General features: G+C 37.1%; 1 protein-coding gene across 1 annotated transcript; it reads left to right on the top strand.

Moving 5' to 3' along the window:
• The first annotated feature begins 59,657 nt into the window (after positions 1 to 59,657).
• Positions 59,658 to 60,124, top strand: LOC100352536 (large ribosomal subunit protein eL32). The gene has a single exon (XM_002719614.5). The coding sequence runs from the start codon at positions 59,708 to 59,710 to the stop codon at positions 60,113 to 60,115; it is 408 nt and encodes a 135-aa protein (XP_002719660.1). The 5' UTR covers positions 59,658 to 59,707; the 3' UTR covers positions 60,116 to 60,124.
• The last annotated feature ends 11,965 nt before the right edge of the window (positions 60,125 to 72,089 follow it).

Raw genomic sequence — 72,089 nt, 5'->3', positions numbered from 1 at the left:
GGCACTGCAGGTGGCAGCTTTACCCACGAAGTCAGAGCACCACCCTGTGGGGAGCAACTGGGAGCAACTCGGACTAGACTAAGTTACTGGAATTAAGACTTATTCTATGCATCTGCTCTCCCACAATATGGCGCTGAGAAGGGAGTAACAACTTCTATGCAGCTGCCTCTCACCAATTTGATTGACTGAGCTGCAGGAGCTGATCTTGCTCCTGATTGGAGGAGAGCAGCGTACTCGGCGTGTGGGTAGCAGAGTTGGGATTGGTGGAAGAGGACTATAAAGGAGGAGAGAGACAACATGCACGAGGAACATCTAAGGGGAACATCTATCTGAAGGTACACCTGTGCAGCCCCCGAGAGAGCCGGCCGGCGGTGTGCCGCTCCCCCGCGGAAGTGGGGAATGTGGCAGGGGGAACCGCCCTTCCACGGAGGTGGAAGGGACGGTAGCCAACCCGGGAAGAACCAGCAGCAAACCCGGGGAGGGCCGAGCAGACAAAAGAACAGCGCAGGGTCCTGTGTCGTTCCTCCATGAAGAGGGGGAGCGACATAATGGTGCCGTGACTCGGATATGAAGCCTAGGCAGGATTCAGTGTCGCTCCTCCATGAAGAGGGGGAGCGACATAATGGTGCCGTGACTCGGATAGGAAACCTAGGAGGGAAGAAGTGGGAAGAAGTAGGAAAATACCGGAGAGAGAGACTAGCAAAGAGCCTAGGGAAAAGCCAGACGAAAAAGGTGCCGGAAGAAGCTATTGAAAGCCTAGGCATAGACTCAGATACGGACTGTGGGAAAGGAGCTGGGAGAAATCTCTAAGGTCGAAAGCGAAAGTGAAAGCTAGAACAAACAGACTCGGATACGGACTGTGGGGAGAAGCCAGGAGAAATGAGGGAGGAATATTGTTGTTGGAAGAAAAGTTAGGGAAACATACCGGGTAGAGAAAAATATGTTAGGGAGGATGTAACCGCGGGGGCAGGCCGAGGCGGAGACGTAAGCCAGCTTGGGATTCGTCAAGTCAGCCCGGGGAGCAAAAGGCGAAAATCTAAAACTAGAGGCGGAGACGTATGAGCTAAGTTGGAATCCGTCAGATTAGCCCAGGGAGCAAAGGACGGGAAGCCAAACCAAAGGGCGCAGACGTGAGCTAGGTTGATTTCGCCAGGTTAGCCCGGGGAAGTTAGACTGAATACCAGTGGCGGAGACGTAAGCTGGGCTGTGTGATTCGCGGAAGCCGCCGCGTGCAGAGAGAGCACGGGGCGTGAATAGATAGGGAACATGGGGCTAGTGCGAGGCCGTGGTGTGGGCGCGAAGGGGCGCGGAGACCGCGGAGTGCGCGTGCGAAGCCGGGAAGCCACGCAGAAGAGAGAAGCGCGGGCTGAAGTGGCTCAGAGCCGCTTCACCCCCTATTATTGCTTTTAATACGCATGTCTTACAAATGGAAACAGCAAAATAAAATCCACAATGTGACTCTTCCAAAAAGGTAAACTGTTGCTTCCAACATGGGGGAATGACGCCAAATCCCACTGGGCTTTTGGTATCCTTGGTTGAACACTGATATATTGGGTATCAATTTTTACATTGTTCCAGAAAAATAGATGAATCAGCAATAGCATTTTATGGGTGAGTCCTTACCATGGGGGACTGAAGCAGTTGAGTTTGTACATAGTCCAACATTCTTATTACCACGTTAAATCTGTCAATGATTCTATCAAGACGTTTCCTAGCTATCTGGAAAAATACTTGCTGATATTTCTATAAGGGTGCTTTCAACACTGATTATTAAGAAACTCTATTTTTGTAAATATTCCTATATGACACAATTTGTTCTTTTTTTTTTTTTTTTTTTTTTTTGGACAGGCAGAGCTAGACAGAGAGAGACAGAAAGGTCTTCGTTTTCCGTTGGTTCATCCCCCAATGGCCACTACGAGCTGACACGCTGTGGCAGGCACGCTGTGCCGATCTGAAGCCAGGAGCCAGGTGCTTCTTCCTGGTCTCCCATGCTGGTGCAGGGCCCATTCTCCACTGCCTTCACGGGCCACAGCAGATAGCTGGAATGGAAGAGGAGCAACCGGAACAGGATCCGGCGCCCCCACCGGGCTAGAACTCCGTGTGCCAGCGACGCAGGCGGAGGATTAGCCAAGTGAGCTGTGGCGCCAGCTACAATTTGCTCTAAATTCAATTAATTTGGAGAGCTCTATCTACACATTCTTTCCAAATCTCATGCCATCATCAGCCAAATGTGGTACTTATAAGTCTTTTATCATTTTGTCAAAACCAAGAATGCTAATATATCTATTGTCAAACTTTTCAGGAGTCTCAACCAAAGAAGGGAAACAGCCTCAATAGATTGGAGAGTGACTATTTTTGCTACAAGAGAATTCTAAGACTGAAAATTGTTTTAGTATTCACTATTATCTTAGACATTAATAAGTCTATTTCTCAAAGATCATAGGCTGATTTTTTCTTGACGAGTGCCCTAAATTTCTTATGAGGTGCTGAATTCTGTTGACATCACAATTTGGTAACTTATGGGAACAAACTTTGCCTCTGAGTTGAGGTTATATCGGTCCAGTGGCTCCAAGAGATAATGGATTCTTTCAGAGACAGTATAGAAATGTTGTAGTTTTCTGTATACCTTTGAACAACCACCTCAACTACAATGAAAATATTTGAAATTACTTATGTATTTATTTAAGTTGTATAGTCCCAGTGGAGTGAATCACTTACCATTTCATTTTAATCAATTTATTGAGCTATGATTGGCATATAAAATATACCCCAATGCATTTAATTCTAATTTTTATGTCCATTCATTCTCTCAAGTTTGTCTGCAGTGGCCATTTCCTTCTAGATAACCACTGTTAATGATATAATTAATTCATATTGCCAGGCATTCATGCTAGAATTCTCAATAGATTTAAAAGATGCTAATAGTTTCAACCAGCTCCAAATAACACATTCAGAATTCTTATTTCTCTGAATATCTTTGGTTAGCAGCAACCATATGTGCCAATTTCTGTTTGCATTCTCTTCTACACATGGGACAGAAAATGGATTTAAGAAAAGAATATGTAGAATTCACAGACTCTTCAGGAAGCCTACAGAATTAGGGATAGAAAATGAGCAGGGGCAATGAAAGGTGAGTATTAACCAGGACCACCACACCATCAGGCTGTGTCAATGACTCTGAGTACTGGCTCCTACTGCTCATGCTAATTTCATCAACCTTCTGGTCTCCAAACATTGTTATTACAATTTGGATGCTGCTAGTCTTAGCATTTCAATGAGATTGGTGTTGTTGGAATGGATATTACAGCTCTGCTCCTTAGCAATGACCCAGTTAGAAGTGTGCAATGGAATTATCTGATGAACAACAATGAGTGCATGAGTCAGTTTTAGTACTTTCAAATTCTATATTGGGGAGTATGTCCTCAAAAGTTTATGGGAAATTGCATTATTTAAAAAAGTATGGATATGCAAATTTTGTACCAAACCAAACATCTTTTAATTTTATTTTCATGAAGTCTCCTTGTGTAGTAAGTGATCTTTGCATCCCTATGATTTACACATGAGTTGATGAGCATATACAAATAGGTTGGATAACTAAACATCTGTTCTTGTCTCTTTTTTTCTTAACCATCAATGCAAAATATTTCTTGAAAGATTTATTTATTTATTTATTTATTTCAAAGACAGAATTACAGGGAGAGAGGGAGAAAGGGAGAGATCTTTCATCTTTTGGTTTATAAGCTAGGGCTACACCATGCTGAAACCAGGAGCTTCTTCAGGGTCTCCCACATGAATGCAGGAGCCCGAGCACTTGGGCAACTTCTGCTGCTTTATCAGGTGCATTAACAGGGTGCTGGATTGGAAGTGGAGCAGCTAGAACTTGAACCAGCAGCCATATGTGATGCCAGCTTCGCAGGCAGCAGCTTAACCCACTATGCTACAACACTGGTCCCAATGCTAAACATTTTCATTCCACTCCTCTTTTCTGAACTCTAGTTCAAAATGGTCATCTTAAATATTTCTAGACAATGAGACATGTTGAATTACACTGATGGATTTCTGGGGATGTTTTGTTTTCCCTAACACTAAAGTGTTTCAACTGGTTTTATCTCTTCCTTCTCTTGCCCTGCTATGAACATGGATGTGAAGTCAAGAGTTATAGTAATCATCTTTTTACTGTGACAGGAATTGGAAAATTACAAAGATGCAAACGTTGATAATATTGAGCCACTGAATCGATGCCAGCAAAAACAAGATCCAGACTTCTTGTAATGTAAGAAAAATAAACCCATGTTTATTTAGGCCTTTGAACTCAAGTTTTCTATTACTTGAACCTCAACACATTTTAACTTGCACAGTGGAGAATTCCCCAGATCCTGGGTAGGCAGAAATTTAAAAATAAAATAAATAAAAGTCACTGCTAATTTAAACACCAAATAAAGGTAAACAGGCACTGATTTCTCCATATTCACATCTGAAATAGTTATTAAGAATATTTAGACTGTTGGGCACATGGTGTGTGAGTTGATGACAACTTCTTCCAAATAGCTTTAGGGTCTGACCCGTGATATACATATTCTTCCTATTAGACTCATGTAGGCCAACATATGGTTAACAGTTTATATTTCTTAAATTTACTATCCATTGCAGGATGAAATGCAACCACTGTTTTGTGTTTTTCCTTATAAAATAAGTAGATACAATGAAATGTAACTAACAGATGTTTCTTTAACATATGAGTTGAAATACAAAGGTAAGATAATAACAGCCTCTGTTACAACTTCCTTGACACTCAGTTATGATAATCACAGATTCAAGCATTCTGTATAAGGATAATAAGTGTGTAAAATATAAAATTCAAAAGTCATAAAAAACTTAATTTATTTGGTTTGGTGACTGAATTTTCCAATTTTTTGTCATGATCACAAGGATGGTTTCAATCCAAATACATACTGGGACCAGTCAGGTAACCTGTGCTGGGTTTGGTATAAGGGTGCATGCATATACTAGAAGAACAAGTGCATCTACAGGTGTGCTCTGTCAAAATGGAAGCCAGTCAGCACCACTTGAGTATGGCCATGTGGTGATGCAGTACAGTTGTCAAATTTTCCTAGTTGTAATAAAAGCTAATCATGCCAGTTTTCTTAATGCTTTACAATTCTAGTGAATTAAGCAATAATTATAATATCTAGATTTGGGGCCAATAATTTGTCAGGCCTCATTCAAGGAAAGGCTTATTCATTGACAGTTTTCCTCCTTTCTTTAAGTATGAAAAACTACTTTATGTACAACACCAAATATGCATGCAAAAGTGAATACACATGCACGCACAGAGGAAAATAAGCAGAAATAGATATTTTAAAAATATTTTGATCAAAATATTTTGCTTCTTAGGATTCCCCAGTATGGATAATTATTAAGGAATACTGATAGTCTTTGCTAACTATCCAAGGATCAGGTTATATACAAATGTATTTCCAAACTGAATTCTTATCCATTTCCTATTAATAACATATCAATGAAATTGTATTTGTTGGAAGTTTTAATATCAGGGCAATGCTAACAATAAATAAACCTCAACTCCTAGTATTATGTTGATTTCCTATTCCTACTATGTCTAACTGGTTAAGGAGACAGGAATTAGATGATTCTCCTCTGGGATATCATAAAGGGACTAAGTTTGATGTTGGAGATGATTTTCAGCTTGTGCTTTCCCAACAATATCAGTCAAAAAAAAAAATGGTGGGTGTTTTATATGGGCCAAGACTGGCTGAACTACATAGCAATTCACTATACACTATGTTTGACAACTGGGAGGGAGAATTCAAGACACAACTTCGTGTCAAGAAGAGGAACAGAGAAATGGGAATATCTACTCATCACTGCCACAGAAGTCTAGATTTTATTTGCAAAGCAAAGGGACATCAACAGGACAGGGGGTGATGGTGAGGTTCCATATAGAAAAGGAAGATTCAGTGAAAATCTAAAAACCCTGAATAAAGACTTCATGATTCTCTTATCCTCACTTGTTTCCATGACTTGCTCCTAGTTCACGATCTTCCTATAGGTGCTGTTGTGGACAAGAGGCTTCCCTATGGAGGTCCAGGATCTCCCCTTTCAGAAACCCAGTCCTTAATCAGTCCTACCTAAGGAAACAGAGTTCCAGTCAACACTCAAGCTTCTTAAGCTATAATAACAAGATCAACACAAACAGAAAAATGGATCCTCTCAGGAAACAGAGAGAATCCAGGGAGCAGAAGTGAAAAAGCAATGAAACTATCATTGATACTAGAGAGATATAAAGGAACATTATTAGTGAAATAAAGGAACATACATAAGAGATATAAGGGACAATGACAGTTGTTGTTATTGTTTTAACAAGAAAGGATCACTTAACCTCTTTATTTCTTATTTGTAAAATGGTGCTGGTAATGTGGTTCCAAAGATTAATAACATAAATATATGTAATGAACTTAGAACAATATAACAGGCATAAGAAAGAGTATTGCTGAATACTGTATTTTATTTAAGGGATATTTTAAACTATGTTTTTATAAAACTTTGTAGATTTTCAGAAGTGAGGACTATGTTCAAATTAAATCAGTCTTACAATGTGAAGATAAAATTAAGAAAAAGCCAATTTCTAATAGCTTTAAAATATTGAAATATTTATAAATAAATATATATAAAGAAGCATAGGACTTGTGCATGAAAAACTATAAAACATTTTTGAAATAATTAAAGAAATGTATGGAAAAAGCATCTTATATCCATGATTGAAAGATCTAATTTTGTTAGTGTGGCACATCTTCCCAAATTGATCAACAGATACAACATAGACTCTATTATAACCCCATTAAATTTTTGAAATGGATACCCAAATTCATTCAGAAATTAAATAGGACAGAATAGCCAATATTACCTCAAAAATGATAAAGTTGGAAAATTCAAAATTCCTGATTTCAGAACTTACTACAAAGCTATAATAAGCAAGACAATGTGGTCCTGTATAAGTGAAAAAGATAGCTAGACTAGAAGTAGTGGCACATAAAGTAACCTTGCCTTTGTGGTAAATTGTCTTTGACAAGGATACCAACATAGTTCAATAGGGGAAGTAATAGTCTTTGCAACAACAGCCCCAGAACAACTGGATATAGACATGCAAAGAATGGAATTGGACTCCTACCTAAAATCGTAAACTAACACTAAAGTGGTATGAATCAAAGATCTAATGTTAAAAGCAGAGCTAGCATTATAAAATTCTTAAAAAGAAAACACTAGAGTAAATCATTGTGACTTGGTTTAGTCAAGTAATCTCTATGGCAACAAAAGTGCAAATAACAAAATATTGGATGAATTGAAGTACATACAATTTTAAATTGCTGTACTTTAAAGTACATCAATCAGGCCGGCACTGCGGCTCACTTGGTTAATCTTCCGCCTGTGGTGCCAGTACCCCGGGGTTCTAGTCCCGGTTGGGGCGCCAGATTCTGTTCCGGTTGCTCCTCTTCCAGTCCAGCTCTCTGCTGTGGCCTGGGAAGGCAGTGGAGGATGGCCTAAGTGCTTGGGCCCTGCACCTGCATGTGAGACCGGGAGGAAGTACCCGGCTCCTTGCTTCGATCTGCGCAGCGTGCCTGCCACAGCGGCCATTTGAGGGGTGAACCAACGGAAGGAAGACCTTTCTCTCTGTCTCTCTGTCTCTCACTGTCTAACTCTTCCTGTCAAACAAAAAATAAAAATTAAAAAATGGACATCAATCAGAGAATGAAAGGATAAACTATAGAATTGTAGAAAATATTTTAAAATCATATATCATGTTAGAAAATTAGTTCCAGAATATGGAATGAACTCTTGCAGCTCAACAACAAGAAGACAACTGTATTTCTCCAGAGGAAGTATTTGTATGACCTATTAGCACATGAAAAGATATTTAAAATATGAATCACTAGGAAAATGAAAATTGAAACCATTAAAAGATAACTACCTCTCTCACACTCACTGGTACAAGGGGACTTACAACAGTTCATGAAAAATCTGTGTTATTAGATAATTTCATGGTATACTTTCCTAGGTATAGAAAAGCAGAATAAACACATGTCCAGCAAAAAAAAAAAATTAAAAAAAAAGTATACTAATGCACATAGCAGCATTGTTAAGAACCCAAAGGTGGAAACAACCCAAATATCCACCAAATGATGCATGGATAAATCAAATATATATATATATATATATATATATATATGTATATATATATACACACACACATCCATTCAATGAAATATTATTGGACAATTAAGATGAAATGAGGGATACAGACTATAATATAAATGAACCCTGGGGATGTGCTAAGTGAATGGAGACATTCAGAAAAGACTACAATTGCATAAATCCATCAATCTGAAATATGTCTAATAAGCTAATCCAAAACAAGATGAATGTTTTACAGGGACTGGAGGCAGAGGATAATGAGAAAAGATTGCCTATTAATATATGATATCCTTTTGGGGTCACAAAACCATTTTGCAATTAAATAATAGTGATAATTGCTCAACTATATGAATATAAAAACATCACTGAAGTATATACTTTTTTATTTTCTCTTTGTTTTTTAAAAATATTGATTCATTTGAGGGGCAGAGAAAGAAAGAGAGATGGAGAGGGAGAGAGTGCTCCCATCCTCCAGTTCATTCCCCAAATATTTACAACAGTTGTGTTGAATCCTGGCACATGGAATTCAATCCTGGTCTGCCATGGGGGTTTCAGGAACCCAATTTCTTGAGCCAGCGTGGCTGCCTTAATGGTCTGCATTAGACAGAAACTGGATTTAGGAGCTGGAGATTGACAGGTATCACATCCCGATATGCCATTGTGGGAGGCAGGCCCCCTAACCATTAGGCCAAATGTATGGCTCTGAAGTGTATCCTTTAAAGAAAGAATTATATGCAATACGATTTTTATCATAGTAAATGTTGTAAATTAGCTTTAAAATTAAATGATTTTATTAGCACAAAAAACAATGATACCATAAAATGGGAAATAGGTATTTTGAGACAGAAGAATCCAGAGCCCAAGTAAGCAGCTGTAGGTAACTTGTGAATTGACAAGAAGTATCTTAAAGCTCTTGATGTTTCATCATGCAGGGATAGTTACATGATATGCACTCCCCAAGGACAGGAAATGCGACTGACAATAGAACAGCGGATATAGATATGAAGGGGTACATGAGACTATATGCATCTCACAGCTCAGTTACACGCAGAAAAATTTTGATGTTGTTATGTTTACACATCTTATGAGTAGTATATCCAACAATGAATTTAAATGCTTCATGTTTTAGCTCCTTATTGACATGTGAATGCATCAAAGTGTGACTATTTTTGTCCACACATTATATTTGTTCTTTAGTTCCTTTACTAAACATGTCAGACACACCCACCAACAATAAGATATGGACATCACTTTCTCTAAACATGTTAAAATTAAAGTATACTTGAGAAAACTCCAGTACCTTCCTAAAATGCAAAAACCACATACAAATTAACTATAATCATTGTATTTAATATCTTATTAACTTTTTATTATTGTGAAGTTGCTATAACATGATTTATTAGCTATAGTCATATGCTGGCTGTTTTCCATGATGTCATTACCTTTGTTGTGAATTATGACTTTATTAATTATTTTCCCATCATTTCAATAAATAATTAGATTTACTTCATGGCAAGTCTGCAGGGCTATTCATTCCAAGCAAGTTTTTCAAAGAATTATATATGCATTCATTACCCTACAATTATGCTATTAACCTGCCTTCTACTTATATCAACCAATATTTTTTAAAAAGGTCATATCATGCTTACGCTGTTATTTATTACTTTCAGATTTAAAAAGTCATTTGTATTTATTTGACTAGTTCCTTGTCTGGCCATTTAAGCATTTCTTATTTAGTCATAGAAGACCAATCTGGGAAAATGAAAACCTTAGGTAACTACCTAAGTAAATGAGATAAGACATACTTTTAATTAAATGATATTAATCTTAAATATATGGCATTTCCCTTTCCTCCTCCTCCCCTCCAACTCCTCTTCCTCTTCCTCCTTCCTATTGCCCTTCATCAGTTGTGCATTCAAGCCAGGGAATCTGGGACCAGAGTCCTTGTATGAAATCAAATTCTAAAGTCTTTTCAAACCATAGCCTCCTAGTTTGTGTCTTAGCGTTTACTCTAAGGAATATATTGGAATATAGTCAGTTTACAGTCAGTCCTACACAGTCAGTCCTACAGGATACTGATATTGTTACAGATGTTTGTTCATGGCATGTTAACACTTTTCTGGGATATGTTCCTAAATGTGCCACATTTACAGTTGCTACAGTAGTTCCCCCCACCCAGGACAGTTGAGGTGACATTTACTCTTGGATTCAATAATTTATTCCAATATTGGTGAAAAGTTTATTCCAACAGAGAATAAAATGTTCTTGAAATATACTTAGGAGATTACTATTATGTCTGGTAGATACAGTTTTACATAAACACATAGGTTTCTCACATGCCAGGCATTGTTGTAATGATTTTACAAATCTTTATTCATGTCATTGTAATTTTTCAAAACAACCAGTCAAGGTAGATACTGATAGCACCATAATATTTAGACATAGAATGAAGCTGAGGTCCATAAGATGGAAATTAAATAACTAGTAAATAGTAGACCCATGATGAAACATTGCCTCTTGACCCATACCCCACTGTCTCTGCTGGTGGATGCTGGAGCTGTCTCCCTATGGACTGTCCAGTTACATACTCTTCTTATCTTGGAAATGGATTAACCAGCGGAGATACTAAGCAAGGACTGAAGATATCACCTCTTGTCTTTTAGACTAGACTTAAACATATCTTCTAGGTGATGATTTCCCAGACAAGCAAATCCTTATCTCCAGCTCAGACTAATCCAATTGAGTTTTTCCAGAACTTTCTTGGAACTCAGTGATGACAATAGCAGCAAGTGGCAAAATGCTATGAACCACTTTTCTCTCGAATAATTCACTTATCTTGAATAGTACACTTGCAAAATGCTCCTCTTTTGATTCTGAGATCCTTTTGTGTAAGGATTATTGACATTAATATATTTTTCCTAAAGATATCACAAAGTGACTGATACATAATAGATATTAGATAGAGTTTTTTTAAAAAAATGTCTATTTATTTTAAAAGTCTGAGTTATATAGAGAGGGAGATACAGAGAAAGAGAGAGATCTTCTATCCACTGGTACCACTCCTTGGATGACCACAATGACCAGGGCTGGGCCAGGCCAAAGCCAGAGCCAGGAGCTTCATCTGGGTCTCCTGTGTGGGTGGCAGGGGCCCAAACACTTGGCCGTCTTCTGCTGCATTTCCCAGGCCACTAGCAGGGAGCTGGATAGGAAGTGAAGCAGCTAGGACATGAATTGCCCCCATAAGGGATGCCAGCATTGCAGGCAGAGGGTTTACCTGCTACACCACAATGTGGGCCCCTAAATAGATGTTTGATGATGGTTTGCCTGAGGGAAGCCAGGAAGGGAGGAAAGAAAGAAGGAAGGGAGGGAGAGAGGGAGGAGGAAGGGAAGGAGGGAGGAGTTAACATGTCTTTGGTAACAGGGCATGGTTCTTATAAAATCCTGAATTGAAGGGAGCAGTTATTCTCCCACTTCTGTTAACTTTTTAAGAAATTTCTTTTTATGCTATTAACATTTTCAAATACACAAGTTACTATACAGATATTAACTCTCTCTTCTTTTTAGACATCATATTCTTGTCTAGATTTCCTACTGCCAAAAGCATTCCAACTGTACTTTATGCACTTTGATTGTATAGAATTGCCTGTTTTGATGTTTACTAAATTGAAATATCTGTCTATCGGTTGTAGTGGAAACTGCTTAATAGTTACAGAATACCTGATACTCCTGTCATCTTTCTCTAGGGAAAAGAGAGAGGTGAATTCTTGGAAGAGTATTTCTTTCTCTTCCAGTGAAAACTTATAAAAAGTAAAAAAAGAAAATGCCATCAGAAAAAAAAACAGCAAGCAGATAAAGGATTTTTTTTTCGCTCTTTCACATTCTTCACAATGTGTAAATGAGGCATTTAATTTGTGGTCTCAGTGTTTTGATCTGATCTGGTGTATCTGCATCTCTGACATCCAGGGATGTCATGCACTGACTAACCTCAGCAAAAACCGCACAGCCACAGGCCCCCTGCAAGCTCAGCAGAATGCAAAGCCATCCAGTGAATTCTGCTGACCGGGGCTGGTGGCCTATGTGATGTCCTACTCACTTAAATTATTTTTAAAGTTATATTTATTTTCATTTTATTAGAAAGGCAGAGGTACACATACAGTGTTTTAGAGAGCTCTTTCATCTGCTGGTTCACTCATCAAATGCCTACAATAGCTGTATCTGGGTCAGGCCAAAGCCAGGAGACCAGAATTCAGCCTGGGTCTCACCTGCGGGTGGCAAAGCCAATGGATGTGAAAGAGAGCTTTAGAAAATCACGTGTGGATTAGACATCCTCTCGTTCTTACTATATCCTTGTCTCTACTTCTTTGGCTAAAAATCAATCTCATCTGCCTCCAAACCAAACCATTTCTTTTCCCCAAACATGGTCAAGACACTTGCAAACATCTGCCTTCTCACCTTGGCTATCAAAATCTCGTTTTCTTGGAGAAAATGACTGTAACACATGAGCTTCCTTTCCCCACCTCTCTCTCCTCCAAAACGCTCATTTATGGAGGAACGGGTTTCAGTCTCTAAATGACTGCTCTATGCTTGCAGCACCAGTTACGTTAATGATTTCTGAGGTGACGCTGAGGCCTCAGAGGCTGCTTGGCAGAACAGCTAGCAGGAAACTAATGAGTATCCCAGCATGACCCTGAGCCATTAAAAAGGGAGTGTGGTGGGAGAGGCAGGGGGAGGAATGAATTAGAGAACTCAGCCTCTGTTAAGAATATCAGTGAAGGCCCTTAATGCAGCCAAGAAAAAAATATTAATCACCCATAATGATTGGGGTATGCGTGAATATTTAATTCTATTTACAAACATTTTTTGACAGAATGATGCATGATATCAGAGAAAATCAAGAAGCACAAACTGAATTTGCTTTAATCACAAGATGCTCGCCGGATGGTGGTAGAAGTGACAATTTCAGGAATGTGCAATTGGAAAGTATTCTTTTTTTCTAACGAACTTGTGGTAATCTGGGCTAAGCCACTATCACATTCTGCTGTGAACAGTATACCTTGGGACTAATGATCTTCAAAACTAGACATAATCAATTAACAAAGAGGTTGATTAAAATATGTTTATATAAATACTACCCTAATATTGCATTAGTAAGAAAGAGCAATTGAAACATAATTTTATAGACACTGGACTCAGATATTTAACTATTGGCCATACAAGTAGCGTAATGACAAAATAATAATTAAATGTTGAGAGAAAGCAGCAGCTCAAGAGAAAATTATTTTTATAGTTCAAGAAGGTGCAGTCATTCAAATGTAATAGGAAACAAAAACAAAATGAAACCTGGTAGTAGATAACAATTATGAGTTCAAGGATTTATTCTGTGTTTAAATATCTTCTTGATCTTTTATAAAATCAGATAATTTCTTTTTCCTTCAGTAGCCTCAAACATAATCTAAGTCTATTTCTCAGTGCTTCTGTTGAGGAATTAATCATGACTAATGCTTAAAAATCTATAACATTTAATTTGCTATAGCCTCAATGTAGACTATCAGATGAGAAATTATACGGGGAAGTCGCTGCCAAAATAACTTACCAGGCAAGCATCTAGTTCCTGTCTACTTGTCCAGACCACTTCAGCAATGTGTCAGAAGCTATTTGTAGAGAAGGATAAATGTTGACCCTGCACTCGGCTGCCCCTTCACAAGCATGCGGTCTTGGGAAGTCATTTTACGTTTTATGCTTTATTTTTATTATCTTTCTTAAAAAGTGAATTTTCTTCAGCTAAAATATAAAGTATGGGAGAATTTGTAGACTAAAAGCAGTTTGCAAAGGAAATCTTTTGCAAGAAAAGGCACGGAACTACAGTGTGTAAAGTCAAGGAAATCTAATAGATTAATGATAAAAAATGAGATCATTAGGATTGGAACTGATCCCTTCGAGGAGCAGTGGGAAATGCTCAATGTTTTTAGGCACTTTAAAGATCAGATACAAATTCACTAAGTCTCCCACACAATCTCCTTTTTACTGTCAGATGCTTAATGATGCCAGATCATATCAGAGCCTTCAGAAACAAGGAGGCAGAGGGATGATGCCAGCCCCTAGGCTCGCCCTATTTGACAAAAATTGGTGAACAGGAAAGAAATGTACCACACACCAAGTGCTGCCCAAGCATATCATTGCTCTTTCCCCGAGGTAACAGAAGTGGAACATTTGCTCAGGTGGACAGGATGGCAGCAGGATATAATTTAATTCACCCAAAACATACCAGAGGATTCCTTTGAACAGAAGTCAAGATGCATTTCTATTCTGGGTCCTTGGAACCTCCGTGGCAGACTTGTCTTGAGTTCCTGGCTCCTGGCTTCCACTTCAACTCCTGCAGTGCTCATTGTGGACGTCTGTGGAGAGAACTAATACAAGAGTCAGTCTCTCTCTCTCGCTGTCTCTCTCTTCTCTCTCTTTCTCTCTCTCTCCCCTCTGTCTCTCTGTCTCATAAAGAAATAAAACAAACAGGCAACGGCAACAAAACAGAAACAAATGAGATTTGATCCAACTCTTCAAAGACACTACTAAATATGGAGAACTAAGTATATAAATATGAGTTTAATCAATAATTTCTGGATGCAGGATAGAAGCAGAGATACAGAGAATAACAAAGTGTATACAAGCCAGTTTCTTCAGAGGGAAGAAATGACCTGGAGGAAATAATGATTTTATTTTTCATAATTATTTTAACCTTATCTTGGATTTTTATTGCGTATTTTTGCATACATAATTTGATTCCCTCTATTTCTGAGCATTTCAATAGCATCCTTACTTTATTTTGTACCATATTTATTTATCTGTACCCTCAAGAAATTATCAACTATATCTTTTGTACATATCTGTTTTATTGGGAACAATGTTTCTATATTATATATCCTGGTAATTTCTATTTAAAGAAATCAGCATGTATCCAAATCTATTCATATTTAGTGGAATAATGTTTTAAGAGTTAGAGATGTTCTACTTTTGCTAAATCCTCCACATTACATATTTTAATGCTTTATTCTTTTAAGGATTTAAAAAAAAATATTTGACAAGCAGAGAGGAAGATGGGAGATAGGGAGAAGAGGAGTGCGGGGCAGAGAGAGAGAGAGAGAGAGAGAGAGAGAATGAATCTATGAATCTTCAATTACTGGTTCATTCCCCACATGGCTGCGGCAGCTCGGACTTGTCTAGGCTGAAACTGGAAGTGCGGAACTACATCTGCATCTCCCACATGGGTGACAGGGGCCCAAGGACTTGGGCCACACTTAGTTGCTTTCTCAGTCACATTAGTAGGAGGCTAGAGCAGCCAGGACTGAACCCACACTCCAGTGCAGGATTTCAGTGTAGGAAGTGATGGATTACCTGGCTACACCACAACACCAACCCTTCATTGCCTTATTTTTTTTGCTTGACACATTAATGACATGGTGTTTGATTGCATGTATATATTGTATAATGTATCAGGCTAGACATATATGTAATGTTTTATTTTCAACAAAACAAAAATTAGTATTTTTTTAATTCTTAGATCTTTCGGTACAAGTGAAAATAATTTTTATGTGTCTATTTGACCATCTGTATTCTTTATATATTTTCTATTAATAAATGTTAAATATTTTTTAAATAAGAAAAGCAGTTAGAAGGTTTTTCATTTTATTTGAAGACTCTTAGAATGTTAGAACATTTAGGCTGGGAAACACGATTTTGTGCCATCAAATTCATATACAAAAGCATATGTTGCATTCCACTTGTAGCTTAAAGAAATATAAAATGCAAATACTTCTCATTGTTCCATTGGCATGCATGTCCTTGTGTTGCCAGGCTCTATGAGGTCTTCTGTAATGGTGCAATTAACTATACATTGGTCTGCGAACACACTCTGATTTTTCAGCCTGTCAGCTTATACTTTGACCGCTGATAACATGACCTTGCAATCCTTATTCAGTCCTGTCACAGTTGAATGCAGACATCTATAAGATTAGGTTCAGGAAATGGACTCTTTGATGAGTAAAAGAGAGAAAGAGCTCAAAGTCTGAGAGCAGATGAAAAAAGCAAAAGCTGTTAATGTTTGGAATGCAAAAAGGGAGCTAACCGCCCCCCCCCCCCATTCCTGTGAATTCCAAACCACCTTTTACAATAATAAATTGTGTGCCAGGTCAACTGCACTTGTGGTACCTGTAAGACAAGACAGGTATTCAACTCTGGAACCAGAAAAGTTTTGCGAGTTACTGGTTTATAATTTCTTATATGCAGGGTGCATGCAAAGAATTCTAAATGGAAGGACAGATTGTGAAGTAATGTTGCATGGCACTTAATAATTACTATTTTGTTCTTTAAAAACACTTTTAGTATATTAAAACTTCAGCACTAAAGAATTTGCTGGTGATATGCAAAAATCATGAAATTCTTGATAAAGAATGACAACTTTATATTGTCATCTCATTTCAAAATTCAGAAAATCATGATTCTGAAAGATGAGGTAATTTTTTCAAGGTGACACAGAAAAGTAGATAAAGACCCAATATTTAAACAAGCATTTTGGATTCCCAAATCCCATCACATTTACACTACTACTGTCATCCATATAATGAAATACCAATTTTCATTGCGTATCTGTGATGGGGTAAAATATTAAATAAGACATCATCCTATTTTAATTGTTTAGGCTTTTTTTTTTTTTTTTAAAGAAACTTCCCCAATGAAACACTGTCAGTGAAAATCATTTTATTTATTCTGTTATCTAACAAGGTAATGGAATAATCATTGAGTGGAACAGGTTATAATTTTTGGAATGGTTTGATGATCTGTAATGTAGATCCAAGCAGATATCTGTCAGTTATTCTTTTTGCAAAGAATGCTGACATAAACACATGTTGGAGGTCATTACTGTCCAGAAGTGTCAATCCATTGTCCCTATCAGAGGAACTGTAAGCCATCTTCCATACTTCATAAGTAAGCAACTGATTTTCCTAATGGGGCTTTAGTTGCCTTTCTGTTTTTGTCATCTTGTTGGAACCCTGGTTAGTAGTGTCTACCCAAAAGGGCCATTTTGCACCTCTATTTCCAGATCTACATGTGGAAGGGCCATTACTTATTATTTCCTTTTTAAGAAATTGACCAAATTGTATACAAAAAACTCCCCAAGCTCCAGGATACCTTACAGGAAAGAGTTGCCCGCTCATAACTCAGGATGGTTTAGGAAAGTGACCTCACCTTCCATCACCAACTCCCAGTCATCTGCGCAATGAAGTGTGACAACAGCTTAAATAGCATGTGAAAATATATTTTATGATGGGGCCATTAATTTGTCCTGCTGGTTATGTGATGTTCTCCATATGCTACACGGGAAAGTGCCCGTCTGCTTTGAGATCTTTCTTGATAAACATGCTGCTGTTACTGTGTGAAGCTCTAATGGGTATCCTTGTCTCTGCTTGCCCGTGGCAAAGACCAGCCTCATTCCATCATTTCGCTTGTGCATGAAACAGTGGAGTGTCACGGAATTACATTCTGCTCTTGTGCGTTTTCTTTTACTACCCAAAGGCATTTGCCAACTTTGGCGTTTGAGGGCCTACCCAATGAATTTAAGAGCATTATTATCAAGAGAATCATTTTTAATATATAGAAATAAAAAAGAAAAGGCTCCATAAATTTTATGAAGAGATCTGTAAGAATATGCATGGTATAAAAAAAGCACATGACTATGTAGATTGAAATTTATTACCTATATCAGATAAAATTTTCACATCAATGTGGAAACATGAAGAAAAATATAAATAAATTACCATCAAATCTAGTTTTTAAAATATAAACTATATATGCTATTATGTAATGATGTTATCTTTCAGTAAATCTTGAGATACAAAGAAAATTTAATCATTGGTTTGATGGATATCTTAATTTTGTACCTTATTTATTCAAGCAGATATGAATAAATTACATATTATGTTCTAAGACGTATACTAAATAGTGAAGTGAGGAGATGGAGAATTAACTATGGTTTTTGACTTTAGCTCCCTATCCAGTATATTGAACCATGGATGTTCTTAACAAATATTGGATGAATACGTGCACGTTGTAGATAGGGAAAAGAAGCAGATACATTCCTCTGCAATTATCAATGTAAGTACTGCAGTACACACATTTGCAAAAGGTCACGTAGTAATTAGAGCATGGAGAGTGAACTCCTCTTTGCCTCCCAGATGATAACTTTTTGCTAACTCTTGGAAGATGAGGCATAAATTTAGAAGTAATGAAGGATGGTACCTGGACATTATAATGTAAGTTTCTTGTGGGATAAAGAAGTGAATAAGCTATTTTGTCAAGATTATTTCCTGGTTCTTATGATTCTACTATAGTTACGTAAGGTGTTCGCGTTTTTGGAAGTTCTGGATGTGTGATATATTGAACATGCAATATTTTTGCAACCTTTCTGTAAATTTAAATTGTCCGAAATGCAACTTTAATGACATGATTTTCTGTTTTTTTTTTTTTTTAAGATTTATTTATTTATTTGAAAGGCAGAGTTACAGAGAAGCAGAGGCAGAGAAAGAGAGAGAAAGAGATCGATCTCCCATCCACTGGTTCACTCCCCAAACATCTGCAATGACTGGAGATGGGCTGATCCAAAGCCAGGAGCCAGGAACTTTCTTCCAGATCTCCCATGCTGGTGCAGGGGCCCAAGGACTTGGGCCATCTTCTACTGCTTTCTGAGGCCATAGCAGAGAGCTGGATCAGAAGTGGAGCTGCTGGATCTTGAACTGGCACTCATGTGGGATGCCAGCATTGCAGGTGAAGGCTTTACCCAGTACATCATGGCACTGGGCCCAAGATTTTCTGTTAATAGTGCTAGAAAGAGTCCTTAGATGGTCCGTAAGACTACCCACCTCCCTGATGGATAGGACCCATATAATCCTTGGGATTCTAAATATCATAATTTTAAATATAATAATTTTTGAATTTATTTATTTAAATTTATTTATTTAAAAGGCAGAGTTACAGAGAGATTGGGAGAGATGGAGAGAGATTTTGCATCTGCTGGATCAGAACTGGAGCAGCTAGTACTCGAACTGGTTCTCCATATGGGATGCCAGCATCATAAGTGGTGGCTTAACCCACTATGCTGCATCGCTGGCCCCAATTTGATGTATTTTACACCCATAATTACTTCATGTCATATTGCACCATTGACCTTAAAATAGTGAAATTATCTGCATGTACCTGTCCTAACTATATGAGAATATTAAGCACAAAGAGTTTCTTTCCTCTCCTCTCCTCTCCTTCCCCTCCCTTCTTTTTCCCTCCCCTCCCCTCCCCTCCCCTGCCCTCTCCTCTTCTCTCCTCTCTTCTTTTTATTATCTTCTTCTCATTTCTTTTCTCTTCTTTGTTGTCCTTGTCATTGTCATCGGTTATTGAAAAGAAGGTCAAAGTATAAAAGAGGGATTCTATGCATTGCTGCTAGCTTAAAGGTGAAACCATGTGTCAACACACACAAGGAGCTAAGCACATCCCCAGCTCACAATAAACAAGGAAACAGGGATCTCATTCTTATAAAGAGAGTGATTTAATTCTTCTAGTGGCAACAATGATTTTGTAGGGGTTGGCATTGTCTTACAGTGGGTAATCCACCTCCTGTGCTGCTGGCATCTGGTATCAGAGAGCTGGTTCTAGTCTTGGTTACTTCACTTATGATCCAGCTTCCTGCTGATATACCTGAGAATGCAACAAAAAATAACCCAAGTACTTGGGCCTTACACACATGGGAGACTTGGATGGAGGTCCTTGCTCCTGGCTTCAGCCTGCCCCAGCTCTGGCTGTTGTGGCCATTTGGGGAGTGAACCAATGGATGGAAGATTTCTATTATTATCTCTCTTTCTCTCTCTCTCTTTTTTCTCTGTCACTCAATATTTGAAATTAATAAAAGTTAAAAGGAAGAATGAGCAGAGGGCTCAGCAGTTTAAATAATTGAATGCAATAGTAGCATCCCAACCAGCACTGTCTCTTGTCCCAGTTGTTCCACTTTTTTTTTTATTATTATTTTTTTTGACAGGCAGAGTGGACAGTGAGAGAGAGAGACAGAGAGAAAGGTCTTCCTTTTGCCGTTGGTTCACCCTCCAATGGCCACCGCGGCCGGCGTGCTGCGGCCGGCGCACCGCACTGATCCGATGGCAGGAGCCAGGTACTTATCCTGGTCTCCCATGGGGTGCAGGGCCCCAGCACTTGGGCCTTCCTCCACTGCACTCCCTGGCCATAGCAGAGAGCTGGCCTGGAAGAGGGGCAACTGGGACAGAATCCGGCGCCCAGACCAGGACTAGAACCCGGTGTGCCGGCACCGCAAGGCGGAGGATTAGCCTGTTGAGCCACGGCACCAGCCCAAGTTGTTCCACTTCTGCCACAGCTACTGGTAACATGCCTGGCAAGGCAGTGAAAGATGGCCTCACTACTTGGGTCCCTGCTAACATGTGGGAGACCTGGATGGTGTTCCTGGCTTCTGGGTTCAGTCTGGCCCAGTTCAGGCCATTGAGGACATCTTCAGAGTGAACCAGCAGATGGAAGATCACTCAGAAATACATGGAACAGGCGCCAAGAGAGTAGGGTGACTCAGAGGACTGAAAAGAGGACAATATTGTAAAAGTCCATATAGAGACTCTTCTCTGTTTCTATCTCTACCCTGTGAAGTCAGGTATAGCTATTCACTAAGGAAATTAAGGTAGATGTTCTGATCTCTGGGCCACCTTCAACTGAAAGTATAATTATGACACGTGGCAAGAGGTTGGAAGATTCTCTACAGACTAACCAATTCCAGACAAAGTAACAATATACTGTTTTATATTTTCTAAAGAATTCCAGCCTACACCATCAGGATTTTTGTTTCCTGCTTACAAACATGAATGGACCAGGATTTCTGAAGAAAGACTTCATCAAGAAATCAGAGACCCATGCAAAAAAGAGAATACAGTGTCTAAGAGACAGTATAGAAAACAGAAGAGAGCACCTATAGTAAATACTCTGATAAATAAGACAATATTTCATTTATAATGCAAAAAACAGGAAACTACTTAAACCTGGCAATAAGAAATAATTCTTATAAAAATAAAATATGATAGTTGTTTTTGAAGAGTTAAAATTTAGTTGATAAAAATCTAGGCTTCCCCATGTGGAAAAGATAAACAATTAGAAAGTTGATGCTTAAGGTACATCACCCAAGTAACAGGAGTTCCAGGGGTACAGAAGAAGAAGAGTACAGAAGAAAAGTAAGGGAAGAGTAAGGGAAGAGTGATCATATTATCCAGAAGGAAATATTCCCAAATAGAAGGGTATATACTTCTTCAGCGAAGTCCATCAATCACTTATCACAGTACATAAAATATAACTCTGATATAATTATATAAATTTAAAATACCATGGGCAGAAATCCTAAAACATTCTGGATATTAGGATAAACAAAATATCATATGCAGGCTTCAGATCAAAACGTTGGCAAAGTTCTCACACAAGACCCTGGCCCTAGAGAATGCTGTCTTGTATGACTCAAAATTCTGAGTGGAGATAGGCTAAGCTTGTCAACCTTGGATTCCATAACCTGTTAAATTGCTGTTGAGCCTAAGGGCACAGTAAAAATGTTTTTCAGAACTGTGCATTCTTAAATATACAGTACCTCTTATGATTGTGTCATCCCCCTCCTCTAAGAAGATACTTGTAGATGTCCATCAAAATGAAGAATCTCTGGGGTCCAGGAGAAACATCTGGTATAGACTGAATGTTTCTGTTCCCCTTCCCCTTTAAACTCATGTTTTGAAATTCTAAGCTCCTAAATGAGAGGATTTGGAAGGAAGCCTTTGGGAGGTGATTAGATCATGAGCATGGAGGCTTTGTGAATGGATTTAGGGTCTTCTTGAGAGAGATCCCAGAGAGCTTCTTTGTATTTTCACCATGAAAAAGCAAAGGGGAAAGAAAGCTGTCTGTTAACCAGGAAGTGAGTGCTCATTAGAATCCCACAATGCTGCAACCTTGAGCTCAGACTTCCAGCCAACAGAATGTGAGGAGTAAACAACTGTTGATTGTAAACTCCACAGTCTACGGTTGTGTGCTAGAGCAGTCTGGGCACGCTGGAGAGAAGGCACAAGAGAGCACCCTGGAGAGTAACCCACCCTATTGTGTAGCAGGAGCATGAAAGACTCCAGCAGGGTACCCCTAGAAAAGAGTGGGAAATTAGCATCTGATTAGATTTTACAAGCTTAAAGCAAATGATACAGTAATTAAAATGAAGCAAAGCCAAACAACACAAGAACTACACAAAAAAGACAATGTAGTAATATATACTGCTTGGCTCAAGATGGAAAAATAATTTGGTGGTTATCTATGGAGTAGAAATTTGTTAATTAAAACTCTACTTAGAGTAAATGGGAACAGAAGAAGAAGGTTAAAAGACAGCAAAGATCATCATATAATATCCCAAGGAGGTCTGCAGACAGATAATGCTTGAATAATTGAATCAAGAAATGGGAGCACAAACTCCTTACAGTACTTGGGAATTTGTTCAATAGCAGAAGAAAAAGCTGAAAGTAAAACTAATCCTTGCCCATGGGCTGTGAAGAAAGGCAAGAAGTAAAGCAGATAATTATTTTTTTTAACAGTAAAAATTTAAGATCTGTTTTGCTTTTGAAACCTAGATCATTGGGCTGGCACTGTGGCATAGCAGGTTAAGCCACCACCTGCAGTGCCAGCATCCCATATGGGTGCTGGTTTGAGTCCCGACTGCTCCATTTCCAATCCAGCTCTCTGCTGTGGCCTGGGAAAGCAATAGAAGATGGTCCAAATCCTTGGGCCCCTGTATCTGGAATAAGCTCTTGGCTCTTGACTTCAGATCAGGGCACCTCTGGCCTTTGTGGCCAACTGGGGAGTGAACCAAGCGGATAGAAGACCTCTCTCTCTCTCTCTCTCTCTCTCTCTCTCTGTCTCTCCTCTCTCTGTGTAACTCTTTTAAATAAATAAATATTAAAGAAACCTAGATCATGATACAATTTTAAAGATAACTAAAATGAACAATTAAATAAAAGATCAAGTAAGTGAATGTATATTGTGAAAACACAAGCAAAACAGTGGGTGCTGAGCATAGACTCTATTGAGAATCTCTTTTTCTTTTTTTAATCTTGAACTACCAGGGTTTTTCTCCCTCACTGTAGACAGTACAGCTCAACAGATGTAATTGTAGCTGATGATTGACCCTCTCCATAAAGTACATGTTGAGGAAGACAGAGAAAGCATTTGGACCCAGCCAGATGTATACTGGCTGAGATGTGACTGGTCCATGAAGCAGCCTTGAGAACAAAATCCTTGCCCAATTTCCTCATCTAGAAGGTGCAGCCAAACTGCCTACCCCTTAGGGTTGTAGTGAAAATCAAAAGCAACTTGGGATGTGAAGTGTTTATAGCATGGCAGGTTCTCTGCGACAAATCTGCTGCCACGTGAAACTCACCAAGCAGCATCTTCTAGCTGCCCCCATTGGCATTTCTGTCACCAAACTGACCTGGAAACTTCATCTTTTAGCCTTGTGAATTTCAAAAGATTAAATCAATTAATCCAATCACAATGTACTGTGAGATCAGTGAGTAGGTTTCATTGTTTCTTTATTTTATTTTTTAAATGCCAACTTCCTGATTTGGTTAAATTTTCTGTTTTTCATTACATTCATTTATGAGCTGAGCGGGATTATCTACTAAGGATAACATCCGAGTTAGGTCCAGTCATGCTCTAATAGATTATTGAACAATCATTTTGTGCCAATATCCATAGCTCACTCGATGAATTTGACTTCATAAAGTACATGATAAACATATTTTTCATTTTATTTTGTGAAATAAACATTTTTCTAAAAGAATGTCTTTTGGGATTCCAGAATTATTTTTATTAAGAATTATCCTAACAATGTAAGTTTTTTTATGTTCAGCATTTACTTATTAGAAACTGCTTCGAGTACAATCATCATCAATAATTGCATTTGATTGAACAAACAGATCTTTGTAGAAAAAATTTGAAATTTCATTATCGTCCATGTATACCCCTGTACTTAGCTCTGTTAATTAATGTTATGGACAGAACTATATCCCTACCCCCATCCATATGTTGAAGACCTAACAGGCAACAGGACTCTATTTAGAGTTAAGACTTTCAGGGAGGTAATTAAGATTAAATGAGGTCATAAGAGTAGGGCCTTAATTCCTATTTCTGCCCTACCAACAATTTTACAGCTTAACAAAATATTATTTGGAAAAATAGTTATAAAAATAGACATGTCAATGATAATAAAAACAAAAACTTTAGACACAGGAATTCCTTTAATCCTGTGAATAGCTGCAAAGTAGGCATCATTATTATTATCTACATTTACAGATTAGGAAACCAAGGCAGAGACAAGTTAGGAAAATTGCCATGGGAATGAGTGTGGAGGTAGACATTCTGAATACGGAGTCTGTGCTTGTAACCATTGGTCTATGATGCTTCATTCTCATATTCATGTTTATCACTTGTTCTTTATTTCCAGCAGGAAAAAAAATGACCCTTATTTGGTAGTTTGGGCCACATGGTCATTCTTGAGCCACTCACTCTGGTTAGAATGGAGAGTAACAACTGGAGCTTGTTGACTGTCCAAAACTAATTTGAATAGCCACCATGGAGAGTCAGAGATACAGTAGGTTTCATCAAAAATATTGGTAGTGAAGGAGAGAATTTCCTAAAGGAAAACAGGAGTCCTACTCTTTAAAGAAAAAGAAATGAATGCTGGAGAAGATAAAACAAAGGCTTTCTGCTGTATCTTTTTTTTTCTCCAAGATTTATTTAGGGAGAGGGTAGGAGGGAGAGAGTAGGAGGGAGAGAGGGAGAGAGGGAGAGAGGGAGAGAAAGAGATCTTCCATCTACTAGTAACTTTCTAAATGGCCACAACAGCCAGAGCAGGACCACATTGAAGCCAGAAGGCTGGAACTCCATCCAGGTCTCCCACATGAGTATGAGGGCCCAAGGAACTTGGGTATCTTCTGCTGCTTTCCCAGGTGCATTAGCAGGGAGCTGGATTGACAGTAGGGCAGCCTGGACTTGAAAGAGCAACCATATCAGGAGGTGGCTTAGCCCATTGCACAACAATGCCATCCTTCTACTCTATCTTTAATCTTGCTTGGCCTCCATCCCTACAGAAAGGAGAGGCAATTAGGAGTAGGAAATAAAGTCATTGGAATAATTTTAAGTTTATATGGCACTCTTTTAGTACAGTGTAAAAAGAACATTCTCATCAAACATGAATAATTTACAGATTATATTTGGAACAAAATAGCACTTTTTATTCTATTGCTTATATATTCCAGGCAAAGTGCAAAATAATTTACTCTTCCTTGCTTCTTCAATGGACTTTTCCAATTATTTGGAACAACTGAGAAATATAGAGTTCCTTAATACAAATCCACCTTATAAAATAATAATGATATCAACTGCTATAGAGAAAATATACATTCATATATAAACATGCATGCATATATATGTAATAAATAAGTACTTTGTCCATAAGTAAGACTAGTAGGGGGGCATTAACTTTACTCTCCATCTCATTTGGAAGCGAAAAATTATACATCTTGAAAAAGAAGTACTGGCCAGTTTTGAGTCTGAACCCCATAAACACATTTGAGTACTGAATTACATTAAAATAAATTTTGAATGATAACAATTCTATGAGTTTCCAATAAAGAATGTTTTTTTAACTTCCTAAGTACATGCACTTATATCTCATAAAACATCTAGTTTAAAGAGGGATTAGCAGAAGCTAAGATTTCCAGAGCTGTGATTTAATAATCAAAACAAAACATTGCAATGCTTGGCTAAGAGTGGACAAGTAAGGGGAGAAAATGCTTTTGAAAGAACATAACAAAGAATTAGTGGGGCAGATGTCAGTGTTTACTAAAAGCTGAATTACTCAATGCGTGACCCAATTTGGTTAATAGAAAATTAAAACTCAAAGATCCAGAAGTCAAGCTAAGAATGAAGTCGGGAAGTCCAGAGCTTTGTTGAGAGCCAGAAATCTGGTTCAGCATTCAATCCTAGGGCGCAGTCCTTTTATCTTCCATCCTATGAAGTGTCATCCTTCAATATGGCTTGTGTATATGAATTTCTTAAGTTCAGCAGCAGTTGACTAATGGATGTGTTGTGAACAGATGCTACAAGTTGAGGTCATATCTTGCGCATATGTAGAGTTCTCAGACAAGATTCTATTCTAGGCAAAGTGGGAATGGAAGGTAAGATGCCATAAGAAAGCAGCAGACATGGGGCCGGCATTGTGGCATAGCAGGTAAAGCCACTGCCTCGAGTCCCAGCTGCTCCACTTCCAATCCAGCTCTCTGCTATAGCCTGGGAAAGCAGCAGAAGATGGCCCAAGTCCTTGGGCCCCTACACCCATGTGGGAAACCCAGAAGAAAGTCCTTGTTCCTGGCTTCGGATCCGTGCAGCTTCATCTTTTGCGGCCAGCTAGGGAGTGAACCAGCGGATGGAAGACCTCTCTCTCTGACTCTCCTCTCTCTGTGTAACTCTGACTTTCAAATAAATAAGTAAAAGAAAAAAAAAGAAAGTAGCAGACAACTAAACAAAGAAACTAAAATAGTTAAATGGAAATATCCATCTTAAAAACTTGATGCATATTCTGGGCAGTATAATAGATTTTTAATATATAATTTAAATATATTTACAATACAAAGTAGCAGAAGAGGATGGCATCTCTGCCATCTCTTTCAGATGGTGGAGAAATTGAACTGACCTAGAAAATAGAACATGGAAGATCAAGTAGGTGCAAAGCTGTATTGGGCAACAGATTTGAAAGTGGGGGTGTTAGAAAACAAACTTATTTGTTGGAATTAACATGAGTGGTTTTTGTGAACCATAAATTGTATGAGAAGATGACATAGATGTATTATTGCAGAATATTTCCTTCAAATACAAAACCAAAAACTTAGAATATATTAAGCAAACATATATGTACATATGTGTGTGTATATATATCCATCATATATGTATGCAAAAATAATAGGATTCTAAAGGAAAAGAACCAAAAGTTAGGGATATCAGAACCCAAGAAAGGACATGATGATGTGTCCATGTTTTGGTTTTATTTATTAGAAAGGCATAGTTACACAGAGGGAAAGGCAGAGAGAAATCTATCTGCTGATTCGTTCCCCACAACAGCCAAGATGGGGCAGATGGAAAGCAGGAGCCAGGGGTATCTTCCAGGTCTCCCATGTAGGTGCAGGGGCCCAAGGACTTGGGCCATCCTCTGCTGCTTTCCTGGGTGCATTAGTAGGGCGCTGGATCAGAAGTGGTGCAGTTGGGACTTGAAGGGATGCCCATATGGGATGCTGGCATTGCAGGCAATGGTTTAACCTGCCATACCACAACCCAGGCCACATTTTTTGGCTTCATAAGTCCCAGACTTAACTGAGGAAGTCAACATCCTGGAAAAGCTAATGGACACTGACCAAAAAACCTGCAAGTCTGCAAAATGGTAAAATAAATACATCCTCTATGGTGGAAGTATGATATAAATGACAGCAGATTTCTCTTCAGTGGCCATGGGAACTCAGACAAGGGCTAAAAGTAAACAATTATAAATTCTGTACTCAGAGAAAATATCTTTAAGGAAGAACAGAATCAAGACAACCTCACATAAAGGAAAATTAGCAGGATTTGTGACCAAAAGTCTTCCTTAAAAGTATCACTATAGGATGTTCTCTAAAGAAACAAAACAGATATCACACAATAAAATAAGGAATCTGAAAACAGCAGGAAGAAAGAACATGGTAAACAAAAATATGAGGGGATACAATAGTCCTTCCATTTTATGTTGTTTTCTGAATTTTGTCTGGTGTTGTTAGGAAAATTCATAATATTTCTAATTGGTTTTAACTGTATATATATTTAATATTAAAATTATATTATAAATGGGGAAGGGTAAAGAAATGTACAAAGATGATATTTTTATGATTTACTCAAACTAATAAAATTGTGATTCTGATAACTGTGATAAGTTATTTATAAATTATGTTATGTACAGAGAAGACTCAAAGATGGGCAATCAAATACAATACTGAAAAATCAAAACTGATTGCTAAGAACATGCAAGTAGGGCCAGTGCTGTGGCTCAGTGGTTTAACACCCTGGCCTGAAGCGCTGGCATCCCATATAGGTGCCGGTTCAACACCTGGCTGCTCCACTTCTGATCTGGCTCTCTGCTGTGGCCTGGGATATCAGTGGAAGATGGCCCAAGTCCTTGGGCCCCTGTACCAGCATGGGAGACCCAGAAGAAGCTCCTGGCTCCTGGCTTTGGATCGGCGCAGCTCTGACTGTTGCAGCCATCTGGGGAGTGAACCAGCAGATGGAAGACCTCTCTCTCTGCCTCTCCTCTCTCTGTGTAACTCTGACTTTCAAATAAATATTTTAAAAAAAGAAAGAACATGAAAGTAATCTGTAAACAGAGATAAAAATGTGAACAGGAAAATGAAAAACAGAAAAAAACAGGCAACAGAATAAAATGTAAGACTTTAATTGCATTAAATGTAAATGATCTAAATGTGTCAATTAAATACAGATACTGGAAAAATGGATTGAAAACCATGATCTATCTATATGTTGTCTAGAAGAAACTCATTTGACATATGATGTCATAGAAAGCTTGAAAGTAAATATATGTATGTGTGTGTGTGTATATATATATATATATATATTTATGTATATAGAGAGAAAGAGAAAGAGAGAGCCAGACTACTAAATTTTAAGACTTACTATGTAGCTACAATAATGACTGTGTGATATTGATGGACAGACATATACTTCAAAGGAACAGAATACAGCACCCTGAAATAGAGCCACACAGATAACGTCCAGCTGATTTTTGACAGATCCGAAAGCAATTCAATAAAGATGATTTTTCAACAAATGATGCTCAAGCAGCTGGATATTCACAAACCAAAAAAAAAAAAATGACCTAAGTCTCACCCCTTATATAAAATTTAACTCAAAATAGATCATAGATTCAAAATTCAAACATACATATAAAACTATACAACTTTTAGAAAAACATAGGAGCGTATCTCTTGGGTTTTAGCTAGCAAGGACTTCTAAGACTTGACATCAAAAATATATTTCATAAAAGAAAAAAAATCATAGACTAGATTTTATCAAAATTAAAAACTCTTTCTCTGTGAAGGACCTGTTAAAAGCATAAAAATCCAAACTAGATATTGGGAGAAGATATTTGAAAATCACAAATCTAACAAACTTCTAGTCACTAAACATATAAAATTGCTCAATACTCAATAATAAAAAATGAGAAAATGGAAAATGTAAAATATTTAATTTAAGAAGATATTTGGATGGTAGACTAGTACATCAACATATGTTTAGCATCATTAGCCATTAGAGAAATTCAAATTAAGATCACAAAGATTGTTACAACTGCATGGGAAACTCAATCACTTCAAAATAAAAATTTTAATATTAAAAAAGAAGAAAGATGATAAAGTAGGAATATTGCTCCTTATCTTGCTGTTCAACTTGATTTTGATATGTGTATGGATAACACATGCTTGTATAATGATGAATATTTTAGTTTTATCATATTTCTTGAGAATTCATGGTATTTGTTAGTTTTCTCTGTTGACTTATATTACTTTTATTATAGTTTTAGTTAAATAAGTAGGGACATAAACAAACTGTTTAAACTCACTTACTCACAGCAATATGAAGCCATAAAGAGAAAAGAATTTATAAATCAAATGCTAACAAAACAACAAACAATAAAATCCACTCACAAGCGTTTGTTTACCACAACAAATGATGTTCTTTTGTTGACATTAAATTTGCAGTTACAGTTAGAATACAGCTCTGAATGCTAAATGAAATTTATCCTACTTTGTTTTAGCCTCGTCTTAACTATTATACATCTCATAGTAATTCAGTTTTTCCATCATTTTTCTCCTTTTGAGCTAGGGTACAACCTCTGCTCACACACTGTCTCTTAGTTTTATTCCACCCTGTTTCACTTTCAATTAATCATTTACCAAGTATGTTTATTTCTGCAGTTTTCTTTTTCTGAAGTCATCATGAAAATTTAGGTAAGTCATTATTTTGTACCAACACTAGCAAAGATGTGTTTCAGCAGTCTCTGAAATTATTTAGAGGCAATGAAACATCTGAGAAATCCTGTTTGGACCCCTAGATTTCTGGACCCTCTCCATAAGAAACTTTGTTTATGCTTCAGTGAACTCCAAAGAACCTTACTAAATGATTGCAACTTTTAATTAGTTTCAGATGTCTCTGTTTATATAATCAAAAGATGATAAAATTTTACTGGTAAAGAAAAAAATTAAGAGAAAAAAACCACATAAAATGCGAGTTAGTACGAACTCACTAAATTACATATATTATTTGCCAAAGTCATAATGAATAAAAACTATAAAATGCAAGAAATAGAATGAAGCATCATTTACTGATTTTAATGTTAATTTTTCTTCCAATATCAACTTATATTCACCACTGTAGCCTACATAGCTACTGAAAAAGAAAAATATTTCACAGCCAAGATATGTGTCACTTAATGTAATTTTAAAAAAAAGTCTGCTGAGTTATCCATGTCTCATTGTTGTGGATTCAATTATGCAGTTTTTTTTTAATGGGAAAAATATTTGAAACCAGTTTTCTTCACTGTACTGAAACATTTTCTGTAATGGAAGTTAGGTTACTATGGGATGAGTTAATGGAACTTTCCTTGATACATATATCGTAGTATCTGGCAGGAACTGTGAATAAATATATGTAAGCTCATTTTGTTAAAGTAAGCATTAAAGAAGCCATTTCTTTAAAATGGCAATGGTAGCTTAATTTAAGTTTTATTATTTTATGATTATTTAAACTTTATGATTGTTATCATTTTGCAGTTGACATGTTAAAAGGCAGTTAACGCTCACATCAAATAAGAAAGAAAATATTTTGCAAGAAAAATAAAAAATTTAGAATTTTTTCTTGATTTGAGAAGGAGGTATCTTAGATAACTTTATCTAAATGTATTTGCGTTACCTTAACATGTATGCCACACTGCAATGTCTTTCGTGGAGTTATGCTTTCATTTTCTGTTTTCCATTTTATTTCTCCTTCTCCTTTTCTTCCAACTGCTTTCTTTACCTTGTTGGCAGTTGAACATATTTGTATATCCACTTGGGTGATTGTAAAAATGTACACAATGTAAATGTCTTCAAAATGGTGTTGTGGAAGCTAATTATTAATCTTATACACTACCAAAGTAATTGGAATAATTTTCATCTCTAAATCAATGAGTACATATATAAAATTCCTTCATTATAAAAATTTAGTACATTATTTAATATCAAGAAATGAATACATGATAATAAAAAGAACATGGATGTGTGAAATGATATTAAAAACTTAAGCCAAGAAGTTGCTAGTCATGTTCTTAAACAAAGCAAATGCTGTATTGCTATCCCGATAAACAAAGTAGAAAGTAGAGTAAGATAAAGTTACAGTTGCTATATGGTCATAGCCCATAACACTTTTTAAAACTTGGTAAAGGATTGTAATTTTATTGTGCATTACAAAATTATGCTATTGAGAAGCAAATTAGTGACATGTTAGAAATTCATTTCTTTTCTACAGTGAGAACTAGAAGGCAAGGAAAAAAGTAGCAAGGCCAGCTAGATGCCCATTTCAGTAACCCAGGTAAGAAATGAAGTTTATATTGTTTAGAACTAGAATGGTGGCAGATGAGGAAAAATGTGGAGAGATTTAAACTATTTTAAATATATTTAAGCATCTATGCAAATATAAATAGCTTGCATGTGAAAAGTGTAAAACCAAGGATGATGAGGATGGTGGTGGTGGTAATTATGATAGTGATTGTGAGGGTGATGGTGATAATGTGATGATGACAGCATTGATGGCATTTAGTATTTATATATGTACTTAAGTAAACCATGGGTGCAGAACCTTTTGAATAAAATAATAGATTTAATCTTCATAATAACATCAATAGACAGATATTAACATTATCTTTCTTTTTTAAAAGATTATTTATTTGAAAGTCAGAGTTACACAGAGAGAAGGAGGGGCAGAGAGAGAGAGAGAGAGAGAGAGAGAGGTCTTCCATCCGCTGGTTCACTCCCCAATTGGCCATAATGGCCGGAGCTGCGCTGATCCAAAGTGAGGAGCCAGGAGCTTCTTTGTCTCCCACGCGGGTACAGGGGACCAAACACTTGGGCCATCTCCTACTGCTTTCCCAGGCCATAGCAGAGAGGTGGACAGAAACAGAAGCAGTTGGGTCTCGAACCGGTGCCCATATGGGATGCCGGCACTGCAGATGGTGACTTTACCCACTATGCCCCAGTGTAGGCCCCAACATTGTCTTCATCTTAAAAGTTGCTAAGGATTAAATGCCTCTGTCCCCTTGAAGTTCATGTTTTGAATCCCCAGTGTGTGCTGTGATAGAATTAAGAGGTGAGGCTTTTGGAAGATAATACATTCATAAAGATAGAGTCCTCCTGAGTAGGATTAGTGAATTTACAAGAAGAAATACAGGAGAGACTTTCCTCTCCCTTCACCATGTGAGGACACAGCAAAGAGAGGGTCCTCACTTAAACCTCTCTATGCCAGCAACTTGATCTTGGACTCCTTAGCCTCCATTAATGTGGGACATAAATGACTATTGTGTAAGTCAACCAGTATATAGCATTTTATTAAAGCAGCCAAAAGAAAGTTTCCCAAAGCCAAATAATATGATGTGACAGGGCCAAGGTTTGAACCATAGATGTTTGGTTCTGAACATTGTAACTTACTGATATCTAGATTTTCTGGCTTGAATAGCATCGTGGATGGTAAAGTCATTTAGAAGAGTGGAGAAATACAAGAGTTTGAGTACAGATGAAGTGTTGACTCAAGTATATAATTTGTACATGTTATGTCTTATGTCTCGATGTATAGCAGAGAGTTATAATCTAGAGATAAACATGATTCTTATATTTATTTCTCAACATATCATGATTTTTAAGGTCAGGTGAATGTGTGACACCACATGGTAGACATATAACATAAGGCTGAGAAAACGGCTTGACTAAAACAGAAATAGGTTCATTTAGAAGTATTAAAAAGGAATATTTTTGAAAGACAAAGATCAGCAAGGTGGGTATAAAACTGAGAAACAGGTGGGTCAAAAGGCTATGAGTGCTTTAGGAAATAAAAATTAGCTAATTGTATTGAATGGTGCCAAGCAATATGAGGATAGAGTTGTACATGAGGGATTTGGCAAGATGAACGGAAAAGGGAGCCAACACCCTGAGTTGGAATAGGGTTGAAGAACGTAGAAACTGAGCACATGGAGGCTGCCATATTTCCTTCAAGTTTAAATCTCTGAGCCAGCAGAGAAATTTGCTCATGTGTCAACAGGAAAAGGATAAAATTAAATGATGTATTTCTACTTTTCGTAATGAGGAATGTTCATGTGATAAAGAATGGAACAAGGGTAGTGCCAGCTACCCCAATCATTCTTTATTTAGGCAAAACTTCCTGGGTTGCTCAAAAACATTCCAGCTCCAGGCCCCACATTAATAGTGTGAGGCAAATATTTTTATAGTGTTTTTTTTTTTTTTTTCAGACAGAGATCCTAAGATTGAGGAGGGATAATTAACTGGCTGCTGGTTGCCCAGCAAGAGTGGAATGGATGCATGATGATGATATAAATTAATTCAGGACCAGTTTCAAACAATGACAGCCCTCTCTCCATTCCTTTTAGTTTCTCTCTTAGCTTTCTATACTCATTGATTTGTATAGAACCCTGAATATTTGCTAACCACAATCCTTCTGCCAAGTCAAAATTCCATTTGCTGCCAAACAAAGAATCTGGCCCGGGGATAATAAAAATGAAGATATATGATAGACTACAGATTTTGAGAGACTGCTTTATAACTCTACTAGGTATGTGTAACTACAGCTAAATTTTCCAGATCTGGCCTCAAATTGCACATGAGAGGTTCTTACTGTCCATTCTATTGAGTTCTGTTTTGAAAAATCCTCCTTTCTATTTTTTTCTCAACCCCTGTTCTCTGAGCTTTAGCATCAAGGACTTCCTAAGCGGAAGCAGTGCCAGGTGCCTCTATACACACTACCCCCCAAAATCTTAAGCCACTTACATTCTTAACTAATAGCATTCAGCACATAGCTATTGTTAAAGGTTATTTCATAGAGTTTGAAAAGAAAGAATGATGGTATAAAAATGCAGCTAATTTCATAATTTCTGCACTCAAAAAAAGCTTTTAAGGAATCCATATTTTACTGGGTTTTAAAATTAAAAGGTTATCTTTTTTCAAAATCTTATAGCTAAGCCTTTTTTCAATGCATCACTCCATATGACAAGAAAATTGTCCTTTTTAAAACTTAAACAATGGTAGGATTCCTCTAGCTCTGGTTGCTCTGAATAGGCCAATTTTACTTTGTACAAATAACTGAGAACATAGGAGGCAACGATTCTTCTGAGTTCCTCTGCTGCGTGAATCAAAAGAAAGAAGGGCTGTCTTCAAATGGGAATGGTGTCAGTGGGTTATGCTTATTCAGGTCTGCCTTCAGAGGCAGTTTCCGGGACATTCTGGTTAAATAAATAAATCCAGAGACAAACATACACTTCAGATGATTCTGATTTGAATGAGAACTCAAAGGCACCCTCTATTGTAGAATAAAAGTAAGTTCCTCATGGCTAGAGGTTCAAGTTCAGTATCTACAGTCCCAGGAATGGTAGTGAATAACTCCAAAGGAAGCTCTGCAGAAGTTGAAACCTTTGAAATCATGCTCACTGCCAACCCCAACCTCTTTAAGATAGTGGGACTCTCACTTGTTTTAAGGGGAAGCCCCTGTGAACTCAAATTTTTCCAACAGGAAATCAATCATTTTCATGTTTTTGTGAGGTTGAAATTTAGCCTACTTTGGTTCTGTGATTTCTTTTTAAGGAAGGATCTGAACCTTGAGTAATCTGTTGGTAGATAATTAATATTAAAAAGGAACATACTTCAATTTGTAGCCACACACCAGCCTTAGTTAGCCTATTCACATTTCTGCTTTGTCTGAACAAAATCTGAGAAGGTCCTCTTCCTTATATAGTAAAGCAAAAATAATGGGAATAAGAAGCAATTGGTTTTATTTATATCTATTATTCATTTATATCTACATTTGACTGCATAGTATATAATATTAAAATTTTATGGTGTAGTATGTTCATGAAATCCTCTCTACCATAATTGAGACTTGGAGAATAGTAGCTAAAATACAATTTTTAAAATTTATTTAGAACTTTATTTGAGGAGAGAGAGAGAGAGAGAGAGAGAGAGAGAGAGATCTCCTGCATACACTGGTTCATCCCCCAAATACCCACCATGGTCCCAGGGCAGTCCAGGGAAAGACCTATGAGCCAAGATCTCAATGCTGGTCTTTCACATGAGTGTAAGACACAATTACCTGAGCCATTGCTGGTGCTTCCCAGGGTCCACACAAGCAGGAAGGTGGAGTCAGAAGCCAGGGCTGGGCATCTAACTTAGGCATTCCAGTATGGAATATGGACATCTTAGCCACTAGACCAAGCACACAGACCTCAAGTAAAAATTCAGTTCCACAATTGTTTTCAGCATGTATCTAGGATATTATTTTCATATATATTTAGCACCTACTTTTTCTACATACAAAGCATTTCTTATAGTTATTTCCTTGATTTTCCATAAAATAGTGAGAATTTTCTTCTGGAAGCATTGGTAAGTCTGTTGTTAATTAACTCATTTCCTTACCTCCTCCCTCTTAAATTGGTTCATAGGGATATTGAAAAAAAAGCATAGCAAAATCATGTTGCCAGTGGATATTCAGCACTATACTTGATTTAATTCATCTCACATTTTAATGGAATCTGTAATGATTCGTTGGGCAGAGAATGGTGGATTTGCCTTGGCAAAAGCCAAAACCCAAAAGGCCTCCTATTCCTTACTTTGTCTTACATGTGTTCATGCAAGTTTTATGACAAAGTGGAAGTCTGGTATATTTAATGTGCTCACAAAGACAAATACTTCATCATTTTTTAGGCCTTTTCAAGATTTAATATTCCCTTTGTGCAGAAATTAAAGTTGGTTGAGATGAAGTAGAAACAGAGCTATATCTCCAAAATTTTCAATTCTACATGTAGTTCTAAAGGCACACTTAACACCTCCCCACGTTCAGACCATACCCGTCTCTTACTGGATTCTGCAGAGTAATGGTTAAGATGCGTGGGTCAACTCTCTTCCCACTTTCCTTCCTCATAAGTATGCAAAACCCCTGAGGGCAAAAAATACCTCACACATTTATGTGCATGATCATGAAATAAAAAGTGATGAAACAGAAAATGACTTATTTTTTTGGAAAAGTAAATGATTCAATGCTAATACAGTTAGAAATGGTGCATAACTTATTACAGATGTTTAAAATGCAAGCAGTTGAAGGGATTACCTCTTAAAAAAGAAATCACTACACATTTATTAAAAAAGCAGCTTATTTAGTGTTTGATTTCTGTTAACTGGGGCTTACTCTCATTCAATTTGTAAAAATGAAATGAAATAAAATATTCCTTAGTGAAACACACACAGGTACATACAAACACACACGTGCATACACACACACACACATGTACTCTCACAGACACCACTCTTCAAAACACTCAAAACATCCAATTCTAAATGAATGGAGATCTTTCAATAAATCTGACTTACTTGGAACCACTGTGAGAAAAAGTTGTTTGGGACAATGATTACAGCAGGAGTGTAATACGCACTTTTGTTTTGAGGTGGCATTGCCGCATTCACACTGCTAGAAACCTGCCAGTAATTTTCTCCTGACAAGCAATCAGCTTTTCTGCACGGCAAAATTTTAATGCTAATACACAGACACAAAGCACCATCACTGCATTACAATATTTACACCAATATTGAAATATTTTTGACAATTCCTTGAATGATAAATTAAACACATCACAGGAACGACTTCCCAGTGACATTAAGTTGCAGATAGTTGTGCTGCTCTTGAGAAAATCCCTGAGTCTGGTTCATCTTGTGAAGCATGACAGTCAATCCTCATATTGTCTCTGCGAGCCTTCATGCTGCTGTTCAATGGGCAGTTAACCTTGCAGATCTGACAGTAGGTTTCATATGAGCTTGAATATAAAAATGACAGACTGTAATTTGCATCCTTTATGAGAATCTAATGTATTAGCAGGGTGAAGCCATGACCTCTGATGCTCAGCTTCACCACTCTCATTCATTCCAGGGAGATTTTGTTGTTCATGCACAGTGTTCAGTTTGTTGATCTCTGCTTGATCGAAAGAACCAGGTGTCGATTTGTTATGCTTTCAGTGGTCTGGATGATAGCTATCAATGTCTTGGTTTGAATTTTAGCGGTTAAATCTTGTTTTGTAGATATTCTTACAAGCAAATCGTAAAAACACTACTGCCACAGCCAAGTCCATTTTCAAGGAGGCAGGTGTTAAATGGGGTTTTGTTTATTTGCACACCCATGCCTTTGTGCACATGGCTTTTGTTTTTTTTTAATAAAACGCTTCTTTGTCACTCTTCTCCACCTGTCAAATTCCTCCTCAAATATCAAAACCCAGTGAAAAAGTCACTTCTGAAAAAAATTTTCCAAGCAGAATCAGTTTCTTCTTATCTTTTATGACTTCTCTTCATTGCACACACTTCTATTTTAGCACTAACAATATTTTAGAAATCATAAGGCCAAGAAAAAATATTTGGAAAAGAGAATTCCATCTGTATGCCAACTTATTCATGAATTAGATTAGTTAGTTATCTGTATCCTGACCAAGTTTTTTTTCTAATTTTTTCACTTCTCAGCCTCAATTTTCTCATTTCAAAATAGAGAAAGTGGGATTTATTAATATAGCATTATTTTGTATTTACAAGTTTACTTTATTCAACTACATTTAGATCCAAAACATAAGAAGTAGTTAATTAATAAGAGTGGATGTTTCACTCCCTCATATCTTTCACTCTCGTTAGCAGTCATTATTCTAATTGCTAGTGACAGGTAGTTACTAAATTGGCAACTCTTTTTTCTAAGAAAACTTTTACTTAATAAGTATAAATTTCAAAGTACAACTTTTGGATTATAATGGCTTTTCCCCCCATGACCATCCTCCCACCCACAAACCATTCCAGCTCCTACTCCCTCTCCCATCCCATTCTTCATTAAGATTCAGTTTTAATTATTTTTATCTACAGAAGATCAACTTGGTATATACTAAGTCAAGATTTCAACAGTTTGCACCCACATACACACACAAAGTATAAAGAACTATTTGAAGACTATTTTTACCATTAATTCTCATAGTACAACATATTAAGGACAGAGATCCTACATGGGGAGTAAGTGCACAGTGACTCCTGTTGTTACCTTAACAAGTGGCACTCTTATTTATGATGTCAGTAATCACCCGAGGCTCTTGTCATGAGCTGCCAAGGCTATGGAAGCCTCTTGAGTTCACAAACTCTGACCTTATTTAGACAAGGCCATAATCAAAGTGGAAGTTCTCTCCTTCAGAGATAGGTACCTCCTTCTTTGATAGCCCGTTCTTTCCACTGGGATCTCTCTCACAGAGATCTTTCATTTAGGTCACTTTTTGGCACAGTGTCTTGGCTTTCTATGCCTGAGAAACTCTCATGGGATTTTTAGCCAGATCCAAATGTCTTAAGGGCTGATGCTGAGGCCAGAGTGCTGTTTAGGCATTCGTAAATTGGCAACTCTTGATCTTCTGGTGCTTCCAATCCAGTGGAGAAAGTTAAAATTATTATTAATCAGCTAGTAAATATATACTAAAGTTAAGATGATGTGTGCTGGAAGAAACAACCCTGCTAATATGATGGGCAGAAATTCCTGTCTTCAGTGTGGAAAACAGTGGAATTCTAAGTTAGTAAAGTTACCACCTACATTTGATCTGAGGCATAAAAGATTAAAAGGCTACTGGATAAACATGAAGAAATAAGTATTAGAGATGGGGTAGAGAAGTGAAAAGACTTGGAATGGGAACACTTTGACAGGGGGTAGGAGCTGTTTGATGAGTAGAGAAAAGACCAGTGGATTGGAATTCCGTGAGCTAGAGGGAGGACATTGTAGGTGAGGTTTACAACAGGAGGCTGGATATAGGAAATCACATTCAGCTAAAGCAGAAGCCAGGAAGCAATTGAACCCATAATGGAATCTAAATGCTGCCAGAGCCTGTTCTGTTAACTGGTGAAATGTTCCTTATCATCAGAATTTGGTTTGTGAACCGAAAATTTTACCTTTCAATTCTAGAAGCTATCTTCCTCCTATGTTTCCTTGAGGTGAAAAGGTTGGCAAAGAAAAAATCTTGCTCATGAATTGCCTTGGCTGTGGAGTTCACTCTCAGCATCATCCTGCAGAGCAGCTATGACACAGGTTAAAATTCAAATCTCTACTTAGCCACCTGCTCGTTGGGTGACCTGGTACAAATAATTTGATCTCTACAAACTTCAGTTCTGTCAACGGAGCAAGAAAATGATAGCAGCACCTGTCTTATATGAAACCTGGGCATTTTAGTTGACATGGTTTAAGGAGGGCATATTGCTTCTACATAGAAGTCATCCCAGCTAGTTTAGCTGTGATATGAGGGTACTCCAAAAAAGCTCCTGGAAAATGGAGTTATGAATACATTTATTTTGAAAATTTTTAGCTACATAAAAGGGGCAGAAAGGGGGGGGGAGAGAGAGAGAGAGAGAGAGAGAGAGAGACAGAGAGAATGAATGTCTTCTACTTATTAGTTCACTCTGTAAATGCCCACAAAAGCCAGTGCTGGGGTCAGACTGAAATCAAGAACCTACAGTTCCATCCAAGTCTCCCCCATGGGTGGCAGGGACCCAAATATTTGAATCATCATATGATACCTCCCAAGATGCATTTTTCAGGAAGCTGAATGGGAAATGGAGCAGCTGGGACTCAGGTCAGGCCTCTGGTTTGGGACGTGGATATACCAAGCAGTGTCTTAAGTGCTGCACCAAATTCCCTCTCCTGAACTTACCTTTTAATTCCATTTTCCAGGAACATTTTGATGTATCTTCATATTTATGATATTGGATAAACTGGCTATAATGATGGTGCCAGCTGTTTCCTGACAAGAAAGGATAGATCATCCTTTTATTCTTCACTTAGGTATCACCTCTGAAATCACATTTTTTTTTTGTGTACAGAATGTAACTGAATCACCTAATACTGATGATTCTACTACATTGGGTACAAACACCTATCCTAGTTCATACTGTACTTGCCCATGCATGTATCTTCTCCCTAGCCATTGTATAATAGGGAACTTAACTCCATAGGATTTGGGGCCTCCTTTTACTCTTTATTTTATTTCCTGTAGCCAAAACAGAACCTGTTTTTTAGCAGCAATATAATAATTATTAATTAATTTGTTTCCTGAATGTGAATAAAAAGAGCAAACTTATATTATTCTCTCACAAAATCAAAATATAATAAAGTTGAAAGTGGTCAAATTTGACACTGATATGAAGGGTGTCATTGTCACCATCTAAGTTATTCCCAGGTGAAAACGGTGGCCTCCATAGGGAGCGAGGGTTTAGACTTGTATCAGAAGAAAACTGGGCAGCCATAAACTAAGAGGCGATGTGAGCATTGCACACTTAATTTCAGAGGATTTCTTATGGTCACTTCAAACCTTGAGATTCTTTTATTGAAATATTTTTTGTGGCAGCATGCACTAATTAAATGACTGGAATTGGAAGGTGTGAGAAGCCTGACCTATGGGAGGAGCAGATTGATATCTTAGTTCATGGTCCCCAAGGCAAAATTATCCCCTGAAATTTTCTGCCATGCGATGTCACAGAGTGTCCTCGAGCCTTGCTTTGGACTGGATTCAAGCTTTCTCTTACTGTTTCTGAGTGCTTTGCATGCAATCAGAACTGGGCAAAACTTGTTAAAAAATGCTTTCAATTCACCTGGTAATAAATGAGTCCAAGAAGAGTAAAAATAACTACATTTCCATTGAGCAATTCAGCAATAGAAAGCAACAAATGCCTATTGACTGACAGACAGTTGCAGAGACAGTCAATGACACAATGATTGAAACATCTGTCATTACTCTTCCAGCTCCTTGTTCCATCAAAGAAATGAAATGGCACCTTATTGATGTCACGTTTATATTAGGGGAAGCATGCACATGAACACTGTCTGATGTTGGCTTTTTCAAATATTACCAAAAAATAACCAGCTGTGTTTGGACCTGCTGAAGATATTTATTATTTTAAGTACTTGGAAGGAAGGAGGGATGCCTGTGTGTTTTGTCTGTGTGGTGCGGCCTCACTAAAACATCTGATGTGTATATATCAAAACTCAGTAAGCGAGGAAAATCCTTTCCAACTTTAAATGTTGATGAGGCCTTTTGCTTATTTCTAGTAGTATCCCTTTCAGTTAACACAGCCTAAATTATTTCTAAAATATTACCTCAAGCAGAATTTGTTGGCGGATTCTTTTATGTCTGCCTACCTTTAAAAAACTCAGTTTTCACTTACTTTCTCCTGGTTAACTTCATCTAGCAGATAGGGAAAACTGTGTCCTTAAGAGGAGTAAAATGAACCTCACTGTTTAAGCAATTAACTGATATACAGAGGATATTTATGTAAGACCATGTTTAAGATGCTCTGCCTAAGCTATTACAGGAGTGATTTCCTTATAATTAAAATGTCTTTCTTTCATTAGCTTACCTGGCTAGCACTGCATATTAAAACTTATTTACACAGAGGTTCCTAATTGCATTTATTTTCTTCTCATTTCTTAATAACTGTTAAGCCTTATATAGGGTCTAACATACTGCTCTATCTCTGTTCTTAATTTTTTAATCACCATATTTTATTACTGAGCAAGAATATTAAATGCAGAATACACATTTCAGTTATCTGAGGATATTTTAAAGACTGGTCTAGTTATACTTTTTCTACATATATTAAATAGAAATTTTATTTTGCTACAAATGCTTATCTTAATTAGGCATTTAATGGAACATTTTAGTAAAATCTGGAGACAATAGCTGAAATGAAAAACTGGATAAGAAAGGATGCAAACTAATATATCTTCTGCACTTAACTTGCATCAGGTACTTGATAGATTTCTTTATTTAATCATCAAAACATCAAAACAGCTCTCAGATTATGTTGTCCATAATAAGAATAAAACTGAGAGGTGAAATAACTTGCCTAATCACATATTTTTACTAATTTTCAGAGGTGAGACGTTCAGTCTGGATTTTCTGTCTTAAGTGTGCATCCTCACTTTAGAATGCTCTTGTTCTACTGGGATTATGGTTTAACCTATTTGGATTGATGTGGTTCAAGTTAAATATATTCTAGAGAATTACTTCTACGATCAGATCATTAGCAAGAAAGAGAGAGAGGAAGAGAGAGAGAAGGAAGAAAGGACAGAAAGAAGAAAGAGAAATAAAGAAAGAAAGAGAAAAAATAAGAATAAAAGAAAGACGGAAAGAAAAGAAAGACAAAAGGGAGGAAGGGGAAGGAAGGAGAAAGGTACGTTTTCTTATATTCTTAGATTTGTATCTATGAACTATATTCAATCTGCTTAATAAAAATAAATTATAAACAAGGAAGACAAAAAAAGTAAAAAAGTAAATTTTCTGAGGGAAACCAGTTTATTTCAGCCACTGTGGAGCTGGCACTGGTATACTGAGGCCCAAAGAGGAAAACTCATATGTTTGTATGCTCACCAGTCAGATTGTTTTCAGGGAGGAGATCAGAATCCTAAAATCTTAATCATCAGAACACATTACTCTCCCCTTTTCTGAGGTCAGTATTTGTATTAACATGTGGTAGTGTTGTGCTGTCTTGGAGTGTAAGAAAATAGAAACTCAATCCAACGAGTTTAATTATGGCCTCCTATTTGCAACTTGAGGAAGATACCTGACAAATGCATGATTTGTCATCTCCAAGGTGTTCATGGTTTCCCAGGCAGAAGGAAGCATTAGCCAGGGATACTCAGAGTGAAAGAAATGGCTCAGCTCCTATGAGAACACTTGGAGCTGACCTTCAAAAGACAGTTGGGACTTATGCTTTTGTTTCAGTTTAATTGTCATGCCTTACTTATTGGGCTTAGGTGTGGAGAGCAAAGGTACCCAACTTTTCAGGTCCTGGAAATTCTCTCTGGTGAACTGTGGAAGAATCTTCTTGTGACTTTGTTGTTGTTGTTTTTCTTTTTTGGCTGCCTAAGCTTTTTCTCCTTTATCCTGATTCCCATATCCATGCTAATGTGTTTGGTATATGTTTTTAAATATTCATGAATTTTCATAAAATATGCTATACTTTTATGTTTTTATGTTTTTAATTAAAATGAATAATTGTAAAGAAAAAGAAGAAAGAATGACATTTAGAACAATCTCTATGCAAGCAATGAGAAATAAAGTGTCCCTTATGAAAGAAGGCTTAAAAATAAATTAAAATCACAACAAATGCAATTAATTACTTTGGGGCTGAAAAAACAACTCTGGAGTATGAAACAAATGAATTTGATTAAAATAATTGGAATAGAGTTATTGACTCCTGTTTTTATTATCTTATATTAGTCATTGGGATGAATGGAGACATGTCATTGACCTTTCTTTTTTTTAAAAAAAATGTGTGTATTTATTTGAAAGTCAGGGTTACAGAGAGAGGAGACAGATATATATATATATATATATATATATATATATATATATATATATCTTTCATTTGCTGGTCACCCCCAAAAGGCCACAACAGACAAGCATGGGCTAGGTTGAAGCCAGCAAACAAGTGCTTCATTCAGGACTTCCATGTGGGAGCAAGAGCCCAAGTACTTGGGCCATCTTCCATTGCTTTCCCAGATGCATTAACAGGGATTTGAATCAAAAGTGGAGCAGCCAGGACTTAAACTGGCAAAGCTTAACTGCTGTGCCAAAATGTTGGCCACCCCCATTGAACATTCTTTTTTTTTTTTTTTAAATTCTATTTAAGTTTTACAAGTTTCATGTATTTCATATATACAGATTAAGGAAAATATCGAACCCCCCTCCCCATCTCGCCCACAACCCTTCCTCCTCCTCCCTCTCATATTCCCACTCGTTTTTTACAAAGATCTTTTTTTCAGTTTACTTAATGATCATATAGTTAATTTTTTGACAGTTAATTTTACAATAAGTAAAAGAGTTCAAAAAGTAGTATGAAGAGAAAAAAAATTAAAAAAGAAACACTGTTCCTCAATGGAAGAGACAAGGGCTATAAACTATCATCAAATCTCAAAATGTTTATTTCACTTTAATATATTACATTTCAGGTATCCTATTAGTTACCTCTGATTGGGGAAAACATAAGGTATCTGTGTATCTGCAAATATTTTTATGTACTTTTAGGAAGAATTAGTATTTTTTGGTTGTTATTGGATTTAGAATACCATTCTTTGTAAATTTGGGATTTTTCTTATACAACTTTATATAGCTATCTTCAAATAGTTTTCTTTAAATAAGAAGCTGTGCTATATGGATCATAGGAAGACAGTGAAAGCTATTGTTTATTTCAACCATGAAGATCTATGAAAAGGGACAGCACTGAATGAACACTGAAATTGTACTATTGTGTTGTGATGTGGTTGTGTCCTTTGGGGTAGGGTGACAAATATCTCAACACTGTGAGTGGGATTTGGGTTTCTCCTAGGGGAAATGGCATTTCCTACAGTCAGTAAACCTGTGACATGTTCAAACGTGGAACAGGAAATAAAAATTGAAAAGTAGATTCTTAAATCTCAGGGAACACACATCTTCTTTTGCTGTGCTAACAGATGAGGTTCAATAACCCCAGGTGTTTACATGATGAGTATGTCTGGGTTGTGGATAAAAAAAAAATTCAGAATCTCAACCATTAAGTTAACTAAATTATGAGCCCACATCAAGAAATGACTGCCTTCTCATTGACAAATGACATGGCCATGCCACTCTTTGAACAATTCTGTTGATTAGAAGACTCACTGATTGCACTGACAACACCCAAATCCATATCTTACATAATTGGGAATACAGAGAGATAGTTTTAAAGTCTGTAAAATGCCTCACTTCCTGGAATTCCCTCTGTACCATGTTGGTGTCGTCAATGCATACTTTTGCTACGAAATAAGCAAGAGACCCAGAGATTTTGTCCCCCAATAATTTGTCACTAGGGGGCAGCAGTAGTTTATTCAATCCAAAGTAGAACCAAAGTATTTTGAAAGGTACCAAAGTTCATACTAGGAGTAACATAATAGAGTTCTTTCATTTCTTTAACCAGTGGACACAATTCCGAACTTGTCTTTTAAGACCATAAGCAAGCAAAATAGGGCTTACTAAAAAAATTAATGAGACTTCAAGAAAAGCTAACTTTTCAAAGAGAAGGAAACAGTGAAGTGTGATATCTAAGTGTAGGCTGAATCTACAATGCTACCAAAATTATGCCTGAGATGCTGCATTTCAATGAATCTGTGGTCTTTTGAGTTAAAGGACAGCTACTGTTCTGTCAATCCAGTATCCTGTATAAGCCATGGTTGTTGTTATATTCACATTTTTTTGAATGACCAGGTCTTCAGTGAGAATTATGTGATCTCCAAGTCTTAGGTTCCTAATCTAAAGAAATTTTGGCAGAACCTCCACATCCTTTAGGATACTGAATTCTATTATTTCTCTTCCTAATGACTCCAAAATTTCTCCACTCCTTCTCACTATTGCCACCTAATAATGATCGTCATTTTTCCATGTGTTAGTGCGATAGTCTGATTTGTAATTCATGAGGACATTCCTCCTCCCACTCAAGATCCCCCTGCAGCTACTGTTATTGCCAATGCTATATGAGTATCCCTCTGTCAATTCTTCCTGAGTCTGTTTTGAACATTCTTCCTCTTCTTGAACTCAGTTTTCCATTTTACTCCTGTTTATACTCCTTCCCTAAGTGATATCAGGGTGTCCAATGGCTTTAAAAACAGATAAATGCTTCTGAGTTTTCTCAGCCCCTGCATGGATTTCAAATCCACTTAAATGTTGAATATGCATCTCAAACTTAACATGTTTAAAATAGGTCTCTTGATTGCTCAAGTTCCCACTAACCATTCCTCCAGAAATCTCCATGTCTATAAGTAGCATCATCTTGATTCTTGATTTTCATGCTAAAATCACGCCTCTCTTTGCCTGATAATACATACATACATATTATAAATATGGCAAAGTCCTACGTATTTTGCCTCTAAAATATTTCCAGAATCTATGTACCTTACCTCTTAACCTTTATCAACACTCCAGCCAATTCTTGAATTTTTTCACAAAAATAGGTGATAATGGCCTCTCAACTCACCTCCCTGCTTCCACTCTTGCCCCAGTGAATTCATTCAGAAGATAATGATTTTTTAAAAGTTAAATTGTGTCTTTAACTTCTTTGGTCTATACTTTCTAATGGTTTCCTATTAGAAAAAATATAACTTTCAATCTTCTGATTGTGATCTTTTAGACCCTATGTGATATGATCCCTATCTTTCTTTCTGAACTTACTTCTTATTCATTTATTTCTTCTACTCTAGGTATCCTCTCTCTCCAGTCATTAAGCATACAGAAATTTCTCATTGTGGGACTATTTTACTTGATGTTCTGTTGATTAAAAAACTTTCCCCAAGTCTTTGTATGACCTGCCCTTTCATTTCAATTCTCACTTAAGGTCTCTGTCCAGAAAGGCCTTTCCTGTTTGAACTTTCTAAAGTAGCCTCCTAGGATTGTTTGTTACATTGGTGGTGGCTAATAAGTCACGGTACCTGGAATTCACAAACTGTGTAGTCTACTCCTCTGGAATCGTGCTGACCTTAAGGCTCAATTTAATCAACAAGACAAGTGACACTGCCATTTTGGAACACAAGACTTTAAGTGGTCTCAAGAGCTTCTGCATTTTTGTTCAAGTAAACCACTAGCCATTGTATCCAACCTTGGCCAACAAAAGTGTGCAGTGACTCTGTGAGTAGTCATAGAAGCAGACCTTCTGAAAAAAGCAAGTGGACAGACAGAACCACTCCACATTCAGCTAAGTCCTGCCCTTATCAACCTGGGCAGCTGGATGCATTCATATGATGTCTCCTGCAGGCTCAGCATAGTTAGACAACTAAGCCCAGTTCTGATGATGCAATCACAAGCAAATAAAGCTATTTTACTTGTTTTATATATTATTGCTGTTTGTTACATGACATTTGATATTAGATAATTGGCATCATTTACTTTTCCTGGCACCTGATTTATGTTTTTCACACAACACATCAGTTGAAAGTTCACCACTGTTGTATTCCCAAATGTTACCTAATGAATGAATTAATGAACCAGTCACTCTTGTTAAGTTCTGTTTATTTAACTTGCCATCTAAGGAAATATTGTCTTTCCTCATGGAAGTCCATGTTTAGCTAAAGATATTTGTTAGCCAAGGTTGTACATATATTCTGTTCCTTCTTAGAAAACAAAGTTAGAAATGGGGAGAACATCATGAAACTATGCTATTATGTTCATTTATGTATGGAAATAGAAACTTCATTAAGTGAAATCTTCCACTTAATACCAAAATATAAATCAGTAAAAGTAGATTTGCTCTATAAACTGAACATTTTCTTCTCCTTTCCTTAGAATGACTTTAGGAGCACTTTTTAAAGATAATAATGCACCAAAAAACATAGTAGGAAAATCACTGATCTCTTTGCACACCCTATTTTGACAAATGAAGAAATAAGGAGTAAAGAGAATATATGGTTTTTCAGCTCATTGAAATCAGAATAAGCTCCATTCAACTCAATTCACTTTGGTGATAGTTATTCTTATGAGCATTTCTTCTGTCAGATTTAGAATTAGGAATAGAATGGACTTACCCCTAACGGTAGAGCTAGAAATGTGCTAGGGGATTCCAAATCAATCCCATCAAGGTGGCATGTACCAATGCCATCTTTCTAGTCAAAGTGATCAGTTTCAATTTATAATTGATCATAATGATAAGATTAAGTGTCAAAGGGATTACATAAATAAGACAAGTGTCTGCTAATAATAACTAAAAAAATAACTATATAACAAACAAAAAAGAAAATTGAAAAAAAAGAAAAAAAAGGACTTAATACTTTACCCTTTTAGTATTTTTTATGTTCTACTTAAAACTATTGGTTGAACTCTGTAATTAATACACAATTACTCTTAGGTGTTTAATTAATGTTATAATTAGTACTCAAATAGTATTTTATACTTTGTGTTTCTGTGTGGGTGTAAACTGTGGAAATCTTTACTTAATATATACTAAATTGATCTTCTGTATATAAAGATAATTAAAAATTAATCTTGATGTGAATGGAAGGGGAGAGGGTGTGGGAGAGGGGAGTGTTGTGGGTGGGAGGGAAGGGAAGTTATGGGGGGGGGGCTATTGTAATCCATAAGCTGTACTTTGGAAATTTATGTTCATTAAATAAAATAAAAAAAAAAGAATTGAAAAGGAGAGAACAGTCCAACTTGGGAAGTGGGATACACAGCAGACTCAGAGAATGCAAATACCCTAACCAGCACTCTGGCTTCAGAATCAGCCCTTAAGGAATTTGGATCTGGCTGAAGAGCCCATGAGAGTATTTTAGGCATGGAAAGCCAAGAAACTGCGGCCAAAAAAAAAAAAATGACCTAAATGAAAGATCTCTGTGAGTGAGATACCAGTGGGAAGAACGGGGCCATCAAAGAAAGAGGTACCTTTTTCTGAAGGGAGGAGAGAACTACTTTGATTATGGCCTTGTCTAAATAAGGTCGGAGTTTGTGAACTCAAGAGGCTTCCATAGCCTTGGCAGCTCATGACAAGAGCCTCGAGTGATTACTGACATCATAAATAAGAGTGTCAAATTGTTAAATCAACAATGGGAGGCACTGTGCACCTACTCCCCATGTAGGATCTCTGTCCTTCATGTGCTGTACTATGAGAATTAACGATAAAACTACTACTCAAACAGTTCTTTATACTTTGTGTATCTGTGTGGGTGCAAACTGTTGAAATCTTTACTAGCTGATCTTCTGCATATAAAGATAATTGAAAATGAATCTTGATGCGAATGGGAAGGGAGAGGGAATGGGCGATGGGATGATTGTGGGTGGGAGGAAGGTTATGGGGGGAAAGCCATTATAATCCAAAAGTTGTACTTCGAAGTTTGTATTTATTAAATAAAAGTTTGAAAAAAAAAATTAGGAGTAGAACAGAGATACTTTGAAATCATCAATTTAAAGTATATCTATTAAACTACTGTAAGAGAAGCTAATTGGGATTATTAGAATTTAACCAATAAAAACACAAATTAACTTGACTCAAGTGTGTGACACGTAATCTGTCCCACAGTCAATCAGATTCGTGGCTAAAATATATATCCATCATAGAGCAGAGGTTAAAATAAAAGAGATTCGAAAAATCTATATCCATCCCTGGAACTAGATTCAAAAAAAACTTATCTTGTGTGGGCCAAGGATATAAGAAGGAAACCAAAAAAGCAAGGCCAATTTGGAATTGTCATTTGCAGAAACAGCCATAGACACTGTCAAGAGATAAGTGTGTAGGGGCAGTGGTTAAGTTGCCTGTGTGTGTGTGTGTGTGTGTGTGTTTTGACAGGCAGAGTTAGACAGTGAGAGAGAGACACAGAGAAAGGTCTTCCTTCTGTTGGTTCACCCCACAAATGGCCACCACGGCCGGGGCATTGCGCCGATCAAAGCCAGGAGCTAGGTGTTTCCTCCTGGTCTCCCATGCAGGTGCAGGGCCTAAGCACCTGTGCTATCCTCCACTGCCTTCCCAGGCCACAGCAGAGAGCTGGACTGGAAGAGGAGCAACCAGGACAGAATCCAGTGCCCCAGCCGGGACTAGAACCTGGGGTGCCAGCGCCACAAGTGGAGGATTAGCCAAGTGAGCCACGGCGACGGCTAACTTGCCTGTGTTCTACGTTGGAGTACCTGGGTTCGATTCCTGGTTCTAGCTCCTAATTCCAAATTCCTGCCAATGAAAATTCTGGAACACAGCAATTATGCTTCAAATAATTGGATTCTTGCCACCTACATGTGAGATCTGGATAGTAAGAGAGCCTGGGTGGCTCTTGGCTTCAGTTACAGCTGAGCTCCAACAGCTGTGGGCGTCTGGGGGAGTGAATCAACACATGGGTGTGTGCTTGCTCACTCTCTCTCCTGCCTTTTTTCCCTCCTAAATAAATAAGTAAATAAATAAGTAAACAAGCAAATCTTCTTTTAAAAAGATCTGTATCAACAGTAACCAATTATAGGCTAGAAAATTAATAGAAGAAGTATTCAGCATAAGCCGTTTTCATTAACATTTAATATTTTCCCATGGCTTTGATACTTTCCAGAAAAATCAGAGCCTCATGAAATATTCTCTAAACATAATATAATAATTTTTATTTTTTAACCTGATTAAAATATAGCATAAAAATTTGAATCTATGCATATTTAAAATAGCTTAAAATTTCCTTAAACTCAATGTCCAATTAATGATATATCAAACAATAGTATTTGTCAGTTTTTATTAATTTATTAATTGTTTAGGGGCTATAAAATATACACACATAAATACCTCTTCTAATTTTCATTAGAATCCAACAAGGTGAATTTATTATTTTGCTTGTTTAAATGCCACTGTATTTCAGCCAAGTTAAGTAGCTGGCCCGTTGTCATGCAGTTAAATCAGTGGCAAGAATGGGTTTGATTTCAATCCTGCCTTCAAATCCCGAGGCATTTTTACTAACTATATCTGTAGTCCCAAACTTGAAAGGACACAAATATACTTCAGGTTTTTCATTTTTCATATCTGCAAACTAGGGTCTAAAGATGCTAAATGATTCACTGAGCATAAATAAGAGCACTAGAGCCAGACCTAGAAGGGGAATCCAGGTATTTTCTTTCCAATATAGAAAGATGTTATACCATCCACATCCACACACACGCATGTAAATATTTAAATACTTGTAAAGCATGACATGTTCACTCCACACTTGTGCCATTCTCTGTACTTGCAAATATATCAAGTTAACACTTTTTTAAAAACATAAACTCAGAAGCCATTTCTCCTCCTTTGTATTTAAGCTAATTGTCACCTGTTCTCAGAGCTGCAGCTCAGCTGGCACACACCCGCAGCATGCTGGCCACTATCCTCTCTGGTTGGCCACTGGTGCCCGCGTTGTACTAATTGCAACATATTCTGATTACCTCTGCCTAAATTACATGAAAGAATCATCTATCATAACTCTCACTTGAGCTTTATTCAACCTGCCTTTTGTTTCTCTTTCTGTCCTAATACCAGCAATATATTCCTTAGTCAAAATTCAAATGTACTGTGTATCTTCCCTACACTAATAACTTCAACAAACATCCTGTCCTTCCATGTTTCTATACGAGAGTTTTCACATCTTCCGTTTCTGATAAATTCCGGCACCTGTGCTTGGAACTCAGTGCATTCTCCTTTTTTCTTGGCTTCCTCTCTTTATAGTAATTTTCCCATTTATATCTTCAACCTGTGTTTTCTATTGGCTTTTAAGGAATTAAAACATGCAAGAAAATGGAGTCAACTCTTAAGCACTCCAGTTATCATTTTAATGTTTTCACCTTGGCGAAATGAATCTCTCTAAATAAACGTTTATACTTGCTTCCTGTCTTCCTTCACTTCCCTTTCACTTCTCAATCCATTCCCATTTGTCTTTTTTTTTTTCAAAAAAAAGCTTAAATATTTATTATATTTATTGATATTTTGCAAAGATAATTCCCATTTGTCTTATGACTTATCTCTCTATCAAAAAATTCTTCCCAGTGTCCAGTCTGACTTCTGTGCCACCTGACATTTTCAGTCTCCTAAGTCTGTTTCTCAGTAGCATTTTATACTGTGGTTTATTGTCTTCTGAAACACTTTCATTTGTTACTTGTGTTACATTGTTTACTCCTGGTCTGACTTTCTCATCATTTGTAGACCTTCCTTATCTTACTAATTTGACTACTTGAGCTACTAGACTGGACAATTTCACTTTTGCCTATCTCAGAGATTTGCCCTTGACCCTTGCTGTTTGTTCTCTATGCACCCTCCCTTAGCAATCCTATGTGCAGATAACTTAAAAATCTGAAGAGGAGTAAAATGACTCCTCTGAACACCAGACCCAAATATTTAATAGTTACTTTGCATATCTCTCCTAATGTCTCTAAGACATATGAAAAATTCATCAAAAATGAGCACACAATATTTTCTTTCCAACCACTTCAATTTTCCTTCTTCTGTTTCCTTTCTCCACTATCATTAACAGACACCAGAACTTACATCAACCCCGTAGCCAAAAACCTAAATACAATATGTACATATTTTCTTTTCTGTGTCATCAACATCATCTGAGATCGAACTACTGCTGTTCCTCTATTGGGTCAATTCGAAATCACTCTTAGTTAGGTACTAATATATGCTATGGTTTCCATGAAATCCGCAGAGTAATATTTTCCAAATACAAATAGGAACGTGTGACAAATCCATCCTTGCTTCTGGCTGAAAACATCCCAAAGCTTCTTCTTGTTGCTTTTTGGAAAGTCTTGGAATTCCTCACTCTGTAGTGCTTCATGGCAAGTCTTTCTGATCTTGCTGGCCTTGTTTTATTGCAGACATATCTTTCAGCTCTCACGGCATTGTTCTTTTTTCAGTCTCTTGTAATCCCTCTCCTCCAGCAGAAGCATTTGACACCTACAAGCCCCTTAAATTGCATTGCTCTTCTCTTTTTCCTTTGCTTAGTTCAATGCTTTGCATTCTTCAGTGACAGTTCATAGGACAATTTCCCTGTATAATTATTATAATGCTCCTTGATAAGAATGATTCTCCCAGTATAGACTTTCAGAGTTCTCCCTCTTAATTATTTTACATCTATCACTGAAATTTCATTTGTATCATTGTTTTATCAGTATTTTTGCCAACAGAATGTAAATATTTGAGGGAAGAACATTTCTTTTTCAATTTTTATTTATTTGAGATTTAGAAAGAGGGTCAGGCAGGCAGTCACAGAAAAAGAGTTTTCATATGTTGGTACACTCCCCAAATGTCTGTGACAGCTGGGACTGGGTTAAGCCTAGGGCAGGAGTATAGAATCCAGATCTCCTATGTAGATGACAGGAACCTAATTACTTGAACCAGCAGCACTGTCTCCTAGGATCTTCAGGAAGCTGGAACCAGGAGCCAGAGCCCAGAGTCAAACCCAGGTACTCCAATTTGAAACAAAGGCATCATAACTTCTACACCAAATGCCAGCTACAGAGACTGTCTGGTTCAAGCTTACATCTATATCCGCAAGGATCAGTTGAAAGCATGATGCCTAGTACATGCTCATTGAAAAATAAACAGTTATTCTGGCCTCAGAATCGGCCCTTAAGGCATTTGGATCTGGCTGAAAAGCCTCTGAGAGAATTTCAGGCATGGAAAGCCAAGATCTCTGTGAGTGAGATCCCAGTGGAAAGAACAGGCCATCAAAGAAGAGAGGAGAGAACTTCCACTTTGATTATGGCCTTGTCTAAATAAGGTCAGAGTTTGTGAACTCAAGAGGCTTCCATAGCCTTAGCAGCTCATGACAAGAGCCTCAGGTGATTACTGACATCATAAATAAGAGTGTCAAATTGTTAAATCAACAATGGGAGTCACTGTGCACCTACTCCCCATGTAGGATCTCTGTCTTTCATGTGCTGTACTATGAGAATTAACGATAAAACTACTACTCAAACAGTTCTCTATGCTTTGTGTATCTGTGTGGGTGCAAACTGTTGAAATCTTTACTTAGTATATACCAAGCTAATCTTTTGTATATAAAGATAATTGAAAATGAATCTTGATGTGAATGGGAAGGGAGAGGGAATGGGCAATGGGATGATTGCGGGTGGGAGGGAGGTTATGGGGGGGGGGAAGCCATTATAATCCAAAAGTTGTACTTTGGAAGTTTATATTTGTTAAATAAAAGTTATAAAAAGAAAAATAAACAGTTAAATGAGTGATTCAGTGAAAGAACGAAAGAAGTGGTATTTACAAGTGAAATCATGTTGTTAAATACAAGCAGCCTTCAGTTTATGAAAAAATGCATATTATGGCAAAACAGTGCATTGATTTCCAATTTGTATACCAAAATACACTTCTTTTATTTCTTTTTCCAACATTTTGAAGTACCCTCATACATTATATTCAAGAAAACCTTGGGAATGAATATGCCTATATCTCAAATACTCTCCTAGGAAGACAGCACTGTACTGTTCAATTAGACATTATTCTGAAAGGTTATATGCTGCCCATCATCAGTGGACAAATTGAATTAGACAGGAATAGTCAGGCGCGAGTGCTATACAGAAAATCCCAGTGTACTGCTGATATGTCAGATATTAGAGTTCTCATGGAGACCAAGGATTCAAGTGAGCCAAAACCAAAGTGAAGTCTATATATATATATGGTGCCTATGAATTTATTTTCTTTTTAAAAAAGATTTTGTTTATTTATTTGAGAGGTAGAATTACTAACAGAGAGGGAGTAACAGAGAAAAATTTCTTTCATCTGCTGCTTCGCTCCCCAAATGGCCACAATAGCCAGATTTTGGCCAATCTGAAACCAGGATCCAGGAGCTTCTTCTGGGTCTCCCACACAGGTATAGGGGCCCAAGCACTTGGGCCATCTTCCACTGTTTTCCCAGGCCATCAGCAAAGAGCTGGATTGGAAGAGGAGGAGCTGGGACATGAACTGGCGCCCATATGGGATGCCAACACCACAGGTGGAAGTTGGAAGTTTCACCTACCATGCCACAGCACCAGCCTCTTATGAATTTATTTTCAAAAGAAAAATAGGAATCTTGTTTCCAGGTGTCAAGGCAGAAAAGCAACCCACCAGAGTCTCCTATGGATCCAGTGCTACCTATTGTGTTTTGTTTATAAACACAAGAAGACATTTTTGCTTGCTATTATGATGGAAGGGTGATAATAACTTTTATGGGGTGGGATTATAGGCACCAAATGTCCTATAAAAGCATTGGCCAAAAGAAATGGTTTCCTTGTTATAAAGTTCAAGAGGAACTCCCTGGAGAAACACTTGAGTTAATGAATGTTGAGGGCAGGGTTTCTATTTTGCTCCTCAGGGTGCCTAGCAGCAAGCTTTGCACTCATCCTTCAGGAAATGCACACTGGAAATAAATTTCAATTACTTGCCAGTGAGCTGGATCAGAGCATATGAATGCATAAATGTATGAATTTCTATTGATTTTGTGGTAAAGACAATAGGGACTCTTGGATCTGAGCATAGATGAGAAACAGTATTCCATTCTCAACTGTTAAAAAAAAAAAGTAATCCAAATTGATAAGTTACAGAGAGCAGAGTGGTAACCACAATCAGAATGCAACAATAAAAACCCGATATTGAGACAGGTTTTTGTTTGTATGTTTTTCTAACTATGGAGGTTGGAAGTGGATTCATTGGGTAGTTCTAGGCCTCCATACCCCCTCAATGGAGGATACAGAGCCTCAGATGAACTCTGAGGATGGAGGGCATTTTTATGCATGTATGTGTGCAAAGCACAGGGTGTTGGAGAACATGGGAGGAAAGAACAAAATGAATAGGAGGAATTGCCTGCCTGTGGTTTTCAAAATCAACCAGTGCCCTCTGCAATGGAGACATTCTTAATCAGACTCAGTGTAACAGTTCTGAAGCAGCAAGGGTAATCGTTTTGATCTTGACAGAATGTCTGGTTAATTTTTCACAAGGTGTAGATCCCTCAAAAATCAATAACTTTCTGGTGTATCTTTATTCCTCTGAATAAACTGTGTCTGTCAGAGAAACTTGATTCTGAAGCTCAATTGGATTCATAAAACATTCACAGACACATAGCACAAAAGAAATGTAAGCTTTGCCTAGGAGTGGTAACTATTTAACCTCAACATAGGACACAGTCCCCTTCCTTTGATACATTCTTGTCCTTGGTAGGCATTAGTAGGGACTGTGATTCAGATGCATCTTTTAAGTACTGGTTCTCCCGACAGCCCCACCCAAAAAAGCAGCTTTAGTAGAAAATATGGAATGGATGTCTGGAAAGCACAGCCAAACCAAATATCTTTTGAAAAAAATTTGGAGATATTGGAGTGACATTAGAAGTGTATTCATTTTACTGTATTTTATTCACCAAGATTAGTGTGCAGTATTAAATATTTTTGAAAGAAATAAAATTATGCCCTGGGAACAGTATTAAAGTTTCTTCCAATAATAAAAGTTATTGAAATTGCTGCTCTGTCATTTTAAAGAGGAAGAAAGCAATATCCAGAGAGGTTAAGTGTTCTTCCTAGGGTCACACAGTAAAAGTTTTATTTGTTAAATTGTAAATTCTCCATTAAAAATAAATGAGTGAACACTCATTTATCAAGAACAGAGAATGTGCAAGGCTTAAAACAGTGATATGATCTGCATTGGAATAAATATACAATGCAAGAACTCAAATAATAGAAACAGGATAGAGGAGATAAAATGGAAAATTTTACAAATGTATTTGCAATGTTGGAAAAACTTCCCACATTTGGCTAAATATCACTGATGACTCATTTTCTAATAAATCGGTTGTAATATTTGACAAGCAAGACTGGTCCTTGGTACTCAGGTGATTCTTATGTCATGGTTTTGAGCCTTATGGTATACACAATTGCAACACAGCTTTAAATACCTACAATAAAACATGCTTAGACAAATTTATTGGCAAGGTAAAGAGGTGTCGTTTCAAAGACATACAGAAAAAGAATCTGAAGTCTCTAAATTAACCCAGGAAATCAACACACCATTTTCCCCCGGATTTTTGAAGTCCCACCTAAATCTTTTCTTCTTATCTCAGCCTTGAATGCATGTGTGAGAGAGTGTGTGCCATGTCTTAATAAAGAATGGAGATGCTTAAGACTGTATCAACTAATACTTAAATAAGATACATTTTATTTATCTGCTCATAGTTTCCTTTGCTTTGTTGAATTTTTGAGGATTAAATAAATTGGTTAAACAATTGTTTCATATAGGTTTCCTATTGTGATACTCTACCACATTAAACAAAGTTATTATTCACTTTACAGCCTGAAATATGATTAAGAGCAAATTCTATGAATTGCTTTCTCTTGATGACAGTGTCAAGCATCCTTGGCCAAAGCTTTTAGCAATTTTTAAAAAAGGGCTTAATTTTCAATTGTCCCAGCAGCTACAAGGTAAGTGTTGAAGGCAAGGTCTACCTAGTTCCTGTTCAGCCAAACTTGGTATAAAAAATTATCCTCATCTAATTCTAACAGAATATGACTTTTCAGTAAATCAGATGTTTCTTTATGCACATATAATTTAAACTACTCAAAGTTCCAATTTACCTAATTTGGAATAAAGTTTCCAATTGTTATATCCCAAATAGATCAAAACCATGGGGCTGATACACTTTCAAATGGCGTCTTGATTGCAGCTACTTGCTCTCCTGAAATGAGTCACACATGCAGACAGGAATTAGCTTCGTGTAAGCAGAGTTTTCAAGAAGGGAGACTTATTTGATTACCTGAAATGTGCACTCTGCTCATAAGACTATTATCTGCAACTATTAATTGAGGCTAACTCAATTGTTTTTTATTTATTTATTTTTTTTTGGCTACAAACATACCAAAAAGAATTCTAAATCTGGGATTTTTAAGGAAAGAATATGTTGAATATCACTAAATCCATAAATGGAATTGCAACTACTAACATGTTACTAAAAAGGTGATTTAAACACTCATGCATTTATATGTACGAACGTGCACACAAGCATATAGGCACATGTACAGACACCAAGATGGAAGGCAGTTGCTATAAGTGTGTTTGGATATTAACTTCTTCTCATTTTCAGGATATTTTTAGCTAGATATCCTTTAAGGAAGAAAAGAAAATGCCACTTTTACACTCTGTGTGTACATGAGTATGTGTGAAAGGAGGGAGAGCGAGAAAGAGTGTGCACTTACATAGCCAATGTTGCCAATGGCCCATGAAAGTATCCAGTGGAAGGACTATTGTTACCTTTTTATATCCCAATCTTCAACTGATCCAAGTAAAATTGTCATTTTTGGACTTCACTGCTATTACACTTAAAGGTTTAATAATTTGTATTGTTGATTGCATCTGTTTAAAACCTTTATTCTACACACAAGATCTCAAAACACTTGCTTTCAGTGACTGATTGGAAACCACCATTTTTCGATCTTGATCAACACTGTTAGAGAAGAGAAAATATCCTGTCAAAGGTTATACAATGAAGGAAGTTTTCTGTGCTCTGGATGTCAATGGGAATGAGGAGACTCAGTGTTGAGTTTCTGCTCTAAGAAGTGCCCATCTGTACAAAAGTTCTTGGTTTCTTAAACACACTTTCTGTAGCTTAAATTTTTAATCCACTCAGAGTCACTATCATAAGCACTTCCCCAGTTGCAGAGATAACAGCTTTGTTCCTCCAAAGTAGTATCTGTATTAGAATATTTGAGACTATCTCTTCTAATAGACAAGCTCTCTGGACACTTAGTGGTCTATACCATATTGGTTTGTTCTTGCTCATGTCTTGGTCTGATGTAGCTCAAACTGTGAAACTATATACTTCGGAACATACAGCAAGGAACTACCTCCTCAACTGCTTTGATCCAGAAGTAACATATGTCAGTTTGGCTCATATTTCACTGGCCGTCAGTAATCCCATGACCATAATAGAACTTCAAAGGAGATTGCAAAAGATAGAGAAGCTTACGGATATTTGATGAATATTTAATGATTATGCCATGTACACCTTCATGTATGAATTTTACCTTATAAATTAAATAACATACTGGTTTCCGTTCTCTATTGGAAGATTCTCCCAATACAATTGGCTCAAAAGCACAAGAGAGTTGAGTGTGAAACATGTCTACATAGGTAAATACCCTTGCTGCTGAGGAGTGAATTTAATTCAAACTTGATTTTACTAATTTGATTGTGCCATGTGCATCTGTGTCTTTGCAAAATGCAGTTCACAACAATGCACTTGCTGTAACTTGTGTCACAGAGATTTGTGAAGAGTAAATAAAATTCAAAAGTTGAGGAAACATTTCAAAATTATAAACTGCTAGATCAAGGTAAAATGTATTTTGATAGCATTATGCACATTTTCTAACTTAAACACTTACTATTGTTTATAACTTCTTAGTAGAAATAAAAGAATGGTATATATTTGAACTATAGATATCAGATACATTAAAGCTAACATTCGCCTTCTCTTCCTCGGTGCTGCCTCCGGAGGTGGCTGCCTTCTCCTCGGCACCATGGCCGCCCTCAGACCCCTGGTGAAGCCCAAGATCGTCAAAAAGAGGACCAAGAAGTTCATCCGCCACCAGTCGGACCGCTATGTCAAGATTAAGCGTAACTGGCGGAAACCCAGAGGTATTGACAACAGGGTGCGGAGAAGATTCAAGGGCCAGATCTTGATGCCCAACATTGGCTACGGGAGCAACAAGAAGACCAAGCACATGCTGCCCAGCGGCTTCCGGAAGTTCCTGGTCCACAACGTCAAGGAGCTGGAGGTGCTGCTGATGTGCAACAAATCCTACTGTGCAGAGATTGCTCACAACGTCTCCTCCAAGAACCGCAAAGCCATTGTGGAGAGAGCGGCCCAGCTGGCCATCAGGGTCACCAACCCCAACGCCAGGCTGCGGAGTGAAGAAAATGAGTAGGCGGCTCGGGTGCGCATTTTATTTTATTTGTGTTTAAAGCTAAAATTCACTATTTTTATGAAAAGAGGAACACATTCAGTTTCTAATTCATATTACGTTACAAATATACTAAAAGAATATACTAATTCATACTCAAGTTCTTAATTTTGGAATCTTGCAAGTTAAAAAGATTTTTAGAGGAGAAACATTTTAAAATGCATAACTCATTAGAAGTAATTTATTGCAAGTGAATTTATGTAGCTATCTTCTTTTAATGTGTTCTTTCTCACTGCAGTACATATTTTTCCTAGTTTCTTTCTTTTCTCAGTAGCACACTCAGGACAGTTAAAGTTGATGTTACAAAAATCTGAATGACTCAAAAATCATCACCCCACTTGGGATACCTAAGCTTTTATTGAGTTTTTGTTTGAATTTTGATTTTCCTTTTTCACTGTCACTTCTGAACCCACAAAGAGAGAACTAAAAATAATTCTTACTTCACTACACTTATAATTCCCCATGAAAATGAAAAAAAAAAAAAAAAAACAAGGTTCACTCTGTGTTCAGTCTGTATTTAAAAGAGGATCTGTGTATTGATGCTTCATACAGAAAATAATTTTGCACTGGTGAATTTGGAGTAGTGAAAATCTGGAATATATACCTTTTGAAAATAGCAAGTAATTTACTGATAAAATAATAAAGTTTCTTTTGTATGGCTGACGATGGCAATTGCCTTACATACGGTTGCACAATGTACATATAGTGACTACTTCTGTAATAATTCTCTTAGAAATATAGGCTGTTTCAAAAGTACTCCATTGGAAACATAGATGATTTGAATCCTTGCTAGCTTTTAACACGTATGACCAAGACATCTTTCTCCCACAATACAATTCTGGATATTGAGTGGTATAAGGTGATGAGGGGCTCCAACAATACTGAAATTATCTTGTCTATAATAGGCATAAAATGGCCCCTCTGGGAGAGAAAGGGAACACTAGATTTATTTTTCTTGTGTCACACTCACGCCTCAGCAGGGTCACTGTGCATGGGGCATTTTGTTTGCTTGAATTTTCCTGTGATCATCTTGTTAAGGGACAATAAGAAGAGTAAAGTTATTTGGAGATGGAGGAGATCTTGACAATGAAGTGTCATATTGTTGACCTTGGCGATGATAGTCTTTGCCTTCTTAGAAACACTTCTTTTAACAAACAATGCATCAAGTAGAACGACATTAAGGCTTGTTTCCTGAGTCTTTATCCACATCAGCCTTGGCCAATCAAATATTTTGTCATTTAAGCATTAACATAGATTTTCCAGATATATGTGACAGAAGAAAATAATTCTATCAAACACTCCACAGAATGTTAGTAATTCCTTTCCCTGTCATGTCAATGCACTGAGAATAAATATACTTCATCCATTACAAGATTAGTGGATTTGGTAGATTAAAAATAGCCACAAAATATTTACTCCACAAACCATTGAGAAATGTGTTCTATGCATTGCTGACTGCAACCTAGAAAATACATATAACTACTTTTACCCATCCAATATAATGAAAGCATTGGGGAGCTAGTTTTCTAACCAGAGTAAGAGATTGGTGTCCCCTACTTCCTTTTTCTGGAGCCATTCACTGTTGGAGGCCAGAATCATGATTTAAAAAGACCACCTACTCTGCTGTAAAGAACAGGTGTAGAAGGTTTGTGACCACACAGTGAGGAAAATGGACCCAGTTAGTTCCAGCCTTCCAGCTATATTTCTATCCTGAGGTATCAGAAATGTGAGTAAATCCATCTTGGATCCTTCAAACCAATGAAGATTCCAGTTTAATACACAGTTGATTATATGAAAAATGATTACCCAGTTAACCCAGAACACATTCTTGATCCAAAAATATCATAGCCTATTTTAAATGGTTGTTCATTAAAAATCATTAAGCTTGAGGAAAATTTGCTACAAGATAATAGACAGTATAGATGGTACGATAGGCATCAAGCCTTTATCTCCTTGGAATCCCCAATGTTCACTTAGGAGGTTTTAGAGTTGTTTACTTAGCAAATAAAAAGAAGACAAAGAAATAAATTTTCAAATGATGATAAAATGCATCAAAGTATAATATTTTGGCCTATTTATCATATCGTTGGATGAAAGATGTCATTAAACCACCCCGGTTCTAGAATTTGTGCAATAAGATGGCTTGAGATAAAGAAACATTCTTTATCTCATGTGAAGTTAAGTTCCAAGGGAAGCACAAAGGGTGTATCATTAAAAATCACTCAAAATATTTATAATATAAGGGTATATTTTGTGTACTCCTAAAGGTGCTAGATTAAATTTTATTTCTATAGGAAAATAAATTTGCTTAAACTAAAAAATACCACTTTGTGCTAAGGAATGCTCGAAGATGAGAAACATGGGAATAATATATTTATGTCTCCCATCCTATATCACTCTACAGGAGGGCCATCAAGTACAATTATTCAATATGGAAGCTGTACAACCCTGGGTGGTGCCACTCACATAAATTTTAATATGAATACTATTTGCGGGATTTATGGTTCACAACCTGCACAACTGTACACTATCTTGTTGCTTCCCAGAAAATTGAATGCCATGGAAGCAGCTCTTCTACTAATTACATTTGTGTCCACTTCTTTCTCATCTAAGAAATACTGCTCAGTCACTTACTCCTTTTTTATGATCCATAATATTTTTAACAAAAAATGGTTTAGTTTCTTATGCACAGTGAGTTATTTCTCTGAAGAGAGAAGACAACTTAAGAGAGCAAGGCCTAAGAGTTCAACAAATGCCATAGTAGGATTCACTACCTTTTAGAGTACTGACGAAGTGATCACAGAGGTGAACTACAATAAACCTCTGCCTTTCCATCTTCGTAAAGCAGTTTTCCCAGTGTCACCAGTAATCTTCACACTGCTAAACTCAGTGACCACTTTCTACTTTTCATTTCACTTGAGCTCACACAATTTTCCACTCCCTTCTCTTTTTACTACCACACACTTCTGATTTTCTTTGTTCACTGACTGCCTTTTCACAATATATTATCCTGGTTCTTCTTTGACTAACTCTGTCTTCAAATAAGCCAAGATCCACATTTGGATCACATCTCACTTCACCTATGGCTTCAAGTACCAAATGCATACACTAAATTTACTTCCATTCTCTGAATTCTAGAAATATATAAAATCACCTACTTGACATCTCCACTTAAATGTCTACTAAACATCTTTATATCATCACTATTGAAATTAATGTTCTGTTATTCCTGTCTTCCCAAATCAATTCCTTCACATTTAATAACAATTCCATTCCTCTGTTCTTCAGAACTAGACTTAGAGCCACTCTTAACTCCACTCTTTTTTGCATACCTCTTATTGAGTTTATAAAAACTTATATTAGCATTTGTTCCCCCTTCAAGGAAAATACAGATTCTTACTACTTAGGCTGCTCGTCACCACAACCATTATGGTCACAGCAACCATCAAACCTGAACTAGATTATTGTTTTCATTCTCTAAATGGTCTCTTTGATTTCACCCTAAAGTCTATTTCCTAGACAATAGCCTGAGTGAGGTTTTTAGGCCTAATTATGTAACTATTCTGTTGGAAACCTTTGATGACCAAATATTTTTCCCTGCTACCTTTCTCTTCATATTTTAAGTCTTTCTTTCTTGTTCTATTCTAGACACAGTGAGATACTTGCTTTTGCTTTACTAATCTCTTTTAAAGCCAGAGTTACAAAGAGAGAGGAGAGGCAGGAGAGAAAGAGAGAGAGAGAGAGGTCTTCTATCTACTGGCTCACTCCTCAAATCACCACAGTGTCCCAAGGTGGGCCAGGCTGAAGCCAGGAGCATCATCCAGGTCTCCCATGTGGCTTCGGAGGCCCAATACTCATGCCATCTGCTGCTGCTTTCCCAGACGTGTTAGTAGAGAGCTGGATAAGAAATGAGGCAGCTGGGACTCGAACTGGTGTCCCAGGTCAGGGGCTTATTCTGCCATGCCACAATGTGGGCCATATAATTGTTTTTCTTGGATAGCCCAACTAGGTTATTGCTTTGTGTTGGTTGTTGGTTAATCTTCACAGAATCCACATTGCTCTCATCTCATCACATCTGCATCTCATCTCTTCAAACATCTCTGTTATCTGTGCAAGGACCTCACTGACCACTCCATTTAAATGCAACTGCCACCCCCATCCTCGCTGTCTTGTAGCTCCTTACCACAACTTTATTTATGTAATAATATTTAACATCTTCTAACAGACAATGTCATTTATTTTGCTTATTGTTTACATCCACTCTCTAGAATGTAAGGTGCTTAAGAAACAGAGTTTTTGTCTGTTATATTTGCTAATTTATCTCCAGAACCTAGAATAGTACTTGGCATAGAATAGGCTTTAGAGACAGACTTATTAAATCAACAGATAATATATGATGCTGGGATTCTATGATGTCAAGAAAGATGATCAAATTAAAGAAAGTCTAAGTAACCTAAGATCCAAGGAAATTATTCAGGAATTAAAAGTGGGTGTTAAATATCATAGAATAGGAACATTACTGCGTTCTAACAAAACTAATAAAGAAACTAATCTGTTTTACTGCAATGTTTCCTATAGGATATGAAATAATACAACTAAAACTGAACATCTTATTGAATCATCAATAAGAATTGATGATTGGTGATTTTTTTATAAATGACATTGGAACTTTAAATAGAAAGGAATCAATAGTAACTCTTAAATCATATGAGGAGAATTACACATATAGACAACACTCTACAAATTTAAAATCTTTATCTCGATTTAAGAAACATCTCAGATTTTTCATGTATCTTGATCAATTACTTTTTAAACATCTAATATGCGTTTACTATGGTTTCTACTTTCGGATATACTAAGGATACATAGATGCATGCACACATGTGATCATATAGAAAAAAATGGGTATAGGTCAGAAAAATAGAACACCAGAGCAGTAAATTGTGCAAAACATTGTGGGGAACAATGACGTGTGCTTTTGGAGTAGGCAGGCAGTTTCCATGGTGGAGCTTGCGTGTGTTGAGTCTTGAAGGATGAGTAGGAGTTGTCCTCCTGGAGACAACTGGAAGCTCATTAGAGAAGAAAGGAACCATATCTGTGCATACCACAGAATAGTTACAGTGTACAATCCATTTAGGAATAGGGATCAAATTTCTTTGTAGAGCCCAGGAGCTAAGGAGGGTGGAACAAAGGAATAAATTGGCAAATGTGAAACTAGAGAAGTGGGGATTATTCCCTTTCACACACTCATTCCTTGGTGTTAGTACTCCAGTCTCTAATGATTACCAGATAATGATACTATCCTAAATATCTTCTGAAATGCTGGGGAAACACTTAAACAGCACAATGTAACCCTGTCAGAAAAGGACATATAGTCTAGTGGAGAAACGATAAGTACAGATGATTGTAATTCAATATGGAGATTGATGAACGAGAAATGTACAAGAACATTTCAGGAACAATAAGGGTCAAATTTAGTGGAAAATATTACACCTGTGCTGAATGGAAGTCTTCCAGAGAAGGATATATGGTCTGTATGGGTGACACATACACATGTGTGTGTGTGTGTGATGAATATTTGTGGTGTGTATGTATGGTGTGTGGAGGGTTTTCTCTGTTTCCAATAGAAAACAGGATGATGAAAGTTTTATGCAATGGAGAGAGTAAAAAATGAGTATGTGTTTTAGAAAGATACCCACCACAGAATGGACTGATGAGTAGAGTCTGGTTCAGGAAGGTGAGGATGACAAATATCAACAGCAGGATGAACCAGTGGAGCAGAGAATCATTTCAGTGCTGTTGAGCATAAATAAGAATGTTTGTGGCTTTCAGCTTAACAAGGGAGATGTTTCAACCCTATTGTTCAAATGACTGATAGTGTTAAAATTACCCCACACTGAATTCAACACCTAAGGTCCAAGATCATTTGTTGCTTGTTTTGTTTGTATCTTAGAACACAGAAAATACAGAATACAGTTTTAAAAAATAATGCTAAGAACCTATATAGAGAAAAATGCAATGATAAAGCTACATTGATGCCTCAGCCATAAAACTGAAAAAAAAAATGGAAATGATATTCAGATTGATGTGGGTCCTGAAAAAAAGTATTTGATTGATTTTATAGAATTTTATCTAAACCAAAATTAAGAGGAAGTCAAATCTGAAGCCTGACTCAGACACCTTACAATGTCATTCAGTAGATATATCAGCATCAAAGATCTATGACACTGGGGACAAAAAATACATGCTGAAGGTTGGCAAACATGTCAGTAAAGTAGTTGACAGTTGAGTGCTGTGGGCATAGGCCAGAAGTGACATTGCTAACACCTTCGCAAGCACAAGGTGCAAGATAAGAGGAGAACCAAGTCTTTCAGTGACATTCTGCCAACTCAGGGATCAATCTCAGCCACCAGCAAGTCTGTACTTGACAGCTACACTCTGGAGATGAACTAGTATTAGGAAGTCAGAGTGTTTGAAAGAAATAAGCTTAATGTGGGGTGAACGAGTCAGGGAGAGAGCTACTGAATCATGGAAATTACCCAGAGCTTTTCACAACAAAATACTACACAAATGGTTGTGTTTGCTTTTTACTTCTGTAAGAAATTATCAGTCATTAACCTAGGAGCTGGAAAGAGAAGCCTACATATCATGGGTAGGCTCTAAAAAGGACAAGGAAAGGCAGAGATCTAACAGAAGGGAATTTGATTCAAATTCCTGGCATGTCCTTAATAGCTGTATGATCAATGATAACTCAATAAATAAATTCATAACCTCAGTTATCTCATCTTTGAAATGGGGGTGGTGGGTAACCTATGAGTCAGTTGTGAGATGTTTGCAAGGTACTTGAGAGTGAGATAAAGAGGATGTGGTTAAATAATATTAAGTCAAGAGGAATTTTTTTGGTTGTTCACAATGGAAACTATAAAGAGAAGAGTGAGAAGGAAGGAAGGAGGGAGGGAAAGAAGGAAGGAATACAGGAAGGGAAAATGGAGATTCTATTGAAGATAGAAGTTGTTTCAGAATAATTTGCCTTCTGCTCACCATATTTAAGCAAAACTTCAAGATACGAATAGCTGATTGCTAGTAAATTTCTTGCATGATTTAGTGAGTGCACTAAGTCACTGATAAGGGCACATTCCAGAGAACACAAAACAGCATGAATGAACCCAATGGGTTGGAGCTGAGCAGATCTTAACACTGTGGATTCGTTGGAATAATCAGATCACAAAAGATTTTCAGACTTTTATAGGCATGGAGACTGGGGGATACTATTTATATTTGAAATAGAGATAAGGCAGATACACATGGAATTTTCAAAGAACACAGAGAGAACTAGAACCCAAGGCACCAACCTGTTCCTCCCTCATCCTCCTCTTGGTTGCCATTTGTTCCTGTGCTTTGCCCTAGCCTATGAACACTTGCCTATGAATGCTTGACTAGTTCTCCTGCCTTTTCCTTGGATGTCTGTAATAAATTTTTTCGCACAGAGAAAACACCTTTAAAGATACTTCACAGGGCCAGTGCTGTGGTTAAAGCCCTGGCTTGAGGCTCCAGCATCCCAGATAGGCAACAGTTTGAGTCCAGGCTGCTCCACTTCCTATCCAGCTGCTTGCTAAAGTGCCTGGGAAAGGAGGGGAGTATAGCCTAACTCCTTGGGTCCCTGCAGCCACATGGGAGACCCAGAAGAAGCTCCTGACTCCTGCTTGGGATCAGCTCAGCTCTGCCTGTTGCAGCCACTTGAGGAGTGAACCAGCGAATGAAAGAACTCTCTCTCTCTCTGTTTCTACCTCTTTCTGTAACTCTGTCTTTCAAGTAAACAAAATAAACCCTTAAAAAACAATGCAAAACAACAACAACAAAAAACATTTCACAGCTTTGGACTTAGAAGAATATCTAGATTCTACTCCCAGCTCCAGACTACACATCACTGCACAATCAGCCCCATGAGGTCTGTAGATCATACAACACACTTAGCTCTTTTTTGTGTCCTGATCTTTGTCTATGCTATTTTCCTTTGCCAATAAAAATGAGGGCACTTCAAAACAATTATGGTAAAATGTAACTAAAACATATAAATGAAAATAGAAATTTTGTTTCTTAACATTAGTTCCAACAAGTTTAAGACAATTGTGTAAGAGATGGTATCAGCCCTTCAGGCCACTCCTAAAGAACTGAAAGTGGGAATTTAACCTTGTCAGTGTAATCTTTTTACATTAATAACTGGTGAAAAATTGGTGCCTTTCAAAGATTAGGAAACAAAATGGAGGAGCCAAATCCATATTTTAAGGATTATATTTAATGATCTCTCATCAAATTCTTGCAAAATTGTCCCTATTTTGTGAGAAGAATGAGTGATAATGTTGTAATACAGGACTTTCTGGTGAACCTCTTTTGTAAGATTTTTTTCTAAAACATTGATCAACTTGCTTAATACATTCGCCCATTAAACACAGTGTTATTCTTTGACTCTCCAGAAAGTCAACAAAGAAGTGTCTCAGCATCTTAAAAAACTATGGCAATCACCTTTGCTCATGATCTGTTCACTTTTGCTTTAATTTGGTGACAAATTACTAAATAAATGAATGAATTATACTTGGAATGGCCAGAGAGACGTTTTTAGGGGATTATGTTTAGCCAGCATCGTCTTCTCTTTAATGTACAACCATTTCTTCTGTGCTGCACAGAAATGCACCTTGTTCCTTAGAAACTGAAAAGTACAGGATCCCAAAGGCATCCTATCACTGCTGACTTGTAAGATGTTGGAAAGTCAATCCCTATGCTGATAAGGGACACGGTAAAAAAGCACTCAGTCACAGAGGCAATGTCATGGGAGGAATGGTGGGAAAGACAAGCTGGTAATCATAGAGAAAGTTCAAATGAAAAGAGAAGATAAGCCATTCCAGTTACCAATATTCTAGAGAGGGTTCAATCTGTGGGATAAAATAGTGTTGGAATCTAGAAAACTGTGGAGTGTAACAGATGGTGTCATATGACTTCATAGGAAATTCATCCATTGGGAGAAAAAAAAAGAAAAAGTTAGAATGTGGTAATAGCTACTAAAAACGATGTTTATAGAAAAAATTAGGAAAATAATACTACCAATTTTCCAGAAGAAATGTGATGATTTGTAGAAATTTCTGAAATCTTGGGTAAGGTATATAGAGGAGCTGTGACTAGACAGAAGGGCATGGGACAATATTGTGCATATACAAAGAGCAGACAATGGAAGAATGATTTTTGAATAATGGAGTCTTCAGTACTTATGTGTAAAGCAAGCACATCGCTTTCCAAATCTTGCAGTTTTGCAGAGTGATATCTCACAATATCGTCACGATTCTTGAGTATTTCCTAGAAGACCAGAGTCACTGGGAGTCCCTGCAGAGATTCCAGCTAGGGAAGGACAATGTTATAAATGTTATTACAGTGTGTTGTAACTTAAATCACTTGATAAATTGTAAAATCAAGTCAAATTAAATCGATGACTATCATAGATATTAAAATACTTGTGTACTATATTACTTTTTCACATTAGATACCCTGATTTGCCTTTTGTTCATATAAACTAATTTATTAAAATGAGCCATCTCCATCAATGATAATTGTTTGTTGAATATTAAAATCAACTTGTGGGATTGACACTGTGAATTGAATTATTAATAATTGTAATTATTATATTATTGCACGTGTAGCAATGATTTATAGAATAATATTGAATGCTTTTAAAGCCTTCATTTTTATAATATGTTACTCAATAATAAATAACATGTTCACTTTTCTGAGTGCACTTGAGACTTTACATTCTTATAATTTAACATGTCTTAAAGATTATCTTAATGTAAGTCATTTTATTATTTATATTCAAATCTTATTTGAAGATTTAGCTGCTCCTTATTATGCTTTTGAATAGTAAAGATAATTTTAAAGTGCCAAGAGATTATTCAGATTACCATTGTGGATTTCTATGTAGAAACACTCAAATTCATGCTTCAATTAGAATTTTTTTTTCTGACAGCCCCAGAAAGCATGAGATGAAAACAGATGCAGTTTTATGTCCTGAAATAAGTTCCACTATCTCTCATAATCATAGCATATATGTATGTGCCCATACATTATAATGTATTTATATGTGACTCATATATAAAATATCATTTACACCATTTCACATTTTGTCAACTTTTATAATCACATAACAATTGTCTCCTGATGATTTCAGGGTGGAATAGTCACATGTTATGTGATATTTTTCATGATTTGGGTAAATAAGCTAGGTTTCCATAACAAATACTCCAAGGGTTGGGAAAACACTGGAAAGGATTATGACACAAGCTCACACAGGTGAAGGATTAAGTAATAATATCACTAAATAACTCCCATCTCTATCTTTATCTCTTTTTAAATATCTGCCTTCTTCTCTTTTGTATTCCAGACTCTTCGGACACATATTAACTCTTCTGAGACACAAAGAATAAGGACAAAGTCTCTTGTATAGTTTTCCTTCAGTGCATATGTAATTGAACTGTGCTTTAGAGAACTGAAGTTATTAAACAACCTTTGTATGTATTGTGAATTCCAAAATTAACTGGATAAGAAAGATGTTTATAGATTTCCTATTGATTTTACAAGTTGGAATGCATTTTAAGAACTAATATGAGCCAGCACTGTGGTGCAGCAGGTAAAGCCACCGCCTGTGGTACAAGCATCCCCTATGGCTGCCGATTCAAGTCCTGGCTGCTCCACTTCTGATCCAGCTCTCTGCTATGGCCTGGGAAAGCAGTGGATGATGGCCTTGCACCCAAGTGGGAGACCCAGAAGAAGCTCCTGGCTCCTGGCTTTGGATCGTCACATATGGGAAGTGAACCAACAGATAGAAGACCTTTCTCTTTCTGCCTCTGTCTCTCTGTATCCCTGCCTTTCAAATAAACCAACTAAATTGTGAAAAAAAAAAAAAAAACTAATATGAAATCAAGCTCCATTTCAGTGGATGAATGAAATTGAATTAGCTCTTTACATTATGGAGTAAATAAAAGAGTAAATGCAGAACTCTTAAAATATTGCACTTTTCTATACTTACTTCAAAACATGTTTCTATAAATTGTAGATGAGTTGGGTCAGCACCGTCGCGTAGCAGGTAAAGCCACTGCCTGCGGTGCAGGCATCGAATATGGGCGCTAGTTCAAGTCCCAGCTGCCCCACTTCTGATCCAGCTCTCTGCTATGGCCTGGGAAAGCAGTAGAAGATGGCCCATGTCGTTGGGCCCCTGCACCTCATGGGAGACCTGGAAGAAGCTCCTGGCTCCTGGCTTTGAATCTGTGCAGCTCCGGCCGTTGCAGCCAAGTGGGGAGTGAACCAGCGGATGGAAGACCTCTCTCTCACCCTGCCTCTGCCTTTGCTTTTCTGTAACTCTGACTTTCAAGTAAACAAATAAAATCTTTAAAAAAATAGATGAGTTATAGGAGGCAAAAAGACACACAGGAAACAGTTAATGTTTGGCAGCAAATTTGATTCATTTCATATTGTTTAAGACAGTTAATGACATAGAAAGACACATTTCAACTTCAAGATTTTTGTTTGTCATTCTCATTTCACATTCAGTGCTCTTAAGAACATTTTTCCAAATAGAGAACACTGTCAAATTTAAGTAAGAAATTCATAAATTGATAATTTTATGTAGACCAGTTGAGAAAGCATTTGCATAAAACACTTATCATAAGCACATCAGTTTTTCCAAATTTTAGCCTGCTAATCTTGGATGACGTCAGGAAGACCTGCACTGGTTCTTACATATTTGAGTCAATGTCAGCTTTCTATTTGAAGACTTAACTGGAAGAAGTCATAGTGTCTACTTTTCAAGTTTTCTCACTGCTTGGTTATATTGTATCTTTCTTGAATGGTTCAGAGAAAGGTTACCATTTGATCAGTAGGTAAAATGTAAATACAA

Source organism: Oryctolagus cuniculus, chromosome 20 (genome assembly GCF_964237555.1).
Source record: "Oryctolagus cuniculus chromosome 20, mOryCun1.1, whole genome shotgun sequence".
Taxonomy (NCBI): domain Eukaryota; kingdom Metazoa; phylum Chordata; class Mammalia; order Lagomorpha; family Leporidae; genus Oryctolagus; species Oryctolagus cuniculus.
The sequence above is the reverse complement of the archived record's forward strand: the minus strand, read 5'-3'. Positions and strand labels throughout refer to the sequence as shown.

What these genes read in the sequence shown, in the direction of transcription:
- LOC100352536 (XM_002719614.5), top strand. Translation starts at nt 59,708, where the DNA reads ATGGCCGCCCTCAGACCCCTGGTGAAGCCCAAGATCGTCAAAAAGAGG.